Source organism: Leucopleurus acutus (genome assembly GCF_964270905.1).
Source record: "Leucopleurus acutus genome assembly, chromosome: 2".
Lineage (NCBI taxonomy): Eukaryota > Metazoa > Chordata > Mammalia > Artiodactyla > Delphinidae > Leucopleurus > Leucopleurus acutus.
Genome location: NC_139143.1, coordinates 117,308,253 through 117,380,341, shown reverse-complemented (window position 1 = coordinate 117,380,341; position 72,089 = coordinate 117,308,253). Strand labels below are relative to the sequence as shown.

General features: G+C 35.1%; 1 protein-coding gene across 1 annotated transcript; it reads left to right on the top strand.

Annotated features, from left to right (window-relative positions):
• Window positions 1–23,640: 23,640 nt before the first annotated feature.
• Window positions 23,641–49,139, top strand: LOC309958700 (calcium-activated chloride channel regulator 1-like; the record flags this gene model as incomplete). Its single annotated transcript, XM_082834811.1, is given in 17 exon segments — window positions 23,641–23,799; window positions 25,338–25,478; window positions 25,677–25,816; window positions 26,712–26,816; window positions 28,804–28,891; window positions 28,895–28,984; window positions 32,724–32,951; window positions 33,771–33,919; window positions 34,134–34,212; window positions 37,001–37,178; window positions 38,610–38,710; window positions 39,067–39,291; window positions 39,421–39,536; window positions 39,538–39,689; window positions 40,252–40,422; window positions 41,288–41,524; window positions 48,721–49,139. Coding segments are annotated over 17 exon segments (2,712 nt in total). The 3' UTR covers window positions 49,074–49,139.
• Window positions 49,140–72,089: the final 22,950 nt, after the last annotated feature.

Below are 72,089 nucleotides of genomic sequence, written 5' to 3'. Positions count from 1 at the left end.
GGACTCCCTCTTCCCCTCCTTCATTATCTACCTCCCATTGGTAAATTCATTTCTTCAGGTTCAATTCAATATGACAAATATTTATTAAGTGCTATTGTGTGCATATCCTCCGGAATCTAACATTTCAAATATTCCTTGTGTGGAAGCAAAGTTCTTAGCCCTCCATGAGGTAGGGAAACCTATAAAAGATGCTAAAAGAGAGACCATCAGCAGAGGTCCAGCAGTGCCAGTACACTCAACCAAGGAAGGTGTATTAAGCTGACAAGAAAGGCCTGGCAGGGATGGACATGACTGAGTACTGAACAGTATAACACTTCTTTTGAGCTTATTCTACTTCATATCCTCAAAATAATAAGTATTAACATCTCATACATGAAACATCATGAAAGAACCTCTTGAGAACTGTATAAGACATAAACCAAGGAAATGCCTAAGTTCCCAGTGATTTAACACTTGGCCATGTTGTTATCACTCACTTTCCTTATGGAGCACCATTGCTCCCCTTGCCTCATTCCCTACTCTAACATGTAGCCTAAACGAGTGATTTAGGACCTTTCCTCCCTTGCCATGGCACCTAACACTGGACATGCCAGTCACAAAGTCCTAACACCCTGGCCACACAGATTGGTTCAGCGGGTGAGCACATGGCTTAAGCCAATGCAACCAGAGTCCCTCGCCATGTTTGTTTAAGCTGAGGTAGGTGATAATAAGCTCTTTTTTCTCAGGTGGTGAAGCTGGAAAGACATGAGCCTAGAACAGCCAGCAGCCAAGGTTCTTGATTTGTGGAGAAAGTCAGTCTGGAAGATGGATGCTAACATGATGACAGAAACAAAAGCAAGAAACAGAGCGTGATTCCTGCTCATCTTGTGGCTCCCTATATCAAACATTACCCCTATTTCTAATATGGTAATAAACTTGGCATGTCCAAGGAACTGAAACCAAGTGCATGAGGAGACAGTGAAGCAGATTAGTATATCTCAACAGTAATGAAATTTTGTGTATGTTAATATATCTCCATACTGGGTAAATATTAAAATCATCTGGAAGGTTTATAAAAACATCAGTATGGATTTTCACTTATAGTAATGTTGATTTGGCAATTCAAATCAACCTTCCCTCTTCTATTCAATATTCCTCTAGAGATTCTAGTAGTGCAATAACCTGAGAAAAGAAATAAAAGTCATTGAGACTAGAAAAGAAGTAAAAGTCTCCTTGTTTGCAAATGACATGATCATCTATGTGGAAAATCCAACCTCTTCTACAAAACAGCTATAAAACTAATATGTGATTTTAGCAAGGTTGCATTATACAATAACAATTTTCAAAAATATCAATCATACTTCTATACACTAGCAAAAAAATAGAAAAACTTTTAAAATGCCATTTATAACAATATCAAAATATGAAATATAGAAATAATATAACAACTGTAAAAAAAACTTGTACACTGCAAACTACAAAACATGCTACGAGAAGTTAGAGAAGACCTAAATAAATAGAGCACTAAATCATATTTATGCCAGAAGACTCAACATTGCTAAGATGATACTTTTCCTAAAAATTACCAGTAAGTTTGACAAAATCTCACCAGGTTTTTTGGTAGAAAGTGAGAAGACAATCCTAAAACTTATGTGGAAATTGCAAGTAACTAGAGTAACCAATTTCTTTTTTCTGAAAAATAAGAAAGTTGGAGGACTCACATTGTCTGATTTCAAGACCTACTACAATATAAAACAACAGTAGACTGAAAACTATAAGACATCGATGAAATTGAAGAAGACACAAATAAATGGAAAAATATTCCATGCTAATGGACTGGAAGAATTAATATAGTTAAAATGTTCATACTACCCAAAGCAATTCAGTACAATCCCTATCAAAATTCCAGTGGCATTTTTTTTTTACCAGAAATAGGAGGGGAAAGTTCTAAAATTTGTATGAACCACAAAAAGACCCCAAATAACCAAAGCAATCTTGAGAAAGAAGAACAAATCTGGAGACATCACATTTTCTGACTTCAAACTACATTCAAAGCTATAGTAATCAAAACAGTTTGGCATTGGCATAAAAACAGACACATAGATCAAAGCAATGAATAGAAGGACCCCAAATAAACCCATGGATATATGTTCAATTAATTTATGACAATGAGGCCAAGAATATAAAATGGGGAGAGGATAGTCTCTTCAATAAATGGTGTTGGGAAAACTGGACAGCCACATGCAAAAGAATGAAACTGGATGACTATCTTTCACCATACATAAAAATCAACACAAAATAAATTAAAGACTTAAATTAAGACCTGAAACTATAAAACCAGAATAAAATATAGGAAGTTCTTTAATATTGGTATTTGTAGTGATGTTTTGGATTTGACACCAAAAGCAAAGGCAGCAAGAGCAAAAATAAACAAGTGGAACTATGTCAAACCAAAAAGTCTCTGCAGAGCAAAGGAAACCATCAGCAAAATGAAAGGTCAAACTACTGAGTGGAAAAAAACAAACAAAAAAAAACTACTGAGTAGGAGAAAATATTTGTAAATCATATATTTGATAAGGGGTTAACATCCAAAATATATAAATAAGCCATATAGATCAATAGAAAAAATTCAATTTAAAAACGAGTAGAGGAACTGAATAGACATTTTCAAAAAAAGACATACGAATGACCAACAGGTACGTGAAAAAGTGCTCAACATCACTAACTACCAGGGAAATGCAAATCAAAACCACAATAAGATAACATCCCATACCTGTTAGAATGCTATCATCAAAAAGACAAGGGATAAGAAGTGTTGGCAGTGATATGGATAAAAGGGAGCCCTTGTGAACTGTTGAGGGTGGTGCAGACACTATGGAACCAGCATGGAGTTTCCTCAAAAAATTAAATATAGAATTGTCATATGATCCAGCAATTCCACTTCTGGGTATTTATCCAAAGGAAATGAAAACATTAACTCAAAAAGATATATGTACCACCATGTTCATTGCAGCATTATTCATAATAACCAAGATATATAAACAACATGTGTGTCAACAGATGAATGGATAAAGAAGATGTGGAAGGTATGTACAATGGATATTATTCAGTCATGAGAAAGGATGAAATGCTGTCATTTGTGACAACACAGATGGACCCTGAGGGCATTATGCTAAGTGAAATATGCCAGCCAGAGAAAGACAAATACTGCATGGTATTACTTATATATGGAATCTAAATTTTTAAAAGTCAAAGTCATAGAAACAGAGAGTAGAAAAGTGGTTGCCAGGAGCTGGTGGGGGGGTGGGAAGTGTGGTAAATATGGAAAGGCAGGTAGAAGGGTACAAATTTTCAGCTATAAAATGAATAGGGTCTGAGGATCTAATATATAACATTATAAATATAATAAATAACACTGTTGTGTAATTGGAATTTGCTAAGAGTGTACAACATAAATTTCTCACACACAAAAAGATAAGTATATGAGGTAATGGATGTGTTAATTAACTAGATGAGGGGAATTCTTTCACAAAACATACATATTTTAAATCATCATGATATATCACAATTTTACAAAATCAGAAGCAAGCAACATAATCACAGTAGTAAGTCCTTACATATCAATAATCACTCTAAATATAAGTGGATTGAATTCACCAATCAAAAGGCACAGAGTGGCTGGATGCATAAAAAAATAAGACCAACTATATGCTGCCTCCAAGAGACTCATTTCAGCTCTAAAGATACTTATAGGCTTAAAGTGAAGAGATTAAAGAGGATATCTTTTAAAGTGCAAGCAAAATGAAGGTGAGTATAGCCAAAGTTATATCAGACAAAATAGACTTCAAGCCAAAAATGGTAATAAGAAACAAAGAAGGTCATTATACAATAATAAAAGGGTCAAAACATCATGAAATACAAGAATTGTAAATATATATGCACCCAGTATCAGAGCACTAAAAGATATTAAGAAAATACTAACAGATCTAAAGGGAGAAAGAGACAACAATACAATAATAGGACAATACAATAGTAGGACACTTCAAAACTCCACTGTCAGCAATGAATAGACCATCCAAACAGAAAATGAACAAAGAAACATTGAAATTGAACCATACTCCAGAACAAATGGACTTAACAGACATATATAGAACATTCCACCCAACAGCAGTAGAATATATTGATACATTCTCCTTGAGTGCACACAGAACATTGTCAAGATAGAACATGTGATAGAACACAAAACAAATCTTTGCAAATTTAAGAAGACTGAAATCATACCAACTATATTTTCTGACCACAATGGTATGAAACTAGAAGTTATCAACAAGAGGAAAGCTGGAAAACCCACAAATATGTGGAAATTAAACAATACCCTTCTGAACAACCAATGGGTAAAAGAAGAAATCAATAGAGAAATAAAAAATTATCTCAAAACAAATGAAAATGGAAATAAAACATATCAAAATTATGAGATGCAGCAAAAGCAATTCTGAAAGGAAAGTTTATAGCAATAAATACATATAATATTAAGAATTAGAAAGATCTCAAATAAACAACCTAACTTTACACTTCAAGGAACAAGAAAAAGAAGAACAAATTAAGCCCAACATTAGCAGAAAAAAAGGAAGTCATAAAGATCAGAATGGAAATAAATGAAATAGAGACCAGTAAAACAATAGAAAGGATTAATAAAAGCAAGAGCTTGTTCTTCAAAAAGATAAACAAAATTGACAAACCTTTAGCTAGACTGAGAAAAAAAAATATAAAATTAGAAATGAAAAAGAAAACATGAAAACTGATACTACAGAAATTCATAGGCTCAAAGAGCCTATTATGAACAATTATATGCCACCAAATTAGATAAAATTCTAAAAGCACATAACCTGCCAAGACTGAATCAGGAAGAAATAGAAAATTTGAACAGAATGATAACTAGTAAAGAGATTAAATCAGTAATCAACCTCCCAACACAGAAAACTCCAGGACCAGATGGCTTCACTGATTAATTCTTCCAAACATTCAAAGAAGAATTAACACCAATCCTTCTCAAACTCTTCCAAAAAATTGAGGAAGAGGGAATACTTCCAAACTCACTCTATGAGGCCAGCATTATGCTGACACCAAAGACAGATAAGGATACCACAAGAAATGAAAACTACAGACCAATATCCCTGATTAATATAGATTGCAAAAATTCCCCAAATATTAGCAAACCCAATTCAAGAACACATAAAAAGGATTATTAATCACAACAAAGTGAGATCTATTTCTGGTATACAAGGATGGTTTAACACACATTAATCAATAAATGTAATATATCACATTGGTAAAATGAAAGATAAAAATCACATGATTATCTCAATAGATGCAGAAAAAGCATTTGACAAAATACAACATTCTTTCACGATAAAAACCCTCGGCAGACTGAGTATAGAAGGAACATACCTCAATATAATAAGGCCATGTATGAGAAACCTACACCTAATATTTATACTCAATGGAGAAAAATGGGAAGCTTTTCCTCTAAGATCAAGAACAAAACAAGGATGCCCACTCCTATTCAATATTTTACTGGAAGCCTTAGCTAGAGCAATTTGACAAAATAAATAAAATGTATCAAAATCAGGAAGAAAGAAGTAAAACTGTTGTTATTTGCAGATGATATGATTCTGTACATAGAAAATCCCAAAGACTCAAACAAAAACTGTTGGCACTAATCAAAAATTTCAGTCAAGTTGCAGGATACAAAATAAACATACAGAAATCAGTTGCATTTCTATACACTAAGAATGAAACATCTGAAGAAGAAATAAAGAAAATTATCCTTAGAAAAAGAAAGCAAAAAAAAAATCTCATTTAAAATTGCATCAAGAAGAATAGAAACACAACATTGTAAATCAACTATACTTCAATAAAAATTTTTTTAAAAGAATAGAATATTTAGAAGTAAATTTAATCAAGGAGGTGAAAGACTAATACTCTGAAAACTATTAAACACTGATGAAGGAAATTGAAGATGATATCCTGTGTTCATGGACTGGAAGTATTAGCATTGTTAAAATGTCCATACTACTCAAAGCATATACAGGTTTAATGCAATCCCTATCAAAATACCATGATATTTTTCACAGAACTAGAACAAATAATCCTAAAATTTATATGGAACCACAAAAGACCCTGAAATTTCAAAGAAATCTTGAGAAAAGAGAACAAAGCTGGAGGTATCATGCTCCCTTACTTCTGACTATACTACAAAGCTACAGTAATCAAAACAGAATGGTATTGCACAAAAACAGACACATAGATCAATGGAACATAATAGAGAGCCCCAAAATAAATCCACACACTTATGGTCAATTAATCTATAACAAAGGAGACAAGAACATACAGTGGAGAAAAGACAATCTCTTCAATAAGTGGTGCTGGGAAAACTGGACAGCTATCTGTAAAAGAATGAGATTAGAACATCATATCCAAAAATAAACTCAAAATGGATTAAAGATCGGAATGTAATCAAGCCTGAAACCATGAAACTCCTAGAAGAGAATAGGGGCAGAACACTCTTTGACAAAAATTGCAGCAATTATTTTTTTTTAGAGCTGTCTCCTAAAAAAAGCAAAAAAAGCAAAAGTAAACAAATGGGACCTAACTAAGCTTAAAAGCTTTTGCACAGCAAAAGAAACTCCTGACCAAATGAAAAGACAACCTACTGAATGAGAGAAAAATATTTGCAAGTGATATGACCAATGAGGAGTTAATAACCAAAATATATAAACAGCTCTACAACTCAATATCAAAAAAACAATCCAATTTTAAAATGGGCATAAAACCTGAATAGACATGTTTTCCAAAGAATATATTCAAGTGGTCAACAGGTAAATGAAAAGATGACCAACACTGCTAATCACTGGAAAAATGCAAATCAAAACCACTATGAGATATCACCTCACACCTGTCAGAATGACTATCAGCAAAAAGTATACAAATAATAACTGTTGGCAAGGTTGTAGAGAAAAGGGAGTTTCCTCAAAAAAATAAAACTAGAACTATGTTGTCATTTGTAACAACATGGATGGACCATGCGAATATTATGCTAAGTGAGATAAATCAGAGAATGACAAGTACTGTATGATATCACTTATATGTGGAATTTAAACAAGCCAAAACTGTAAAAACAGAGAATAAAATTGTGGTTATTAAGGGATGGGGTTAGGGGGACAGGACAGATGTTGTTTAAGGGTAAAAACTTACAACAAGTAGTAAATAAACCCCAGAAATCTAATATGCAGTATAGTGAATATTGTATTATAATCATCAAACTTGCTAAGAGTCTAGAATTTAATTATTCCAACTACTAAAGACAAAGAATAATTATATAATAGAGGTGCTAATTATTGCTACAATGGCAATCAGGTTACAATATATAAATATATCTAATTAACATATATATATTAAATTACACAATTTAAATTTATATATACAATATATTTAGATTTTAGATTTTTTAAATGAATAAATGAATATCTCTTACAACTCTGTTTGCCAATCATGCCTCAATAAAGCTAGAGGGAATAAAGGAACTGATCCACAGTCAACCAATCAATCAATAAAACTACAGTAATCAAAGGAGTGTGTGGTATTGGTAAAAAGATAGACACATAGATAAGTGTAACAGAATAAAACGTCCAGAAATAGACCTACACAAATATAGTCAACTGATTTTTGACAAAAAAATGAAAAGGCAATTTAAATGAGAAAGTACCAATTCAACAAATAATGCTGAAAAAATTGGACGTCATAGGCAAAAAAAGTAATAATATTTGTAATACATATCTAAGACCTCATAAAAAAATTCTCAAAAATGGATCATAGATCTAAATATAAAACATAAAACTATAAAATTTCTAGTAGAAAAGCAATTAGAAAATCTATATGCTTTTGGTTTGGAGATGAGTTTTTAGATATGAATCAAAAGCATGATCTATTAAAAAAATTTGATAACTTTAAAAAAATGAAAAATTTTGCTCTGAAAAAGATACCCTGGGGAAAAATATTTTAACATATCCAATAAAGAACTTATAACTCAACATTAAAAATATAAACAACTCAGTAAAAAGTGAGCAATAGAATCTGAACAGATCTATTCAGAAATAGATCACCAAAGAAGATATACAGGTGGTAAATAAGCACGTGAAAAGACAGGTTTGCCTGCAATAATATTACCATGATGTTCTAATGGTGATTTCCATTTTTTCATTCTTTCTATATTCATTGCAATGCTTTAAATAAGATTTATCCTTTCTCCTTTCCCCCTATTTTTATTCATATCACATGGACTCAGAAATATTTATTTTATTCTTTAATTTATAATTGAATACTATCATTAATTTTAAAAATTGAGTTAAAATTCACATAATATAAATTTACCAGTTTAAATATTTTAAAGTGTAAAGCCTTAACTATACATTAAGTAGGCAGCCATGTGGTAATATCTGAGATTAGAAAAACTTTGTTGCTAGAATTAACTCCAGGTGCCATGGTCTTAAAAATCCTACCACTGAAGACATATTCTTTTCAATTGATTTTTTATAATGTAGAATGCAACTAATCCAATTCAATGTCTTTTAGTACATTCACAATGTTGTGCAACCATCATCATTATCTAACACTAGAACATTTCATCACCCCAGAAAGAAATCCTACACCCATTAAGTAATCACTTCCTATTTCTTCTCCCCTCCCCTAAGCCCCTGGTAATGACTAGGCTACTTTCTATCACCATGGATTTACTTATGCTAGACATTTCATATAAATGGAATCATAAAATACATGGCCTTTGTGTCTAGATTCTTTAACTTGGCATAGTGGTTTTAAAGTTCATTTATGTTATAGCATATAACAGTACTTCATTACTTTTTAGGGCAGAATAATATTCCACTGTGTGGCTAAATCACATTTTGTTTATCTGTTCATCAGTGGATGGACACTTGGGTTGTTTCCACTTCCTCAGGATACTTTTGCCCTATATAGCAGGGGTCCCCAACCCCTGGGCTGTGACTGGTACTGGTCCTCGTCCTGTTAGGAACTGGGCTGCATAGCAGGAGGCAAGGAAGCAAAGCGTCATCTGCCACATCCCCCTTGCTCACATTACAGCCTGAACCATTGCTCACATTACCACCTGAACCATCCCCTCCCACTGTCTGTGGAAAACTTGTCTTCCACAAAACCAGTCCCTGGTGCCAAAAAGGTTGGGGACTGCTGATGTATAGAATTCTTAATCAGCAGGTTTTCTTCTTTCATCATTTTGATTAAATCATCCCACTGCCTTCTGGTTTTTGTGGTTTCTGATAAGAAATCAGCCCTTAATCTTATTGAAAAATTTCTTGTATGCTTCTCAGCATAAATCTCTGAATTTATTCTATTTAAGGTTTGATCTTCTTGGATATGTAGATTCATATCTTTCATCAAATATGGGCAATAAACTTCAAAAAACCCTTGAGCATTATCTACTCTAGTTGAACATATGTATACCCAATGACCCAGAAATGCCACTCCTAATTATATACCCCAAAATAATATGTGCACATGTGCACTAAAAAACTTGTTAAAAATGTGTTATTAATAAAAGTCAAATACTTTAAACAAGTTTTTTATTGTCCACTCAGAGTTTACACAAATGTTTATTGCAATCTTATTCATAATAACCAAAAAGTAGGAGGAAAAAATAAATGTTCTTCTACTGGTAAATGGATAAGCAAATTGTAGTTTATTCATCCAGTGAAATTCTATTCAACAATAAATAGTAGTGAACAATATGCAACAATATGGATGAATCTCAAAAACATGCTGACTGAAAGGAACCAGACACCAAAAACAAAACAAACAAAACACCAAAAAACATAATGTACAATTCCATTTATGAAATTCTAGTAAGTATAAACTAATACACTGGCAGAAATTAGATTAGTGGTTGCCCAGGGCTGTGGCTGGGAAAGGAGAACTGACTAAAAGGGGATACTAGGGAACTATTTGACATAATGGAAATGTTCTATACCTTGACTGTGATTATAGTTACATGGGTGTATAAGTTTTCAAAATTTACAGAAATGTATGCTGAAAATGGATACATTTTTGTATGTAAATTATACTTTAATAAAGTTGATTTTCTAAATAGATCATTCTAGCTACCACGAGGAAATTGGATTTTGGCCAGACAATGGTGGAAGCAGGTACACTAATTAAGAGGTTATTGCAGAGATAATAGTAGCTTGGATGAGTGTGGTAATCACAATGATAATAGTTAATGTGTATATGACATTTATTATGTGCCAGGCACTGTTCTCTGTACTTTGTGTGCATTGGTTTATTTCATCCTCCCACTAATCATATGAAGTAGGTACTGTTATTAGGTACTGTTATGATGTTAAAGTACAAAAAGCTTAAGTGACTTGTGTAGTAAGTAGAAAAGCTGGTAGTTTGGCTTCAATTCATACACTTAAACATTATGCTCTACTGGATAGATTCAGAACAAATTTTGAAGGTACGGTTGCCAGAAGTTACTGATATGTAAGATGTGCTATGCAAGCTAAAGAGAAGACTCAAAGATGATGATTCCATAATGGGATGAAGAAAACTGGGAAAGTATCATGACTGAAGGGTGTAAAATGAAGAGGCCTCCATTAAACAAGTGAAAGCAAAATTGGACTCTTGTGTTTGTTAAGCAAAAAAGAGCTTTGTTTCCAGGTGAAGCCTCTGAAGAAAACAAACCACTATCATTTGGGGTTTCCAAGAGCAAGTAGTTCAGGAAATGGTGGAATATCACAAGTGGGAGCATTTAGGGATTGACTGACCTATAGCCCAGAGTATGGTCATTGAAGTTAGGCTGTTGCTGCTGGGCTGGCTTTTAAAGGTGTAAGTCCTAGTAGGAAGTTGTCACTGATCCACTGGGATGGGTATAACATCTGATCTGCTGTTACTGTTTACTGTGACCAAAGATCATCCATTTCTTTCTAAGGGAATAAGAATGTGTTATTGTCAAGAAATAAAAAAATACTTAAACTCTGTTTAGGACATGTCACGTTTAAGATACTTAACAGCCATTCCAATAAGGATGTCAAGAAGATAATTAGGTCATATCAATCTGGAATTTCCAGTACATACACATCAAGTCTGAGAGTCATCAGCCAACAAGACTAGATGAGATCACCTTAAGGAGAGAAAGGAGCTAAGTAGAGGCCTAGATGGGGAGAAGTCTCCAAATTTTGTAGATCAGGCATAGTAGGAGGAAAAAACAAACGTGTTTGAGAAGGATTCACCAGGAGGTCTGAAAAACTTTCTGAATATTCAACAAGGTATTTATAGAAAATAGTCAAGTACTTAAAAGGATATAATTGGAATAACTTTACCTGAAAAATTCTGAGCATTCCATTGCAAATAAGTTATAAATAAAGAAAACATGTTTATGAAAATGAAATATAATATCATTGAGTGCCCACTCCATGTCTGGCATTATATAGACACAGAAAGAGTGAGGTGGGTGAGAAGGTTTCTCTCAAAATGAAGGCTTGAATTTATCCTTGCATTCATTCTATCAAAAGAAATATTTATCAAATGCCTTTGAAATACCTGACACATGCTTGATTAACAGAAATATAACTGAACAAGGTAAGCATATTCATGAAATCTAATGGAAAAGACAGCATCAGATACACCATTTTAGTGTATAGAGTGCTTTGGGTACTTAAATCATGGAGAACTAACCTAATCTAAGGGTCGCGGAAAGTCTCTCTAAGAAAGTAAAATTTTAGCTAAAATTTAAGAGGTGAGTAGAGATTCACCAAGAGGGTAGAAAATAATGTCCAAGGCAAAGAGAACAACATGTGCAAAAAGTTGGGGAGGAGATTCTCAGGCAGACTAGTCTGATCAGAGTGGGAGATGTGGCTGAAGAATTAAGTATGTGGATTTTAATGGGGTGGGGACCTTACAAGTCTCACTAAGGATTTTGGACTTTATCATAAAGTAAATGGGAATAACATAATCAGAGCTTGTTTTCAAAATCTCACTGTTGTAGGTGATATAATCTATATAATTAAAAGTGTCTGTGGGATCACAGAAGAGGAAAAGATCAACTGATCAGGTAGGCTCCCAAGGGAAGAAACATTTGAATTGAGTTTTGAAGCATGGGAGAGATTCTACCAGGCAGCAAAAGAGAAAAGGCATTCCAGGAAGGGGAAACAACAAGGGCAAAGACTCCAGTATACAAAAAGAGCTGGGCATGCTGGGGAACAGGAAGCAACCATGAAGGACTACAGCAGAAAGTGGAGAGAACATGGCAGAAAATAAGGCCAAGGGGTTCATCCCTGACATCTATGTACTAATGGTACAGTATGGAACAAATACCATATATTTAAATATTTAAAAGTTATAAATCATGCTAACAAAATATTATATAAAATTTGTTCTCCTCTCTACATACCTTCATATTCAAAAATATGGTGAATAAGAGGTTGTTTAGTATAGGTGAATATGGTAAATTTACATTCATTCAGGCCTTTATTTACACTTAACAGTCCAAGTATTATTATATCTTTACAGGAAGTTTGCCAAGTCACCCAGTTCTAAATCAAAGTTCATTAACCGTATGACTAAGGAAGTTATGTAAATCTTGCCAGATAACACTAATTAACAGGCAAGTGCTGGGTTCTAGGCCTAGTTGCTTTTTTTTTTTTTTTTTTAATGATTCTAGTAGTCACAGCATATCTGACAAGAGTAATCAGATATAGATATAAAACTGAAAAGTTTGTCAAACTCTTTACTAAATGTAAAAATTGTGAACTGCTTTTGAGTGAGGTTAGTCCCAGTGGAATCTTATAGGATCTTACATGGCATAAAAACAAATTCTTTACTATGTAAACACAATTATTTAATGTTTTGTGATTCCAAAGTCTAACAATATCACAGTTTCCTTCATCATTTCTGTTGATTCTTCTTCAAAATTCAATATTGCATGATGTCTGTATAGAAAAACATTACAGCACTAATTTAAAATTTAAGAATTTTAAAAAATCAGAATTGTACTAAAGTTTGCCTTTGCTGCAGTATTAATAAAACTTAGTATGCATTTTAGAAGTATAAGCAAGATTTCAAGGGAAAAGATTAATTTCCTGACAAAGAATTGATTAAAATCATTCTCATGATACCTAGCGTAATGTATTGTACATAGTAGGAATTCACAAACATCTATTAAATGCATGGCTGTTGAGTGAATTCTTATTCATTGATTAGTGAATATGTAACTCCTAAAATAATAACGCTTTCATACTGGGGTCTTTAGAGACCATTGATTCTAACACTTTCACTGTCAAGATGCAGATGCAGAAGCCCAAAGAAGTTTAGTAAGCTGCTCAATTTCATCCTTCTAGGTATTTCAGAATGTTTAAGTCACAAGTTTCAGTTTCTAAAACTACTAGAACAATAAAATAGGTGTGTGTTAGGCCATTGTTAGCCAAGTAGTACAATTTTTTGGACATCATAGGAAAGAGAGCATATGTAGCAGAAGTCTATTTGTTTGTTCACCCATCATTTTATACATGTTGCTCCCTTAGAAGCTACCAGCCATCTCATAACCACTGATTGATCAATCTTGAGTCCTGAAACGTATTACCCCAATCCTTGGCCATAGTTGCTTGGCTTGGTTGTTGGGATCTTGCCAAAGCTAGGTCAAGCAAGTTTTTTCTCTGAGACTGTTTTAACTTCTCTGATGGAATAAGACAAAAGACAAAAGCTGTTGGTTACTACATTAACCATCACATGAAGGAAATCTATTTGAATTAAGAAAAAAAAAGTGGTCTCAGACCAGTAGTGCACCCAGATATCTGAAAGACACAAATATAAATCCTTTTTAGAGGGACTCTTTTTAAATTTAGACTTCAAAGATCTTCTGCAAATAAAGGGAAAATGAGCAAATGAAAAGTCAAACATCTCTAAACATAAAGAAAACAAGCCTGGGGGGATTTGAGAAGATGGCGGAAGAGTAAGACACGGAGATCACCTTCCTCTCCACAAATACAACAGAAATACATCTACATGTGGAACAGCTCCTATAGAACACCTACTGAATGCTGGCAGAAGGCCTCAGACCTCCCAAAAGGCAAGAAAACTCCCATGTACCTGGGTAGGGCAAAAGAAAAAAGAACAAACAGAGACAAAAGAATAGGGACGGGACCTGCACCAGTGGGAGGGAGCTGTGGAGGAAGTTTCCACACACTAGGAAGCCCCGTCGCGGGCGGAGACTGCGGATGGTGGAGGGGAAGCGTCTGGGCCGTGAAGGAGAGCATAGCCACAGGGGTGCTGAGGGCAAAGCGGAGAGATTCCCGCACAGAGGATCGGTGCCTAACAGCACTCACCAGCCCGAGAGGCTTGTCTGCTCACACACCGGGGCGGGTGGGGGCTGGGAGCTGAGGCTCGGGCTTCAGTCTGATTGCAGGGAGAGGACTGGGGTTGGCTCCCTGAACACAGCCTGAAGGGGTCTAGTGCGCCACAGCTAGCTGGGAGGGAGTCCGGGAAAAGGTCTGGCCCTGCCGAAGAGGCAAGAGACTTTTTCTTCCCTCTTTGATTCCTGGTGCGCGAGGAGAGGGGATTAACAGCGCTGCTTAAAGGAGCTCCAGAGACGGCTATCAGCGCTGACCCCAGAGACGGGCATGAGACGCTAAGGCTGCTGCTGCCGCCACCAAGAAGCCGGTCTGCGAGCACAGGTCACTATCCACACCTCCCTTCTGGGGAGCCTGTGCAGCCCGCCACGTCCAGGGTCCCATGATCCAGGGACAACTTCCCCAGGAGAACGCACGGCGCGCATCAGGCTGGTGCAACGTCACGCTGGCCTCTGTCGCCGTAGGCTCTCCCCGCATCAGTACCCCTCCCTCCCCCCGGCCTGAGTAAGCCAGAGCCCCCGAATCAGCTGCTACTTTAACCCCGTCCTGTCTGAGCGAAGAACAGATGCCCTCAGGCGACCTACATGCAGAGGCTAGGCCAAATCCAGAGCTGAACCCCGGGAGCTGTGAGAACAAAGAAGAGAAAGGGAAATCTCTCCCAGCAGCCTCAGGAGCAGTGGATTAAATCTCCACAATCAACTTGATGTACCCTGCATCTGTGGAATACCTGAATAGACAACGAATCCCAAATTGAGGAGGTGGACTTTGGGAGCAAGATATATTATTTTTCCGCTTTTCCCCTTTTTGTGAGTGTGTATGTGATGCTTCTGTGTGAGATTTTGTCTGTATGGCTTTGCTTTCACCATTTGTCCTAGGGTTCTGTCTGTCCGTTTCTTTTTTTTTTTAACTTTTTAAAAATTATTTTCTTAATAATTATTTTTTATTTTAATTATTCTATCATATTTTATTTTTTCTTTCTTTCTTTATTTCGCTTTCTTTCTTTCTTTTCTCCTTTCTTCCTTTCTTTCTCCTATTTTTTCTCCCTTTTATTCTGAGCCGTGTGAATGAAAGGCTCTTGGTGCTCCAGCCAGGAGTCAGTGCTGTGCCTCTGAGGTGGGAGAGCCAACTTCAGGACACTGGACCACAAGAGACCTCCCAGCTCCACATAATATCAAATGGCAAAAATCTCCCAGAGATTTCCATCTCAACAGCAGGACCCAGTTTCACTCAACGTCCAGCAAGCTACAGTGCTGGACACCATATGCCAAACAACTAGCAAGACAGGAACACAACCACACCCATTAGCAGAGAGGCTGCCTAAAGTCATAATAAGACCACAGAAACCCCAAAACACACCACCAGACGTGGACCTGCCCACCAGAAAGACAAGATCCAGCCTCATCCACCAGAACACAGGCACTAGTCCCTTCCACCAGGAAGCCTACACAACCCACTGAACCAACTTTGGCCACTAGGGACAGACACCAAAAACAACAGGAACTACGAACCTGCTGCCTACAAAAAGGAGACCCCAAACACAGTAAGATAAGCAAAATGAGAAGACAGAAAAACACACAGCAGATGAAGGAGCAAGATAAATACTCACCAGACCTAACAAATGAAGAGGAAATAGGCAGTCTACCTGAAGAAGAATTCAGAATAATGATAGTAAAGATGATGCAAAATCTTGGAAATAGAATAGACAAAATGCAAGAAACATTTAACAAGGACCTAGAAGAACTAAAGATGAAACAAGCAATGATGAACAACACAATAAATGAAATGAAAAATGCTCTAGATGGGATCAATAGCAGAATAACTGAGGCAGAAGAACGGATAAGTGACCTGGAAGATAAAATAGTGGAAATAACTACTGCAGAGCAGAATAAAGAAAAAAGAATGAAAAGAACTGAGGACAGTCTCAGAGACCTCTGGGACAATATTAAACACACCAACATTCGAATTATAGGGGTTCCAGAAGAAGAAGAGAAAAAGGAAGGGACTGAGAAAATATTTGAAGAGATTATAGTTGAAAACTTCCCTAATATGGGAAAGGAAATAGTTAATCAAGTCCAGGAAGCACAGAGAGTCCCATACAGGATAAATACAAGGAGAAACACGCCAAGACACATATTAATCAAACTGTCAAAAATTAAATACAAAGAAAACATATTAAAAGCAGCAAGGGAAAAACAACAAATAACACACAAGGGAATCCCCTTAAGGTTAACAGCTGATCTTTCAGCAGAAACTCTGCAAGGCAGAAGGGACTGGCAGGACATATTTAAAGTGATGAAGGAGAGAAGCCTAAAACCAAGATTACTTTACCCAGCAGGGATATCATTCAGATTTGATGGAGAAATTAAAACCTTTACAGACAAGCAAAAGCTGAGAGAGTTCAGCACCATGAAACCAGCTTTACAACAAATGCCAGAGGAAGTTCTCTAGGCAAGAAACACAAGAGAAGGAAAAGACCTACAATAACAAACCCAAAACAATTAAGAAAATGGGAATAGGAACATACATATCGATAATTACCTTAAATATAAATGGACTAAATGCTCCCATCAAAAGACACAGACTGGGTGAATGGATACAAAAACAAGACCCATATATATGCTGTCTACAAGAGACCCACTTCAGACCTAGAGACACATACAGACTGAAAGAAAGGGGATGGAAAAAGATATTCCGTGCAAATGGAAACCAAAAGAGAGCTGGAGTAACAATTCTGATATCAGACAAAATAAACTTTAAAATAAAGACTATTAGAAGAGACAATGAAGGACACTACATAATGATCAAGGGATCAATCCAAGAAGAAGATATAACAATTGTAAATATTTATGCACCCAACATAGGAGCACCTCAATACATAAGGCAAATACTAACAGCCATAAAAGGGGAAATCAACAGTAACACATTCATAGTAGGGGACTTTAACCCCCCACTTTCACCAATGGAGCGATGATCCAAAATGAAAATAAATAAGGAAACACAAGCTTTAAATGATACATTAAACAAGACAGATTTAATTGATATTGATAGGACATTCCATCCAAAAACAACAGAATACACATTTTTCTCAAGTGCTCATGCAACACTCTCCAGGATAAATCATATCTTGCGTCACAAATCAAGCCTTGATAAATTTAAGAAAATTGAAATTGTATCAATTATGTTTTCCGACCACAAAGCTATGAGACTAGATATTAAATCAAAAAAACCTAGAAACAAATGACAATGGAGACATAGCAACCCAAAACCTCTGGGATGCAGCAAAAGCAGTTCTAAGAGGGAAGTTTATAGCAATATAATCCTACCTTAAGAAACAGGAAACATCTCAAATAAACAACCTAACCTTGCACGTAAAGCAATCAGAGAAAGAAGAACAAAAAAACCCCAAAGTTAGCAGAAGGAAAGAAATCATAACGATCAGATCAGAAATAAATGAAAAAGAAATGCAGTAAATGATAGTAAAGATCAATAAAACTAAAAGCTGCTTCTTTGAGAAGATAAACAAAATTGATAAACCATTAGCCAGACTCATCAAGAAAAAAAGGGAGAAGACTCAAATCAATAGAATTAGAAATGAAAAAGGAGAAGTAATAACTAACACTGCAGAAATACAAAAGATCATGAGAGATTACTACAAGCAATTCTATGCCAATAAAATGGACAACCTGGAAGAAATGGACAAATTCTTAGAAAGGCACAACATGCCAAGACGGAATCAGGAAGAAATAGAAAATATGAACAGACCAATCACAGGCACTGAAATTGAAACTGTGATTAAAAATCTTTCAACAAACCAAAGCCCAGGATCAGATGACTTCCCAGGTGAATTCTATCAAACATTTAGAGAAGAGCTAACACCTATCCTTCTCAAACTCTTCCAAAATATAGCAGAGGGAGGAACACTCCCAAACTCATTCTACGAGGCCACCATCACCTTGATACCAAAACCAGACAAGGATGTCACAAAGAAAGAAAACTACAGGCCAATATCACTGATGAACATAGATGCAAAACACCTCAACAAAATACTAGCAAACGTAATCCAACAGCACATTAAAAGGATCATACACCATGATCAAGTGGGGTTTATTACAGGAATGCAAGGATTCTTCAATATACGCAAATCAATCAATGTGATACACCATATTAACAAACTGAAGTAGAAAAACCATATGATCATCTCCATAGATGCAGAGAAAGCTTTTGACAAAATTCAACACCCATTTATGATAAAAACCCTGCAGAAAGTAGGCATAGAGGGAACTTTCCTCAACATGATAAAGGCCATATATGACAAACCCACAGCCAACATCGTCCTCAATGGTGAAAAACTGAAAGCATTTTCACTAAGATCAGGAACAAGACAAGCTTGCCCACTCTCACCACTCTCATTCAACATCGTTTTGGAAGTTTTAGCCACAGCAATCAGAGAAGAAAAGGAAATAAAAGGAATCCAAATCGGAAAAGAAGAAGTAAAGCTGTCACTGTTTGCAGATGACATGATACTATACATAGAGAATCCTAAAGATGCTACCAGAAAACTACTAGAGCTAATCAATGAATTTGGTAAAGTACCAGGATACAAAATTAATGCACAGAAATCTCTGGCATTCCTATACACTAATGATGAAAAATCTGAAAGTGAAATCAAGAAAAACACTCCCATTTACCATTGCAACAAAAAGAATAAAATATCTAGGAATAAACCTACCTAAGGAGACAAAAGACCTGTATGCAGAAAATTATAAGACACTGATGGAAAAAATTAAAGATGATACAAATAGATGGAGAGATATACCATGTTCTTGGATTGGAAGAATCAACACTGTGAAAATGACTAAACTATCCAAAGCAATCTACAGATTCAATGCAATCCCTATCAAACTACCACTGGCATTTTTCACAGAACTAGAACAAAAAATTTCACAATTTGTATGGAAACACAAAAGAGCCCGAATAGCCAAAGCAATCTTGAGAACGAAAAACAGAACTGGAGGGATCAGGCTCCCTGACTTCAGACTATACTACAAAGCTACAGTAATCAAGACAGTATGGTACTGGCACAAAAACAGAAAGATAGATCAATGGAACAGGATAGAAAGCCCAGAGATAAACCCATGCACATATGGTCACCTTATCTTTGATAAAGGAGGCAGGAATGTACAGTGGAGAAAGGACAGCCTCTTCAATAAGTGGTGCTGGGAAAACTGGACAGGTACATGTAAAAGTATGAGATTAGATCACTCCGTAACACCATACACAAAAATAAGCTCAAAATGGATTAAAGACCTAAATGTAAGGCCAGAAACTATCAAACTCTTAGAGGAAAACATAGGCAGGACACTCTATGACATAAATCACAGCAAGATCCTTTTTGACCCACTTCCTAAAGAAATGGAAATAAAAAGAAAAATAAACAAATGGGACCTAATGAAACTTCAAGGCTTTTGCATAGCAAAGGAAACCATAAACAACACTAAAAGACAACCCTCAGAATGGGAGAAAATATTTGCAAATGAAGCAACTGACAAAGGATTAATCTCCAAAATTTATAAGCAACTCATGCAGCTCAATAACAAAAAAACAAACAACCTAATCCAAAAATGGACAGAAGACCTAAATAGACATTTCTCCAAAGAAAATATACAGGCTGCCAACAAACACATGAAAGAATGCTCAACATCATTAATCATTAGAGAAACGCAAATCAAAACTACAATGAGGGTTTCCCTGGTGGCGCAGTGGTTGAGAGTCTGCCTGCCGATGCATTGGACACGGGTTAATGCCCCGGTCCGGGAAGATCCCACATGCCGCGGAGCGGCTGGGCCCGTGAGCCATGGCCGCTGAGCCTGCGCGTCCGGATCCTGTGCTCCGCAATGGGAGAGGCCGCAACAGTGAGAGGCCCACGTACCGCAAACAAACAAACAAAAAGAAACTACAATGAGATATCATCTCACACCAGTCAGAATGGCCATCATCAAAAACTCTAGAAACAATAAATGCTGGAGAGGGTGTGGAGAAAAGGAACACTCTTGCACTGCTGGTAGGAATGTGAATTGGTACAGCCACTATGGAGAACAGTATAGAGGTTCCTTAGAAATCTACAAATAGAACTACCATATGACCCAGCAATCCCACTATTGGGCATATACCCTGAGAAAACCATAATTCAAAAAGAGTCATGTACCAAAATGTTCATTTCAGCTTTATTTACAATAGCCTGGAGATGGAAACAACCTACATGTCCATCATCGGATGAATGGACAAAGAAGATGTGGCACATATATACAATGGAATATTAGTCAGCCATAAAAAGAAAGGAAATTGAGCTATTTGTAATGAGGTGGATAGACCTAGAGTCTGTCATACAGAGTGAAGTAAGTCAGAAAGAGAAAGTCTAGTACTGTATGCTAAAACATATATATGGAATTTAAGGGAAAAAAATGTCATGAAGAACCTAGGGGTAAGACAGGAATAAAGACACAGACCTACTAGAGAATGGACTTGAGGATATGGGGAGGGGGAAGGGTGAGCTGTGACAAAGCGAGAGAGTGGCATGGACATATGTACACTACCAAATGTAAAATAGATAGCTAGTGGGAAGCAGCCGCATAGCACAGGGAGATCAGCTCGGTGCTTTGTGACCGCCTGGAGGGGTGGGATAGGGAGGGTGGGAGGGAGGGAGAAGCAAGAGGGAAGAGATATGGGAACATATGTATATGTATAACTGATTCACTTTTTTATAAAGCGGAAACTAACACACCATTGTAAAGCAATTATGCTCCAATAAAGATGTAAAAAAAAAAAAAGAAGCAAAGAAAAAAGAAGGGCTAATAAAATTCTAAGGGAGTATCTACAAGGAGATTAAGCTACCAATTCACTGTATTCTTCAATTTAAAGTTTGTGTAACAGTTGGTTAAATCCAGCATAATCTCTACAGGAATTAACTATGACATCTAAGAATGGCTGGACTGTAGCATGAGTGGGTGTGTGAGGTTGTGATGTTTCATAAATCTCTGAATCAGTACACCATACCCATAGGTGAAATCTCAACATTTCCTTCTTTATATCTCACGTTACAAAGAATGGCATTTGCTTTTCATTCATTTTATGTAACTCTTTGAAAGGTAGTATATAAAAAATAATTTGCTATTACCTCAACACTTCCGTGAGGCATCCAGAAAAATATCTTTCAGGAAGAAGAGGCAACAGGAAAAGAATAAAGAAATAAGTTTTAATAAAGATCATGAAAAGAAACTTGGTTAGAGATTAAGTTTTTGGAATTTTATGACAATATGATTTTATACCTCTGTTGACCATTTCAGTTTCAGATACAACTTAAGAATTGTTTATTGAAAGGTTTTCTGTCACCAAAATTATCAAAAAATGAATAATTGAATTCTGAAAGACCTGTAATTAAGTTTTCATGGCAAAACAGTCATTTGAAAATTCCATTATTCAACCTAAAATTGAAACAAAATAAAAATTCTATTGATTTATAGCAATTAATTATAGCAATCCACATTCTCTTGGATCTTGTACTGTTAAGTACTAGTCTGTAATAGAAACAAAAAGAAACTGCTTTCAAAATAATTTTCTAGGCTGATACTCACTGATTCGCCCTTTTGAAAAGTAGTATATGTTGCGTATACTTTAAAAACATGGATTCTGGAACTGGATTCATAGGCAGTGCCTATGTTTTACTATTTCTGTACTCTAAAGAGCAGAACACTGAGCAGTATGGAGATTTCTCAAAAAATAAGAAAAACAGAACTACCATATGATCCAGCAATTACACTCCTCGATATTTAACCAAAGAAAAGAAAAACATGAAATAGAAAAGATATATGCATCCTTATGTTCATTGTAGCATTATTTACAAACGCCAAGAAATGAAAGTAACCCAAGTGCCCATCAATAGATGAATGGACAAAGAAGATGTAGTATATATATGTAATGAATTATTACCCATAAAAAAGAATGAAATCTTGCCATTTGTGACAACATGGTTGGATGTAGAGGGTATTATGCTAGGTGAAATAAGTCAGACAGAGAAAGACAAATACTGTATGATTTCATTTATATGCGAAATATAAAGAATACAACAAACCAGTGAACATAACAAAAAGGAAACAGACTCACAGATATAGAGAACTAGTGATTACCAGTGGGAAGAGGGAAGAAGGGTCGGGCAAGATAGGGGTAGGGGACTAAGAGTTACAAACTACTATGCATAAAATAAGCTACAAGGATATACTGTACAACACAGGGAATGCAGCCAATATTTTATAAATGTAAATGTAATATAATCTTTAAAAATTGTGAATCACTATGTTGTACACCTGAAACATAATATTGTACAACTATACCTCAATTTTTAAAAAGAATCACATGACTGTTAAACGACAAAGGCAAGGGTCAGGTTTAGATTCATCTGACTCTAAAGCCAGCTTACAATGCTATGTGTACAACTATTTCAAGCTAAGGAATATTGGCAGATTTGTGTTCAATCCAAAAAAGAAATCTAATTGAAGCATCTTAAGTTTTCAAGTTATACAAGGACTTAAATCATTCAGTGCTATTTGAAAACTGAAATATCCAAGAAGTCATCAGAAAAAGTAACAAAAAAAAAAAACATTTCCCCCTTGACCCATAGCTGTTCCCAACCACTGTGCTTATAATATGACTCTCATCTAAAGAATAGAAATCCTAATTCACTGCCCCTCCCACTCTAGTTTCTTTACTCATTTTTGTTTTGTTTTGTTTTTTAAACAAGCCTTTTTATTTCCTGGTGCTTTTCATTTCAGTTCCTCATCCTTCCACAGAGCGCTTTTCTGTAAATAGATCCCAGAACTGGAAAATATCTAATACTATTTGATGATGATGACAATGAAGACAAAGAATGATCACCATGATGAGGATGATTACTACACAAACAATCTAAAAGAATTGCTCAATTCAATGAGTATTTAACCTTAGCTGTCTTAGAAAGTATGATAAATGTTCAGCATAATCCCCATTGCTACTTAACAATTAAAGAACTCTTTAGAATAAGATAAAGAAGTTCATCAAAATATTTTAGTAATAATATATATATATTTTAGTAATATATTTTTGCAAATATTTGGGTCTAGAGTCAAATTTCTGAGTTAAGCAGATAAATAAATACTCTCCTTACATTTCCAATAGGTTTATTGTAACATGCGAAAAAATGGTGCTCACTCTGAATGTTATTCTGTTCCTAACTTTGCATCTCTTGCCTGGAATGAAAAGCTCAATGGTAAATTTGATTAACAATGGATATGATGGCACTGTCATTGCAATTAACCCCAGTGTGCCAGAAGATGAAAAACTCATTCAAAACATAAAGGTAAGTGAAAAATTGATTATCCATTTATATTTATTTCATTGAGTATTTTCAACTCATGTTACCTAGGCACATACACACATTCACACAGTTATAACTTTCCAAAATTGCTTGGACAGTATTCGTCATTTACATAACATGTATCTAAACTATCAAGATTAATACCTGCTTAGTTTAAATATTATATAGTATATATTAATAGCATTAGTCATTCTCCAAATGAATTATTAAAAGGCCAAACTACTAATATTTGTTCAACTCATTAAGCTAAAAGAAAGACCTTCGAGCTACTGGAGAATTATTTTCAAATTTTATCTTTATGAAGTTACTTTTATAATGTTTCAATAACTAACCTCCATCTAAGCCCTAGAGGTTCATTATCATACATTTTTTTCAGTTGTTCATATTGTTCAACTCTAAAAATTTTGAAATGCTTAGGTATCTGATCTTAAAGAAAATATTACTTATTTTTGAAGTTGACTTACTTCCTAATTTTATCTGGGTTAGTCATTATAATAAAATATTCTATATATAGCACTCTAATATATACTGTTTTCTTTGATCCTCTCAATATCCCTATGAGGTGGTCAAGAATAGAGATTATTAATTACCCTTGTTGTATAAATTGAGAGAAGTGATTTGTACAGTCATACGATAAGTAGCAAAACTGGAATTTGAAGCCAATGACCTACATATTTTTAGAAAATCACTGCTTGGTAAAACTTTGCCTTTTATGAACACATTCTTTATGAGAAGATAACTCAAAATAAATCTAGCAAAATGTTTTTTCAATTAACAACAGTATAAAATCTACCAAACTTTAAACTCCCAACCCCATTTTAAGCACCTCTGTTCAATTCAATAAGCAACTTGCCAACAGACTGCCAGTCTTAATCACCTTTATATCTCACCTAGCACCCTCACTCCCTGCTCCAACCCATAATGCTGAATGCAGGTCTGGATAAGTGAAAAATAAAGAATTGATTTCTAAGTATATAAAAATGAGAGTTTACAGGCATCTGTTGCCTTGAATGAAAAGCTCAGTGGTAAATTTGATTTACCAGACTAGAAAAATATAGTAAAATGTAACCTATTTTTCACTTAGTCTTTGCCAAAATATTTGGGGAGAGGGGCTTAAATTAACTTTTTTTTTTTTAAAGATGATGTTGGGGGTAGGAGTTTATTTATTTATTTATTTATTTATTTTTGCATGTTGCATCTTCATTTCTGTGCGAGGGCTTTCTCTAGTTGTGGCAAGCAGGGGCCACTCTTCATCGCAGTGCACGGGCCTCTCACTGTCACGGCCTCTCTTGTTGCGGAGCACAGGCTCCAGACGCGCAGGCTCAGTAGTTGTGGCTCACGGGCCTAGTTGCTCCGTGGCATGTGGGATCCTCCCAGACCAGGGCTCGAACCCGTGGCCCCTGCATTAGCAGGCAGATTCTCAGCCACTGCACCACCAGGGAAGCCCCTAGCTTCTTCTTGTTTGTACATTTTCATTTCATTGTGAAATTGTTACTACAAGGTATTTTTAATTTTTTCAGGAAATGGTAACTGAAGCTTCTACTTACCTGTTTCATGCCACCAAACGAAGAGTTTATTTCAGGAATGTAAGCATTTTAATTCCAATGACCTGGAAGTCAAAATCTGAGTACTTAATGCCAAAACAAGAAGCACATGACCAGGTAGGGTATTTTATCTAGCTCCTAAACTGTTTCTTTCTCCCTGTGATTTAAAAAAATTAATACTCAATTTTTTTTAGTAATTACTGATGACTACTTTAGTATTTAAATTAGTAATATTATGGGTCTTAATTTAGATGAAAAATTCCTTGTTTCTATTGCTCTTGGGATCTGTTTTGGCTTGTCTGTTCTGCTTTTTAGGCAGATGTCATAGTTGCTAATTCTTACCTAAAATATGGAGATGATCCCCATACACTTCAACATGGAAAATGTGGAGGAAAAGGACAATATATACATTTTACTCCAAACTTCTTGTTGACTAATAATTTGCCTATCTATGGGTCCTGAGATAGGGATATCTATTTTTTTTTTTTTTTAACATCTTTATTGGAGTATAATTGCTTTACAATGGTAGGGATATCTATTTTATACTTCTATTTTTATTTCCACTGGAAACAAATATAACATTGTGATTAATGGTATTTTAAAAAAATTTTTAAAGGAAAAAATAGTTGTTAATACCTTTGGAAATTTACTAGTTATGTTCAACCTAATTATATTTCTTTTTGTGTGTGTTTAATAATAAAATTAACCATTTATTGATACTAACCCATTTTAACTTCTTTGGCCTTATGAAAGTTGTCAATTTCTAGATTTCCTTGACTCAGTTGAGGATATGGGGAAGGGAGACTTAAAATATAAGGAAAATAGTTAAATACAGGTTTCCCCCAAAAGAAGCATTTCCAAAAGAAGCTATCCAAAGAATAGCATCCAAAAGAAGCATTTCTATCCAAAAGAAGCATTTCTATGAAACCTTTCATAAGTCAAGATTGTATACAGCAAAGAAGCAATTACCTTAGGACACATCGTGTTAACAGATGAACAAAATATGTCGAGATAAAGCACAGATGCTCACAGACACAGTTCAAATCTATGGGGTTTGAGGGTGAGATGCTGAGTGCGATTCCCAGGGAAGGAGCTTGGTGGTGCCATTTTTCCTGCCCTGGGTGTGTGCTGTTTGTAAAACAGCTGGCTGCGAAACAAATGCTGATTGCTATTTTTACTTTTCGCTTTTTTTTATAAAAGCAAAAGTCCTCTTCGAACTTCTTTCTGTTAGCAAAAACAGGTACTAAGGTCTTTCGTAAAAGTGAAGTGGTGTAACGTGAACTTTCAAAAAGCCGGGATACATGTATTGTAAACATAAATTTATAAGTGGCAATATTCTCTCATATGCAGAGTATTTGTCCATGAGTGGGCCCATCTCCGATGGGGAATATTTGATGAGTATAATGTGGACCAGACATTCTATATTTCCAGAAGAAACACTATTGAAGCAACAAGGTATCATTCTATTGAACAAATCTGTTTTCAAAACCTTTCACTTATGACTTTTTAATTTTCTGTACTAGGCAAACAAAGGCTACCTCAGTGGTTGAATGCTCAGAGTTAACTGCAATATCCAACCTGCCCCACTATATATCTGTCCAACAATTTCTGGTATTACACCTTGGAATCAAGATCAATCAAAATTTGGGAAAATTTTCAGTATTCATGGGAGTTGTACTAAAAATATGTTATTGTCAGAGGAAAGAGAAAGAAAAACGTTGTACCCTAAAACTTAAGATACCTGAGAGTTAGAGTTCAAGTTCCTACCCAATCTTTTATTCCGTTTGATTCATAACCTTTTAAGGTGAATCTGTTTCATTGAAATCAATTAAACTGTTAGAGCCTCATATTAAATATATTTATTTTTCATTTAATCTTGAGCTTAAGAAGTACTTTTCATAAGGATAAGTGAGAAAATTGATTTTTTAAGAAGTATAATTCTGGGTAGATTTAGACAGGTCCTATTTATGAATAGATGAGATATTTAAATTAAAAATGTCAAGCAGGTGGAGTAGTTAATGAGTATTAAAGAACAACAGAAATCAGTGTAATAGAAAATAAGTCTTTAGGATAAAAAACATATTAGAGAAAAGAGGTGTGGTACAAAAATGCCTTTGTGTTGTTTGCTTTATCTCTCTTAAGCTGCCTAGAATCTTTCCCACAGAGGAGGCTTTCAACCCAGGACACTCATTACTGTCACCTCCTCCCACGCAACTCCTCCCAGCACCGGCTCCCTTATTCACAATGCTTGTTCATCCTTCAAGACTCAGTTTAAATGCTTCTTCCCTAAGTGTCTTTCCTCTCCCTCCATTTGGGGTTAGACATCCTTGACACTGTTCCCAAAGCAATGTGCGTGGGCTTCTCTCACACTGGGCAGTAATTGTCTGTATTTTAAGATCCTTGAGGGCTGATTTTTTTTTTTTTAATCCCTTAGCCTTGGACATGGTACAAAGTAAAAGCTAAACAAAGAATGTATCAAACAACCAATTTTTAATAAATTAATGAAAAATAAATGAGTTTCCTTATCAGTCATAAAAAGAGATATATTAGTAAAAACAAGTATCTAAAATAACATTTATTGAGCTCCTACTGTGTGCCAGGCACTTTGTTGGAGGCAGTGTAAGTTTAGTTTTCAGGCTTTTACTCTAGAGCTAACCCTCTTGGAAAACATGACTAACCATCTCCTTTAATCCTTGCAATACAAATAAATTTATTTAAATAGATTAATGTTTTGAAGTTTAATATTAACACAGAATGGGAGTAAATCCTGCAGATAAACAAGAACTCTTTTTATCTTTTACCCATACCCCACCCCACCTCATTCTCTGCCAGGGCCTTGACAATTATAAAAACCAAAAGGTTTGAATGCACAAGCATTTCCATGCAGGGTTTATTTTCATTTCTTCTTTCAGTCTAGCTCAGTGATTTTCAAATGTAAATTGTAAAATGCTGTAAACACAAAAACCACACACGGTTTTGTATGTATGGTATACATGCATATATGTATACATCTATATAGCAATATGTATACGTGTGTATATATATATGTATATGTGTACCATACATAAGAAATTTAAGAGGGTTTTAAGCATAATGTTGACTCTCCCCTCCCTGCTGGGAAGCAACTCCTCTGTATCTCTTAACTCAATTTTCAAAACATCCTTGTGAATTAGGAATTATCATCTTAAACTCAAGGTCACAAGGATAATAGATATATTAATCATATTAATGAGCAGTAAACATTAAGAAATATGAATTAACATCATTGTTCTTGTTGAAATCATGGTAAATAGGGGGAAGACACTGCCTACTTTTGTCAAAATGGAATGTTGGTACATGGTCTAGAGCAATTATCACTGAGGGAATGATTTTAGTATGTTAGTCTTTATTCATAATTTCTCTGGCCTTCATGTACAAATATAATCTAATTCTTTCATCACAGATGTTCAACTCATATTACTGGTATAAACGTGGTTTTCAAGAAATGCCAGGGAGGCAGCTGCATAACAAGGCCATGCAGACGTGACTCATAGACAAGGCTGTATGAAGCAAAATGTATATTCATCCCAGAAAAATCCCAGACTGCAAGGGAGTCCATTATGTTTATGCAAAGTCTCCATTCTGTAAGTACCTTCTTTTCCTAGTCTCACAAAGGAACCCTTTAGGAAAAATTAATTAGGGAAGCTGGATTTTCTACTATGAAATTATATATACCAATAGAAATAAGGGAAATTACTAAGACAGTTAATTAATAGCCATTTTATCCAGTCCTGTGTGTCCAGTCTTGTCAGGGTGTATCTGGAAATTATTCCACCCTTTCTTACTAGCCTGCTTTCTTTTTTCTTCAGAGGTAGAACTGTACCCTTCTCATTGGCATCACAGAATTTCTTATTACATCCCTTCCCTCATTTGACTTCTGTAGACTTGTGTCTAGAACTACAACCTTACTTTTAATTCTTTCTTCTAAGTGTTATTCATATTACTATTCCAAAGTAATTCATTCTGGGAAAATGAATTTGGGAAATTCAGCTTGGGAAAGTACTGACAGTCTCTACTTTCCATTATCTTCACACTAAAGCACACTAAGTTTTGCAAAGTGATATTGTGAAAACATAAACGGCTCTGTCTCTACAGAACAACAAAAGAGGAGAGGTTCACAATCACCAATCTGACCAATTGAAAAATAACAACACAATAATTCAAGTTCCAAAGCTAATGTTTGACCTGAAATATTTGGTTGAATGTATAAACCTCAGTAGATAAGAACAGGTGACTTGGAGTCAGACAGATCTGATGTCAAAACCCAGTCTGTAATTTTCGAGCTGTGTCACTCTGAGCAAACTGCTAAATCTGAGATTTAATTCTCTAGTCTTTTAAACAGGAATTATAAAACTCACTTTACAGTGTTATTGCTGTTAGTTTTATAAGAGCTAATATAAATAAAGTACTATTACAGTGCTTAGCACAAGGTAAGTATAACATAAACTTAAAATTTTTTTAATTTATAAAATATTTGGATAATAGGGAATTGTCTCTTTCCCTGGATAAATCCAGCCTTAATTAATGCAAACATATTATAGCTACCTAATGAAAGTTTTGAAACATGTAAAAAAGACTTTAAAATATGAAACATATGAAAGTTATCAAAAACAACAAATCAAAATAAAGTATACTATCTCTAGATAGTAAACTAACATTTGAAAGAAGCAAATTTTCATATACCAAATTACTAGCAACATAGACTTCTATGGGTAGAGGTTTGGAAAGGCCTATTATTTCCAATAAGATTTAAAATTGTTTTGGAGTCTAGGGCATTAATGATGAAGGACCTGAGTAAAAATATAGACTCGATATTTTTTTCTAAAACTCCTAAATGAATCCAGTGAGATATTTAAGTAGAAATTGTTTTCCAGCCTAATAAAACTCCCTCCTGGGAATATCTGAAACATGAATCTAGAAGTTTCACTTTAACCTGCTGAATCTGGATCCACAAAGGCAGCCAAAGTTCAGCATCCAAATAGATATCAGATCATGTGACGCAAGAGGATAATTGGAATATATACTGTCTGTACCAAACTATAAATTCCAAAAGCATTTGACTATGAGGAGATAACTCATGCTGCCTACCTGAAAAATAAATGAAAATGAAAGAAGATCATGTAACTGAAATATGGAGGGCAACTAATTATATAAGATATGGCTCAGAGATAAATACTGTACTTTAACCATATATCTTGTGCATAATAACACAACCTTCTAATTATCGTAACATAGACTAAATATATTGCATAGCATCTGTACCCAGGGCATAAGCTCAGACTCAAGAGAAATATGATCTGAAATAATGAATATTCAAGTCCATGATTTTCTTTCTTTAAAATTCATTATTCCCACTTCATGTCCATGTTAGGAACTGAAAAAATATAGAAATAATTAAAAATAACTGTTCTTGAAGAACTCAATTTAGTGAGAGAAGTAGAGATAAAAGAAAAATAAATATGAATACAAAGTAGGAAGAAGTAGAAACTAAGTGCCATGAGAGTACAGCAAATGTCTCCAATTGAAAGTCAGAAAATTGTGTCTAATGAGATGAGTTTTGAGCTGGGATTTGGAAATAAAATTAGTATGAACTTGCTAAAGCAGGAAGGGGAAGGGTATTCTAGGCAAAGAAACAGGTTTACAGAAACAAAGATGGAGAAATACAGGGATGAGAGGGAAGGGATAATGGGATAATATGTATACATATAGCTGATTCACTTTGTTATACAGCAGAAACTAACACAACATTGTAAAGCAATTATACTCCACTAAAAATGTAAAAAGAAAGAAAGAAAGAAAAAAGATTTTAAAAAATAAGAAAAATACAGGATGCCACACATGACTGTACAAGTTGAGCACTGCCCAAATTACTTGCATCATGGTCACTAAAGATTTTCATATTCATTAGAACAATTTTCAGGTAGACAGCAATAAAAGAACTTGAGAAAAGGGCACCTTTTTCTAATTTGCACAAATTTCCTTTTCCATTTGTATTAGCGAGAGCCTTGTGAAAGTTTCTGGCATACTCTAAGGACAGGAGAAAGTTCAATGTTCTATAAGCAAAGCATACATGGTGAGGAAGAAGCAAGAAATGAAATTGAAACACAAAATTGGAACCTACAAAACTAAGGTGTTTGTATTTTATTTTATCAACTTCAGTCTAGTGATGTAACCAGCTTATCCTTTCAGGATGATAATTCTACTGACTGTGAAAAACAAAAGGAAGTGAGATAGTGGAGGCAGGGAGACCAGTTGGAGGGCCATGGCAATAGGCAGATAAGAGACCTGAAGGCCCTGAATAAAGGCAGTGACAGTAGCAAGAGGAGCCACATTTGGTAGGCATTTCATATCATCAAGTTGATTATAAATCACTGCTTTGACTGAAAACTATATTTTTCTCCCATCCAATATAACCCCTTCTGAAAAATGTAGATCAGAAACTTAACAGAAAGAAAACAAACTCTTAAAACTTGAATAAAAGGTATTCAGGTTTAATAATTTAGTTCTAAATCTGAGCTTACAGCAGGAGATTTATATGAGGAGGGCATTTAAAAAAACAAAATGATATTTATAAAGCTGAGGCTTTACTGCAAGACGAATTCTTTCCTGAATGCTACTAGTTTATGCTAGTGTTTTTCCAAGTTACTAGGTTTCAAAACTTGGAGGATTTTCATAGATTCTATAGTAATGAAGTATCATTTGGCAGAATTACTGGATACAACTCACCATTTGCAACTCAAAGAGAAGCAATCACATTTCCTCATTTTCTTCCCACATTTTCATTACTTTTTCGGGAGTATTATTTTATTTGTCTAAGTTCACCAGAGCCAATTACATTTGAGATTGTTAGAATATCTGTTCTCAAGTTTTTCAATAAACTATAAAGAGATAGAAAATGCTTAGGCAATTAAAGAAGGCCATTTTCTTTACTCCACTTTTAGGGGGAAGCTAGAAATTACTGCAAATCCTGTCCCTTTTTCCATTAAATTTATTTCAAGGCTTGAGTCCCCCAAGAGTCTAGAAGGGAAAGTAAGAAGTTAGCTTAAGCAGTTGCATCAGCCGCCATCATCCCCCAGTGCTATGATCTACCTATACCTAAAAGAATTACCAAATAAATTTCCAGTGCATATTGATGGTTTTAATTTGCTTTTTCTCCATTCAAGTATGCAAAATGGATGTGAGAATGTTAGATTATGAAATAATTTTTAACTGTCAGGAGATAAAATCTGTGGAGGATGTACAAGGCAGCCAACTGTATATTTGGAAAGGAAGGTAATGCCTCATCAGTTACCGTACTACTGTCTTTCAACTGATTTTTCCCAGGTGACTGAATTTTGTACAGAAAAAAGACACGATACAGAAGCTCCAAACCTACAAAACAAAATGTGCAATGGCAGAACCACGTGGGATGTAATCATGGACTCTGATGACTTTCAGAATATATCTCCTATGAGAGAAATGAATCCACCGACTCATCCTACATTTTCGTTACTCAAGTCCAAACAGCGGGTAGTCTGTTCGTTACTTGATAAATCTGGAAGCATGAATTCAGTAACACGTTTATTTGTTAGCTCTCCTAAATTAGGTATTTAAGCTAATAGAAATATAATTTAATCTTAGGTTTAGTTCTACTAAGCTAACTAAAAAATATTTTTATTATTCTAATAAATTTTAGTACAGTGATTTTACATGGACAAGCACTAGAAGATAATATACTAAAATAAAAATAATTATTATATTAAGGTTATTGGATTACAGATGATGTTTATTCTTTAACTTTTAGTTCTAACAAACTAGAAATAACATAACTGAACAAAAAGAAAAGACAAAAATCATCCATAATTCTACGGAGCATATGTCATTCCTATCTTTTTTCTGTTCATGTATTTTGTTTTTCCTCCTCAGAAATGTGATTATATCTTATATAATGTTTTATAATATGATTTTTTTTACTTACTATAACTTAAACACTCCCCAAGGAAAAAAAACGATTCCATGACACAAGTTTTAATGGTCATATGGTATGCACATATTATAATTTAGTCAAATAACCCCCATTATTGGACATTTTGGTGACTTTCAACTTGTTATCAAAAATTATGTTGCAACAAACATTTTTGTGTGCATTTTAAAATTATTTTCTTACTGTTAAAGAAGAAGGTATAAAATTTTAAGGCTTTTCCAAGTATAATATGACTGATTTTTAAAGTTTTTCTTTAATATTATTTCTTTTTAATATAATGAAGAAGTTAAACTCTAAAATACAGTAATCAATTATTATTATGATCTCTGGCCCATGAACTTTGTCTTTCACCAATCTGTCAAGATTGGAGGAAACTCAGGAATTGTTCAGACATCTTTTTCTTACAGGAAGACTGTCTCTTTCGAATGGATCAAGCAGCAGAACTACACTTGATTCAAATTATCAAAAAGGGATCCTTGGTTGGGATGCTTACATTTGACAGTGTTGCTGAAATCCGAAATCATCTAACAAAAATAACTGATGATGGGCTTCCCTGGTGGCGCAGTGGTTGAGAGTCCGCCTGCCGATGCAGGCGACACGGGTTCGTGTCCCGGTGTGGGAAGATCCCACATGCCGCGGAGCAGCTGGGCCCGTGAGCCATGGCCCCTGAGCCTGTGCGTCCGGAGCCTGTGCTCCGCAACGGGAGAGGCCACAACAGTGAGTGGCCCGCATAACAAAAAAAAAAACAAAAACAAAAAAAACAAAAAAACTGATGATGATGTTTACCGAAATCTGCCTCAAGCTGATGGTGGAACTTCAGTTTGCAGGGGACTCAAAGCAGGATTCCAGGTAAGATAAGAATGCTTTTCTAAATATCACTTGCCATTTATCATTGCTTTTAATTTTGTCCAGCTCTCTTGGAACAAGGGTCATGAGCTTAGAGGTCCCTCACTTAAATAATTTTTAAAGACCTTCTGTTGTCTATTGTTCATAGCTGGATCCTCTCTGAGAGTGGTTATTTCACCCACATGCTCCTGAGGAACTGAGTTGCGCTGAGGAGTGGTTAAAGGGAAGAAAAATCCTGTGTGCACATAATCATCATTACTTAGTTAGGAGCTCCTCATTTCTTTATCACTCCCATAGTCTGAATTTCTATGAGGAGAAAATAATGCTGTTAAGGGGACTGTGGAAGAGGGAGATTACTAATATTTTTATATTACGGAGAAAGAAAACCCCAGTTCATCAAGTTAAATTGACATTTAAAAATCACAAAGATAGAGGTAGTTCCTCAAGTATAGTACCAAACTCAAGACAGATGCATAGAAGTTTAATGAAATAAAAATTGTGCACTATATTAAAACACCTTCAGTATTCATCTGAATTTCTTCCAACCTAAGACAGCCTCTATTTAAGCCTATTTATATTCTTTTTCAGTGAAAGGAAAACCGTTTCCTTTCACTGACCCTCTCATTGCCTCAGCTACAAAGTGGAGACTGCTAGTCTTATTTTGGCCACTAGTTAATATCGTCTCTTAGCTTTCCTCATGATATCTGTTTCCTGTAAATCATATTGCTTTAAGAAAACACACAAGTTCTAGATTCAGACAAACCTGGAATTCTGGTTCTATTATGCCCTAGCTAAATGACTGTGGGTGAGTTACTCAACTAAGAAAGTCTCAGTTTCCTCAATTAATGAAATGTGGAAAATAACAGAACCTATCTCATTTAATAGGAACTATGTCAGACAAATAAGGGCTCCCCTAATGTTCATAGCAGCATCATTTACAATAGCCATGATACGGAAGCAATCCAAGTGTTCATCAAGAGATGAATGAATAAAGAAGATGTAGGGTGTATGTATATATATATATAATACATATATACAATGCAATATTACTCAGCCATAAGAAAGAATGGAATTCTTCCATTTGCAACAATGTGGATGGACGTAGAGGGTATGATGCTTAGGAAAATAAGTCAGACAGAGAAAGACAAAAACTCTGTTATCAATTATATGTAAAATCTAGAAAATAACACAAACGGATGTATAGAACAAAACAGAAACAGACTCACAGATATAGAGAACAATCTAGTGGTTACCAGTGGGGAGAGGAAAGGGAAAGGTGCAAGATTAGGGTATGGTATTAAGAGATAAAACTACTACATATAAAATAAGTAAGCAACAAGGATATATTGTATAGCACTGGGAAATATAGTCATTATTTTGTAATAACTTTAAATAGAGTATAATTCATAAAAAGAGTGAATTACTATGTTGTACACCTGAAACCTTGTAAACTTTGTAAATTCATAAAAAGAGTAAATTACTATGTTGTACACCTGAAACTTTGTAAACTTTTAACATTGTAAATCAACTATAATTCAATAAAAAAGATAAACAAGTGCTCAAGAAAGGATTGCTATTATAAAAATCATAATTCTCATATATGTCTATTCACTTCTAAAATATGACAGTACTATATCTTGGGAATATGTTATAATGTTTGTGCATGTTGGTTCATACATGTTTTTCTTAATATGTTTTGATATATATCTATGACATTTTGACCACAGAGTCTATTACTGAAGAGATTATATCAAATTACATTGAGACATATAAAAAACCTCTGTTACTCATGTAAAGAAACCATATCAACATATAAGCTTTTACTTACAGAATCATAATAATATCTGAAATTTATTGAGCATATACTGCATCAGTGCCTACGTTAAATGCTTTACATTCATGATCTTACTTTATCATTACCATTAATGTTTTAGTCAGGCACTATTTTTATGCCCATTTTGCACATAAAGAAACTGAGGTTCAGAGTAATTAAATATCTTTCTCAAGATCATAGAGTCAGTAATTGGTAAATCTGTTCTTTCTTACTCCAAAGTTCAAAAAGGTAATCATTACAGTGAGCTATTTATAGAACTCTATTATAAATATATATTCATATATATGAATGATAGAGAAACTAAACACTAGCTATTCTATTTAGCAAATGGTGGAGCTAGAATTTACTCTCAATTTGTTTGAGTAAATTGTCTTAGCCACTACTTTTGGTAAAAATCAGGAAAATACCCCCCAAATTATAATACTTGATAAATTCAGGAACTTCTTTCTTCATGACAGGTCAATGTTTTTTCCAGGAAATCCTGAGATTCTTCAATTAGCAACTAAAATGCGTTAAAAGGCACGTCACATCATTTAACTTTGAACACCTGCCTTCAGTCACGGCTTTACAAATGTTGTCTAGTGTGCAAACTTCCAAACTGCCTGGGTCATTTGCCTCTACCCCAAGTATCTCCTGGGATAATAAAAATAGCTAACATTCATTGAGTACTTACTATGGGTTAGACATTGTTCTCAGTGTTTTATTCTTTCTCTCTTGGGTAGCTTAAGTATATGTGAAAGCACTGTTAACATTCTGCCTTTGGAAACCTACAAGACCATTCTACATTACACTCATTTCCAAACCAACAAAACCTGGAATGACAATACAAAGTTTCCTTTTGCCTATTCTGATGCATAGGCCTAAAAACTTCTCCAAGACTAAAGAACAGATTTATTCTTAGTTTAATTTATTTAGATATTATATTCTATAATTAATAATCTGGTTTTTTACTATCAGGCAGTTATCCACAGTAACCAAAGCACTTCTGGTTCTGAAATCATATTACTAACTGATAGGGAAGATAATGAAATAAACTTATGCTCTGAGGAGGTAAAACAAAGTGGTGCGATCATCCACACCATTGCTCTGGGACCTTCTGCTGCCAAAGAACTGGAGACACTGTCAGATATGACAGGTAAACCTTTGGAATAGAGTTTGAATAGAAAACACTTTTTCAGTTTCTCTCATTCCAGGGGCTCTTTCTCCTTAAACTACAAACTGCTCAAAATTTTCCTATCCTAAAAAATTAATCTTTGTCCTTTCCTTGTCCTTGTCCTTCAAATTAATATATTTCCTCTCCCCACCCCCACTTCTCTCCATTTCTACCTATATTAACTTTTTCTAATATTAGTCAACATTTTGTCTTCATTCATTTCTCACCACTTTCTACCAATACTACCAAAATGAAACTTCTTTCTCCGTGGTTACTAATGACATTCAACTGCAGTTCCAAAATTCTGGCTCAGCATCTGTCCTGCTCAATCTTAAAGTAGAGATTCAGATAGCCCTATTTCACTGAGGAAGAAATGTAAACCTAGAGAATAGAAATGATTTGCCCAAGGCTAGAGTTAGAGACCTGATTACTGAGTCTTGCTCTCTGAAATCCATTCTTTTCCAGCTCCTGACACCTAAGTTATCTCCCTCTTCATTAACTCCTGTATCACTTATTTTCTGCACTTAATCAATTTTTACTTTATTCTAAACTGTCACTCTCTAATTGTTTTGGTATATCTTAGATATAATTAGAAAATAAGCAGCTAGTTTAAAAATTGTCTTTAATTTTCATAATGTTATTTGGTGATTAGACCAGCTTTACTAATGTGGAAAGCACTTAAATCTAATGATTGATATAAAAATAATATTTGGCTAGTTGTTTTCTTTGTTCTAACATATTTTGAGCAAGGTTTAGTTATTGTAGGATTACATCTAGGATACTGATATATTAAAAGTTCCTAAGGTCTGGGAAATTCATCTTCTGTAAGTTTAAAAAAGAAAAATTTTAATGTATTTTATAGTATATTGATAAGAGTATAATAGAAAACATGATTTTCCCATTTAAAATTAGTATTATATGGAATATTACTCAGCCATAAAAAAGAACAAAATAATGCCATTTGCAGCAACAAGCATGGACCTAGAAGTTGTCATACTGAGTGAAGCAAGTCAGACAGAGAAAGACAAATATCATATGATATTGCTTATAAGTGGAATCTAAAAAAAATGGTACAAATAAACTTATTTACAAAACAGAAAGAGTCACAGATGTAGAAAACAAACTTATGGTTACCAGGGGCAAAAGCAGTGGGAGGGATAAATTGGGAGACTGGGATTGACATATATACACTACTATATATAAAATAGATAACTAATAAGGGCCTACTGCATAGCACAGGGGACTCTACTCAACAGGGAAGAGAATCTAAAAAAGATTGGATATATGTATATGTATAACTGATTCACTTTGCTGTATACCTGAAACTAACACAACATTGTGAATCAACTATACTCCAATAAAAATTTAAAAAATAAAATTAGTATTATAAAGGTAAATAAAATTCCATTTTAGGAGGACATCATTTTTATGCCAATAAAGACATAAATGGCCTTACTAATGCTTTCAGTAGAATTTCATCTAGAAGTGGCAGCATCACTCAGCAGGCTATTCAGGTCAGTATCTTTAAAAAAATTCTTTGCCTTTTTACACTTGTAATAACTTTTTGTTATCCTAAATAGTAACTTCTTTCTCTAATAAATAACTATTCTGCCTGAAAACATTTCAGGTGTAACATCCTTATTGAATTTGCTTTTTGTGATACTTATAGTCACTTTTTCTTTTGATTTTTCTATTTTTTATCAGTATAAATGCTTTTTATTTGCAAAATTCTTCAAAATAATTCTTAGTTATTTTAATTGAAATCTTAAAAGTATATTTAGAATTACTCTGAACTGACTAAACTTTGAAATGTTACTAACTGTAATAACAAATCAGTTTCACATGTTTGTTGTTTTTATTTATGTAACAGTTGGAAAGCAAAGCCTTGACAATTACAGGAAGGAAATGGATAAATGGTACATTGCCTATGGACAGTACAATTGGAAATGCCACTTTCTTTGTTGTCACATGGACAACACAAAAGCCAGAAATTCTTCTCCAAGGTCCACAAGGAAAGAAATATAAAACCTCAGATTTCAAAGAAGATAAGCTAAATATTCGATCTGCTTGTCTTCGAATACCAGGTATTGCAGAAGTAAGAATATTTTTTAAATTTTCTCCATGCTTTATCAACCAATTTTGAGGAAAAAATGAAGATAACATCATATACAGGAGCAGGAAGATATTACAAAAGCTATCAAATAGCTATATTTAAAATTTTCAGACAGGTACTTGGACTTACAGCCTTCTAAATAATCATGCCAGCCCTCAAATGCAAACGGTGACAGTGACTACTCGAGCAAGAAGTCCTACTACACTCCCAGTAATTGAAACAGGTCACAAGTCAAACTACAGCCCATTACCCTAACCCACTGATTGTTTATGCACAAGTCAGTCAAGGGTTTTTGCCTGTACTGGGAATCAATGTAACAGCCATTATAGAAACCGAAGATGGACATCAAGTAACATTAGAGCTATGGGACAACGGTGCAGGTAATAAGAATCTGCGTCAACTTCCACTGAACTTAAAATCCTACTATAATCACATGACTTAGAAGTCAATATTTCCTATATATGCTAATGAAACATATTTTAAGTGAATTTAATTTTAATGTTTTTAAAACTTTTTAACTTTTCAATTAGTTATCTTGTCTAGGCATAAACATGAGCACATTTATCTTCTTTAAATTTTATGAACAATTTTGCCTTTCCCATGTAACAAGAGTACAGTTTTTCTCTATTTTCATTAGTGTCGGTGTTTTGCATATGCTTTCTGTGGTTTAGTTATATTTTCCTTATTTTGTTAGGAGTCTCTTATGAAATAATAATAGCTAATATTAATTGAATGCTTACCATGAATTAGACTTTTCCAAAGTCAAAGTTTGGCAAGTGGCCAAGCCAGGCTTTGAACCCAAGTAGTTTGATTCTAGGGCTCATGTGCTTAAAAAATTGTGCTATACTATTGCCCAAAATAGCTTCCATCACTAGTGCTCATGAAGTTGATATTGTCATTTTTACTTTGTTGTTATGTCTAATATTACATTTCAATATCAAGGTACTGATACTGTCAAGAATGATGGCATCTACTCAAGATATTTTACAGATTATCATGGAAGCGGTAGATACAGTTTAAAAGGACATGCCCAGGAAAGAAACAACATGGCTAGGCTAAGTTTAAGACAACAACAGAACAAAGCTCTGTACATACCAGGCTATGTTGAAAATGGTAAGTGGCATTAAAATAGAAATGTGTCATTTATTTAGGTAAATTATATGTGGCAAGCATTTAAATTATAATGTACTATGGAAAACCTAGTTATATAATCACCTTTATGTTTCAAAACCATATTTATGTTAACAGACCTAGCATAGGACTATGCTTCCAATATGTTTTGTTTACATCTCCTTCGGTTCATTTACATTGAAAAAAAAATTACTCAGCACCTCCTAGGTGGCAAGCATTTTGCTAGATGCTGGAGCTACAGAGATAAATAAGTTGCCATCCTTGTCCTTGAAGAATTTACAGTCAAGAAGTAAAGATGGATAGGTTAAAAGATAGTACTAACATTGCACGTCTCCTCATCAATTTTATTTATTTTTTTAAAAATATTTATTTGGCTGCATTGGGTCGTAGTTGCAGGATCTTCATTTGCAGCATGTGGGATCTTTTGTTGTGGCATGTGGGCTCTTCGTTGCGGTGCAGGCTCTTCGTTTTGGGGCACGAGCTCCTCTCTAGTTAGACCCTGTGGGCTCAGTAGCAGCAGTGAGTGAGCTCTCTAGTTGTGGCACACGGGCTCTTGAGTGCGTAGACTTAGTCGCCCCACAGCATGTGGAATATTAGTTCCCAAACCAGGGATCGCACCCATGTCCCCTACTTTGGAGGCGGATTCTTACCCACTGGACCACCAGGGAAGTCCCTCCTCATCAATCTTTAAATGACACCAATAAAACAAGCTTTTTTTTCACTAAAAGCTGTTACTTTTTCAATGGCTGCTATCAATCAATATTAACCCTCTACAGCTGCAAATGAGATTATGAAATAAAGAATAGGTATCACAATATGAAAAGTTACAAAATTGCTGTTTTGGTAGGTAAAATTATACGGAACTGGCCCAGACCTGGAGTCAAAGGTGACGTGGCAAAAGCTGAAATGGACTTTAACAGACTAACCTCTAGAGTGTCGTTTACTGTATCAGGAGCTCCTTCTCCTGGTAATCACCCTCACATGTTCCCACCCGCTAAAATTAGAGACCTTGAGGCTAAGTTTAAAGAAGATCATATTCAACTTTCATGGACAGCCCCTAGCAATGTCCTAGATAAAGAAAACAGTAAGTTTCATATTACATTTAAAAATATCATATACTAAAAGAAATCCCACTGGTTTTCATTTGCTAAAAATTTTCTAATGTCTTATTTATATATAATATGTATAGATTGTCTACTATGGGCCACCTATTTTCATATGTGAAAACTTAAGCTGCAAGAAATAATGAACTGGACCAAAGTACTTCACATTAAATAAATTATAAGTCTAACTCACTCTCGTCAGGTTCTGTTGTGCCAAACTGCCTCTCACAGTATGAACCATCTTAGAAATTACTTGGAGAAGACTGACTTAAGAGCTTTCTGTTGCATCCCTTTCTCCCTAACAGGGAAAACATTTTCTAAGTATTTCTGTACTTGCACAATTTCATTCATTGATTGACCTTTTGTTGAATTTTCAAATACTATTAGGTTCTTTTTTTTTTTTTTTTTTTAAGATTTGTGCACTCAGAGGGAAAACAGCAGAAGCAAGAAAAACCACAATACTGCCACCTGTGGAACAAAAACCACATTCATAGAAAGTCAGACAAGATGAAAAGGCAGAGGGCTATGTACCAGATGAAGGAACAAGATAAAACCCCAGAAAAACAACCAAATGAAGTGGACATAGGCAACCTTCCAGAAAAAGAATTCAGAATAATGATAGTGAAGATGATCCAGGACCTCGGAAAAAGAATGGAGGCAAAGATCGAGAAGATGCAAGAAATGTTTAACAAACACCTAGAAGAATTAAACAAACAAACAGAGATGAACAATACAATAACTGAAATGAAAACTACACTAGAAAGAACCAATAGCAGAATAACTGAGGCAGAAGAACAGATAAGTGACCTGGAAGACAGAATGGTGGAATTCACTGCTGTGGAACACAATAAAGAAAAACAAATGAAAAGAAATGAAGACAGCCTAAGAGACCTCTAGGACAATATGAAACGCAACAACATTCGCATTATAGGGGTCCCAGAAGGAGAAGAGACAGAGAAAGGACCCGGAAAATATTTGAAGAGATTATAGTCGAAAACTTCCCTAACATGGGAAACGAAATAGCCACCCAAGTCCAGGAAGCGCAGAGAGTCCCAGGCAGGATAAACCCAAGGAGAAACACACTGAGACACATAGTACTCAAATTGGCAAAACTTAAAGACAAAGAAAAATTATTGAAAACAGCAAGGGAAAAATGACAAATAACATACAAGGGAACTCCCATAAGGTCAATAGCTGATTTCTCAGCAGAAACTCTACAATCCAGAAGGGAGTGGCATGATATACTTAAAGTGATGAAAGGGAAAAACCTACAACCAAGACTACTCTACCCGGCAAGGATCTCATTCAGATTCCATGGAGAAATAAAAAGCTTTACGAACAAGCAAAAGCTAAGAGAATTCAGCACCACCAAACCAGCTCTAGAACAAATGCAAAAGGAACTTCTCTACGTGGGAAACACAAGAGAAGAAAAGGACCTACAAAAACAAACCCAAAACAATAAAGAAAATGGTAATAGGAACATACATATCGATAATTACCTTAAACCTGAATGGATTAAATGCTCCACTCAAAGGACACAGGCTTGCTGAATGGATACAAAAACAAGACCCATATATATGCTGTCTACAAGAGACCCCACTTTAGACCTAGGGACACATACAGACTGAAAGTGAGGGGATGGAAAAAGATATTCCATGTAAGGGAAATCAAAAGAAAGCTGGACTAGCAATACTCACATCAGATAAAATAGACTTTAAGATAAAGAATGTTACAAGAGACAAGGAAGGACACTACATAAGATCAAGGTATCAATACAAGAAGAAGATATAACAATTATAAATATATATGCACCCAACATAGAAGCACCTCAATACATAAGGCAACTGCTAACAGGTCTAAAAGAGAAAATTGACAGTAACACAAAAATAGTGGGGGACTTTAACACCTCACTTATACCAATGGACAGATCATCCAAAGTGAAAATAAATATAAAAAGTTTTGTATAAAAAATAAATTAAATTAAATTTAAAACTTTTAAAAATTATATAACTTGCACTTAGTTGAGTGCACAAATCTTTTTTTTTTTATATATAGCAGGCTCTTATTAGTCATCAATTTTATACACATCAGGGTATACATGTCAATCCCAATCACCCAATTCATCACACCACCACCACCACCACCCCGCTGCTTTCCCCCCTTGGTGTTCATACGTTTGTGCTCTACATCTGTGTCTGTATTTCTGCCCTGCAAACTGGTTCATCTGTACCATTTTTCTAGATTCCACATATATGCGTTAATATACGATATTTGTTTTTCTCTTTCTGACTTACTTCACTCTGTATGACAGTCTCTAGATCCATCCACATCTCTACAAATGACCCAATTGTGTTCCCTTTTATGGCTGAGTAACATTCCATTGTATATATGTACCACATCCTCTTTATCCATTCGTCTGTCGATGGGCATTTAGGTTGCTTCCATGACCAGGCTATTGTAAATAGTGCTGCAATGAACATTGGGATGCATGTGTCTTTTTGAATTATAGTTTTCTCTGGGTTTACGCCCAGTAGTGAGATTGCTGGGTCATATGGTAATTCTATTTTTAGTTTTTTAAGGAACCTCCATACTGTGCTCCATAGTGGCTGTATCAATTTACATTCCCACCAACAGTGCAAGAGGGGAGGGTTCCCTTTTCTCCACACCCTCTCCAGCATTTGTTGTTTGTAGATTTTCTGATGATGCCCATTCTAACTGGTGTGAGGTGATACCTCATTGTAGTTTTGATTTGCATTTCTCTAATAATTAGTGATGTTGAGCAGCTTTTCATGTGCTTGTTGGCCATCTGTATGTCTTCTTTGGAGAAATGTCTATTTAGGTCTTCTGCCCATTTTTGGATTGGGTTGTTTGTTTTTTTTAATATTGAGCTGCATGAGCTGTTTATATATTTTGGAGATTAATCCTTTGTCCGTGGATTCGTTTGCAAATATTTTCTCCCATTCTGAGGGCTGTCTTTTCGTCTTGATGTAGTTTGCTTTGCAAAAGCGTTTAAGTTTCATTAGGTCCCATTTGTTTCTTTTTGTTTTTATTTCCATTACTCTAGGACGTGGATCAAAAAAGATCTTGCTGTGATTTATGTCAAAGAGTGTTCTTCCTATGTTTTCCTCTAAGGCTATTAGGTTCTTAAGAAATAATGCTTACCCTCAACAGTTAGTTGAGTACAGAAGATACTTCCTGCAAATAAACAGATAATTTTACAGAATATGATGAGATATGCCATTGGATGGCCACTTCTGCTTGAGGGTTAAGATCACAAGGTATATCTTAAAAGGCTTTTCAGGGAAGACTATCCCTGACCTAAGGCTTGAAGAATGAGAGAAGTTAGCCAAGTTAAATGAAGATTTCCCAGAGAGAGAGAGGATCTCATGCAGAGATTTGGCTATGGAGTTTGAATTAGAGTTCAAGGCCAAAATATCTCATTCATTCCAAGTTCCTTAGAATAAATTGCCATCATTCCAGTAAGCTTAAATCACTTTCAGCTTTGCTTTAAATTTAACTAAATTAAATTAGTATTTATTGAATGCGTACCATATTCCAGTATTGTGCTAGACTAGTAGACTCTTTTGGTTTTTTTTTTTAATTCATTTTTGGCTACATTGGGTCTTCGTTGCTGCATGCGAGTTTCTCTAGTTGCGGCGAGTGGGGGCTACTCGTCATTGTGGTGAGCGGGCTTCTCACTGCAGTGGCTTCTCTTGTTGTGGAGCACAGGCTCTAGGCACGCGGGCTTCAGTTGTTGCAGCACGTGGGTTCAGTAGTTGTGGCTCGGGGCTCTAGAGAGCAGGCTTAGTAGTTGTGGCTCACAGGCTTAGTTGCTCCACGGCATGTGGGATTTTCCTGGACCCGGGCTTGAACCCATGTCCCCTGCATTGGCAGGTGGATTCTTAACTACTGTACCACCAGGGACGCCCTAAACTAGTAGATTCTTATGGGGTAAAGCCAATCTTGCTATTTTCCCTTTAAGGTGGTAAAATGAAAGCAATATGCATATCAATAGACACATATCTCAGAGGTTGTCAGTGCTGAAAAGTCACTTTCAATGCTATTTCTCCTGGGTTATAATAAACCCCTTACTATATGCTCTGAAAAGAAATGATGCTTTTAATCTTTCATTTCCCATGTAGCTATATTTCTTTTTATCATTATTACACAATGAAAAAAATCATTCTAAAGCCGAAGGAAACATAAAATACCCATGAAGTGCTCTTTGTACTTCAATATTGAGATTCTTATCATGACAGCTCTGAAATACATTATGACCCTTAAAAATACGGTGAAATTAAAAAGAAACTTCCACTGAAAAAGCCATAAATGAAATTATCTGACCAAATGTTTAATTCTGAATTGAATTCAGTTAAGACCAAGCCTTCAGTTCATGATTGGCTTCATAATAAATGTCCCTTATGCTGATTATAGGAACTAAAAGAAGGAAGAAAGTATTTCATACGTACATTGGGAGAGAAAAAAAAAACAAAAAAACTTCACTGTGTTTAACCTCAAATGCCTCAAATAGGTGGGATCTGATCGTCCTCTTTCCTTGTGACAAATAGGAAGATACTGTAGTTGCTATCAAATTTTACCCTTAGGCATTGCAAAAGGAGGTAGTAGAAGTATCTCAAAAAATAAATATCTATATATTTTTGAATAAAAACCTTAAATTTTCTGGGACCCAATTTCCATACCTGTCAAATATGCAAATCAGACTAGATGACCTAGAATTACTAAAACAAGTAGATGTAATTCTAATATTTTATGATCCTCTAATTTTGTCATTTTGGGCATCAACTGAATATCTCTATTGTTGTTCAACAAGTAATATTTTTATTAAGGTATAATTGACCTACAACACTATGTTAGTTCCAGGTGCATAACATAGTGATTTGATATATCTATACAATACAAAATGATCACCACTTTAAGTCTAGTTACCATCTGTCACCATACTAAATTACTATAGTATTACTGACTATATTCCCCATGCTGTACATTTCATCCCCATGACTAATCTATTTTTTTAAAGTTTGTACCTCTTAATCTCCCTCACCTATTTAACTCATTCCCCCCACTCCCCTCCCCTTTGGCAAATACTTATTTGTTCTCCATATCTATGAGTCTATTTCTGTTTTGTTATGTTTGTTTTTTAGATTCCACATATAAGTGAAATCATGTGGTATTTGTCCTTTTCTGTCTGACATAATTCACTTAGCATAATACCCTCTAGGTCCATCCATGTTGTCACAAAAGGCAAGACTTCATTATTTTTTATGGCAGAGTAATATTCCATTGTGTATATATACCACATCTTCTTTAACCATTCATCTATCAATGGACACTTAGGTTGTTCCATATCTTGGCTATTGAAAATAATGCTTCAATGAACACAGAAGTGCATATATCATTTTGAATTAGAGTTTTTCTTTTCTTCAGAAAAATACCCAGAAGTAGAATTGCTGGATTGTATGGTAGTTCTATTTTTAATTCTTTTAGTAACCTCCATACCATTTTCCATAGTGGCTGCACCAACCAACATTCCCACCAACAGTGCAAGAGGATTCCCTTTTCTCCACATTCTCACCAACACTTGTTATTTGTTGTCTTTTTGATAAAATACATTCTGACAGGTGCAAGGTAGTTTTGATTTGCATTTCCCTGATGATTGGTGATGTTGAGCATCTTTTCATGTGTCTGTTGGGGCCTAGAAGTAATTAAGGAGGTCAAATACATGCCCAACACAGTATCAGATACTCTAGTTCATACAAAAAGAGTACTCTAGTTCATAAAAAAACATACTTTTGCTCTCAAAAATAATATGTTCAAATTGAAAAGATAAACTGAACCTCTATAAAACTGGAAAACTCCTTTCCATGCAATAAGAGTTCATGGAAGAGAGTCATAAGGGGATGAAACACATGACCAGGACTTCATGAAGAAACTGGACCTCCTGTTGGACCTTGAAGAATGAGTACAATTTGCATAGATAGGGAGAGGGAGGCACATTCCAGGGAGTCATGACAGGGAAAAAAGGAACTAAATAATATGATCAAAGTCAAGAAAGCAAAATTTCACAATGAAATATTTGAATTAAAGTAAGTGATGGATGGATAGATAGATAGATCGACGTAAATGGAATGCAGAGAGGATGTAAAGAGTAGGGGAATAGATCAGATCAATAAGGCCTATTTATTGAAAGACTAGAATTTTAAGGCACAGGGCCTGAATTTAAAAAAAAAAAAACACTAAATTGAAGTTATTCACCACATGCTTAAAACATCTTCAACACTTCATGAAAAAAATAAAGTCTTCACTTCAAAAAAGACATCTGATGTTTTATTGTTCATGGCATTTCATAATGTGAGAATATATTTCTATATCGATGGCCCTTGTAGATTTCTAAAACCATTTTGAAATGAAACATTTGTCAGCATCTTTCTTTCCTTTCTTGATAAAGTAACAGTAAAAACAGCTAATATTTCAAACATTTATTAACTCCCATTGTGCTAAATACTTTTCATGCATTATCACATATAATGCTCATCACTAGCATTCCGTAAATATTTGTTGAATGAACTGAATGACCGATTCTCTATTTTACAGATAAGAAAACTAAAGGTAAGAAGGGGTAAATAAATTTTTCTTTGTTACAGCCAGAAAATAGTAGAACTAAGGTGCTAATCAAAGTCTGCCTAGCTCCTAAACATGTTTATTTGGTACACATTCCAGCCTCTTTGCCTCCCTTTGCTCTTTATCCTTATCCCTGGCTCCCACTCTACTTATCTGCTCTCTTCCTCACCCGTCCCATTACTCTCTCTCAGCTTAATGAGAAATAATACAGGCATAGAGTACTGAGTATCTTTACTATACTCAAACATTACTGTGTTCCTTGTTCTAAATTAAAAGTGGACTCAGTTCTTCATATTTCTATTTCTAAAAAGAAATCTAGATTCCATTTTTAGTACTATACAATTTTGAATTAATTCTTTGTGATTAGATAACTAGATAAAAAACTGTTCCCATGTTTTTTCTTAAAATAAAGAATATGGAATAACCAGACAAAAAAACCCGTGTGCATTTCTGATAGGCCCCTAAATGCAAGGCAATGTGGTAGCAATAAGGCATCCTAGTGATTCTAACGTACATGAAATATCTGTTTGTTTTCCAGCCAATAGGTACATTATAAGAATAAGTAAGAGTTTCCTGGATCTCCGAGAAGATTTTGACAATGCTGCTTTAGTGAATACTTCAAGTCTAATACCTAAGGAGGCCAGCTCAATAGAAAATTTTGAATTTAAGTCAGAACCTTTTAAAATAGAAAATGTTACCTATATTGCAGTCCAAGTCATCAATGAAGCCAATAACACCTCAGAGGTTTCTAATGTTGCACAAATAGCCAAGCTTATTCCTCTGTCAGAAGACAGTGTCCCTGCTCTGGGTACCAAAATTTCTGCAATCAGCTTGGCAATTTTTGTATTAGTTTGTACATTATTTTGTATTATGATTTTATCTGTATTTTAAACTAGGAATTGTATCAGAACTGAAATTCAATGTTATACATATTTGGTAAACGTTTATTTAGAATTTAATTTGCTATACTCATTGTCTTTTATAAAGCTGTTTGAAATATACAAGTGAATGTACAAAAGTAGTAAATTTCCTAAGTACTTGAGTTTAATAGTTCTAATTAGTCTCAATGTAAGCAAAATGAATATACCATTTCCTATCTTTTAAAAATTCCATTTATTAACTCAATATAAAATAAAATACAGATTTTATTTGCTGGCTTTTTTTTTTTTTTTTTTTGGCTGCACCTTGCGGCTTGTGGGATCTTATTTCCCCAAACAGGGATTGAACCCTGGCCACGCCAGAGAGCTAAATCCTAACCACTAAGCCACTAGGGAACTCCCTACCTGCCGGCTTTTTAAGAAACATTTTCAAAGTGTGCTAAAAATTCATTTGGTATTGTATATTAACAAAATCAAAATTCATCCAAGCCATTTGAAAAATATTTATGAATCCACAATAGAAAAAATTTTATGGTAGAATTATTTAGGTTTCATTTTTATTATGAATGAATAATTCATGTTAATATAAACTATAATCAAAAAGAGTATAATTTTTCAATGAAATATGGTCCAAAGCAGTAAGGAGGTCAAATTTGTTTTTTATCATTGATTAAAAGTGGTCTATCACATGGGGAGGAGGAAGGGTAAGCTGGGACGAAGTGAGAGGGTAACATTGACATGACAAGTGTAAAATAGATAGCTAATGGGAAGCAGCTGCATAGCACAGGGAGATCAGCTCGTTGCTTTGCGACCTAGAGGGGTGGGATAAAGAGGGTGGGAGGGAGACGCAAGAGGGAGGGGATATGGGGATATACGTATGCATATAGGTGATTCACTTTGTTATACAGCAGAAACTAACACAACATTGTAAAGCTATTATACTCCAATAAAGATGTTAAAAAAAAAACAAAGTGGTCTATCAAAGCTTTGACCCTAGGCATGAAATGACCATTAGACAACAAGAATAATTTTTTTTGTATGAATTGTGGAACATCACTAAAGTCCCATTTATATTCTGAGACCATTATTATTAGGTCCTAAGAATATCACCAAGATGCTCCATCAAGGCAGGGATCTTTTTTTGACTGCTGTATCCTCAGCATCTAGAATAGTACTTGACACATACTAGATATTCAATAAATATTCATGAAAACAAACTAATGAAAATTTTCATACCATCAAAGAAATTCAAATTTGACCAATTACATCAAAAAATATCCACAAGATATCATGTGCACATGGTATTGTAAGGATCTGATATAATGAAAACTAACCACTTAATAATAGTGATCTGAAACAACACATAGCATTTCAGGAAATTAACTGTATCATGTCAATAGAACTTATAAACTACCTAAGAAAATGTAAATTAAGCTATGAATATAGCAATAGTGTGATTTTTTCTGAGGGAGAAAGAGACAGAGAGAGTAACAGTTATATTAGAGGAAAATCCTTTGTTTACAGGCAGGAATATTTCAAAAACTCTTTGAACGTCTGAAAGGAGGTTATATGATACATCTGGAAAAGTTGGAAAAAATTATAAGACATTAGCAAACCAAATCCAGAAGAATATATAAAAAATAATAACCAAGTTGAATTTATGACCAAGTTGAATTTATCCTAGGAATCCAAAGATGGTTTAATATTAGAAAATCAATGTAATTTACCACATTAATGGATTAAAAAGGGAAACTATATTGTCATTTCAATACACATATAAAATTATATTATAATTCAACCACCATTATTCATTAAAAATGAAACCTTTGAAAACTTTATTAACCTGATACTATGAACTTTAATGTCCAATCTTAATCTTTAAAAAAATTTTAAAAGAGGGCATTAAATCTTCAAGTAGGATGAGAAATTAGACACAAAAGAGGAAGAATTCTAAATTCTGAGGAAAACAAATCACTTAAGAGTCTATAAATCATAAAAAATTACTGTTGATTATGAAAGTCTCAAAGGGTCAAGGAATAATTTATTCTATCTACTTGGCCACTGTACTGAGAAATGATTTACAAAGCTTTAACAGTCACTGAGGAAAGTAGGATTCTTATGCAGTTAAAAGAAAAAATAGAAGATACAATAGTTGGGAAGACAGATACAAAACTGTAATTACTTTCAGGTGACATATAAAATCCAACAGAATTAACAAATAATTAAAACTAGTAAGAGAGCTCTGTAAAATTACCAGACACAAGATCAATTTATAAAAATCAATAGCACCAGTCTGACACATAAAGAGCTAGATGTCATCACTACCATCCTCCCAAGAAAAAAAGCTGAATAACTGAAAATCAACAATTCTTCTTAGATCCATCAAAGAATTAAGGCCACATCACTATCTGCTGCCCCATTAATATAGAGAATCACAGCTTACCAAGAACAGAAGCCCAGGAGCTAAACATTGCCACTGAAGCCAGTACCAACAGAACACAAACTATAAATGATGAACTGCAAGAGGCTCAGTGCAGCTAAACTTAAGAGTTAAAAACTCCAGGGGGCCTTAGAGGAACCTCCACACTTTCCTGAGCTTTTGCTCCAGGAGCCCCACCAGGTTCTCAGAAGTGAGAACAGGTGAAAAATTCTTTCAGATTTTTAGCAGGGGGAGAAGGAAAAGTAATCATTTTGAAATATGCCCAGAGCATTCTGTTCTCCTTAACAAAAGGTTGTCCTCAAGGGAAACAATATTACCTAACCATACAGCTTGGGTTTTACAAGAGCCCAGTCAACTTTGAGGAAGAGAAATACTCAACTCCAATCTCCCCTAGACTTCCATGTGGGGAGAGGAAAATACCCAAATCCAACCCTCACTAGCCTTCCACATGGAGGAAGAGAAATACCCAACTCCAGAGCCATTTAGTTTTTCCTGTCTTATCAAAGGAAAAAAAATCTATAAAATGTGTGAAGGTCACAGCTCAGGGGACAAGCACACTAAAAAAATGAGACCTAATTATAGGACTATAAGATGCTTCCCCTTCCCTCACACCTCATCATCACATGAATAAGGCTGCAGTATAATAACAGGGGATAACAGATAGAAGAACTGGAAGCCTCAGAACCAATTTAAGAAGGAGTCTCTAGGGAAGCCCAAAACATCCAAGGAGACAAAAATAGACACTAGAGGAAATTTTTGTCTCCGACACCTAAAGCTACAGCAGTAAGCATACCCTAACTAATAGCCAGATAGTGTAAAACCTCAGACGAAAGGCCTATTTACCTCAGTTCCTTTCACCCAATACACAATGTGTGGCTTTCAACCAAAAATTACAAGGCATGATAAAGGCAAAAAAATAGTCTGAAAAGACCAAAAGCATCAGTACCAGACTCAGATAGAGCAGAAGTTTTGGAATCATCAGATCAAGAATTTAAAATAACTGGAAAAGGGGAGAAGGATAAATTAGGAGATTGGGATTGACATATACAAACTACTATATATATATAATGGATAACTAATAAGGATCTACTGTGTAGCACAGGGAACTCTACTCAGTACTCTGTAATGACCTATATAGGAAAAGAATCGAAAAAAGAGTGAAGATATGTGTGTATATATATATATATATATATATATATATAACTGATTTACTTCACTGTACACCTGAAACTAACACAACATTGTAAATCAACTATAATCCAATAAAAATTTAAAAAAAGAATTAAAAATAACTATGATAAATATCCTAGGGCTCTAATATAAAAAATCGACAACATGTAAAAACAGGTAAGTAATATAAGCAGAGACATGTAAGCCTTAATAAAGAATCAAAATTAAATGCTAAAAATCAGAAACACTGTAAAAGAAATGAAGAATGCCTTTGATGGACTCATCAGTAGACTGGACATGGCCAATAAAAGAATTAGTAAGCTTGAAGATATGTCAATATCTGAAAAGCAAAGAGAAAAAAGAAGAGAAAAAATGGAATAGAATATCCAAGAACTATGTGACAATTACAAAAATTCAATGGGAGTAGCAGGAGAAGGAGAAAGAGAAAGGAAAAGAAATTATAAATAATGGCTGAGAATTTTCCAAAATTAATGACAAATATCAACCACATATTAACGAAACTCAGAGAACAAGTATAATAAAATTCAAAAAAATCTATATCTAGGCATATCATATTCAAATTGCAGAAAATAAAGACAAAAAATCTTGAAAGAAGCTGGAAATAAAAAATGCCTTACCTACAAAGGAACAGGATAAGAATTCTCTTCAGAAACCCTGCAAGCAAGAAGAGGGTAGAGTGATACATTTAAAGTGCTGAAAGATAAACCACCAACCTAGAATTCTCTATCCAGCCAAATTATTCCTCAAAAGCAAAGGAGATTGTTTTTGTATATGGTATTAGAGAATGTTCTAATTTTATTCTTTTACAAGTAGCTGTCCAAAAATAAACTCAAAATGGATTAAAGACCTAAATGTAAGACTGGATACTATAAAACTTCTAGAGGAAAACATATGCAGAACACTCTTAGACACAAACTGAAGCAGTGTTTTTTTGGATCCGTCTCCTAAAGCAAAGGAAACAAAAGCAAAAATAGTCAAATGGGACCTAATTAAATTCAAAAGCTTTTGCACAGCAAAGGAAACCATCGACAAACAAAAAAACAACCTACTGAATGGGAGAAGATATTTGCAAATGATATGACTGATAATGGGTTAACATGCAACATATATAAACAGCTCATACAACTCAACATCAAAAAAACAAACTCAATTAAAAAATGGCCAGAAGAACTGAAGAGACATTTTTCCAAAGAAAAAATGCAGATGGCCAACAGGCACATGGAAAGATGCTCAACATCGCTAATCATCAGGGAAATACAAATCAAAATGACAATGAAATATCACCCTACACACATCAGAATGGCTATGATCAAAAAGAACACAAATAACAAATGTTGACAAGGATGTGGAGAAAAGGGAACCCTCATACACTGTTGTGGGAATGTAAATTGGTGCAGGCACTGTGGAAAACAGTAAGGAGGTTTCTCAAAAAACTAAAAATAGAACTACCATATAACACAGCAATTCCACTCCTGGATATATATCCAAAAAAACCAACAACACTAATTCAAAAAGATACATGCACCTCAATGTTCATAGCATTGTTATTTACAATTGCCAATGTATAGAAGCAACCTAAGTGTCCATCAACAGATGATGGATAAAGAAGATGTGGTAGATACACCTACAAAGGAATACTACTCAGCCATAAAAAAGAATGAAATTTTGCCATTTGCAGCAACATGGATGGACTTGTAGGACATTATGCTATGTGCAATAAGTCAGACAGAGAAAGACAAATACTGTATGATATCACTTATATATGGAATCTTAAAAATACAACAAACTAGTGAATAAAACACAAAAGAAGCAAACTCACAGATATAGAGAACAAACTAGTGGTTACTAGAGGGGAGAGGGAAAGGGTATGAGGCAATATAGTGGTAGAGGGTTAAAGAAAGTTTATTATGGGATTATATGAAATCGTGTATGTGACACTTTTGAAAATTGTAACGCACCACAGAATTTAAAGAATCTTTCATTCAAAAAAAAAAGTGAAGGAGAAATACTTTCTTAAACAAAGATTGAAGGAATTTGTCTCCAATAGACCTGTCTTATAAGAAATGTTAAATGAAATTTTGTGGTAGCCATCCTTTAAGACTGGCCCCCAGTGATTCTTGCCTCCTGATATACATGGCATTGTTTGGTTCCCTCTCTTAACTCCACAAGTTTTCAGATCAAAAGAAACTGTACTCAAAGAACTGTACTTAAGGAAATATACCCAAGAAGCCTCATCACCTCTGGACCTTATTTAGATGAGATTCTGGACTTCAAGCTGATTCTGTAGTGGGGTGAGATTTAGGGGAGTCTTGTGAGAAGGATGAGTCTATTTTGCATGTGAGAGCGACATTAATTATTGGCAGCCAGAGGGTGAACTGAGGTACTCAGCCTCCAAGATGGCCCCCAGTGATTCTTGCTTCCTGGTGTAGTCACCTCTCATACTGAGGAGAGCTGTCTTGTGCAATCAATAGGATATTGCAGGAATGTTGGAGTGTGACTTTTGAGACTAGGTCATAAATAACGTTGCAGCTTCTACCTTGCTATCTCCTGGATCACTTGCTCTAGCATACATCGGCCTCCATGTTGTAAGGATATTCAAGAAGCTCTGTCACAAGATTCATGTGACAAGGAACTGATCTGCCAACTGTCAACATCAACTTGTCAGCCATGTGAGTGAACCTACCTGGAGAGGAATCCCCCAGACCAAGTCAAGCCTTTAGATGACTGTGGCCCCAGTTGACATCTTGGTTACAATCTCATGAGAGACCTCAAGACAGAAACCATTCAATTAAGATATTTTTGAATTCCTGATCCACAGAGCTGAGTGATAATATTTATTTTTTAGCCACTAAGTTATGGAGTAATTAGTTATACAGCAATAGATAACTAATTCAGATTTCAATAAAAATTCTAGATTTAACAATCACATCATTGAAATTACATGAAATAAAGGTTCATGAAAAACTAATCTAATTTTGAAAAAGATAAGTAAAATGGAAGAACTTCTTTCCCAGATATTAATACAATCTACAAAGCTATAGTAATAAATGTACTATGCAATTACACAGAAACAAATACACAATGTAACAGAATAGAAAGTTCAGAAACAGAAATTGATGTCTGATAAAGGCAGCACCATAAATCAATAGAAAAAAATAGATTACTTTCCAGATAGTGTTAGGAAAACTAGCTCAATATATCTAGAAGAATAAAGTAGTATTCCTTGATTTATGCCATACACACAGGGGAATGCCATCTGGAATAAAGTCTCAAGTGTAAAAGGCAAATTTTAAAAGCTAACAGAAGAAAATAAAAGGAAATATCTGAGTGATTTTAGGGTTGAAAGGACTTCTCAAGCAAGACCTAAAAACACAAAACATTTTTAAAAAATGGATTTATATACATCAAAATTGAGAACTTCTGCTCACAAGGACGTCATAGGCAAAACTGACAGTTGACAGACCAAAGAAAATATTTTTAGTGTTTAAAACCTGCTAAGGAATTAATATACGGCATGTATAAGAAACAGTTGCAAACAAATAAGAAAAAGACAGGAAACCTCAATAGAAAAACAGGCAAAGGACGTAAGTAGGTGAATCATTTAAAAGGAAGCCCAGGGACTTCCATGGCAATCCAGTGGTTAAGACTTCGCTTTCCAAAGCAGGGAGTGCAGGTTCAACCTCTGGTTGGGGAGCTAAGATCCCACATGCCTCATGGCCAAAAAACCAAAACATAAAATAGAAGCAATATAGTAACAAATTCAATAAAGACTTTAAAAAATGGTCTACATCCAAAATAAATAAATAAAACTTAAAAAAAATAAAAGGAAGCTCAGTGGCAAGTAAGTATAGAAATCAGAGAAACACACTAGAATCAGAGAAATGCCAATTTCAACATTGATATATACTTTAACATTAATCAAATTAATAAAAATTAAAAATCAGGGACTTCCTGGTGGTGCAGTGGTTAAGAACCCACCTGCCAATGCAAGGGACATGTGTTTGATCCCTGGTCCGGGAAGATACCACATGCCGCGGAGCAACTAAGCCCGTGCGCCACAACTACTGAGCCTACGCTCTAGAGCCTGCAAGCCACAACTACTGAGCCCACGTGCCACAACTACTGAAGCCCGTGTGCCTAGAACCTGTGCTCTGCAACAAGAGAAGCCACCACAATGAGAAGCACGCACACCACAACGAAGAGTAGACCCCGCTCACTGCAACTAGAGAAAGCCTGAGCACAGCAACGAAGACCCAACACAGACAAAAAAAAAAAAAAAAAAAATCAGATAACAGAAATTGTAGGTAAGAAAGTAGAGAAATAAGATTTCTCCTACTCTACTGGCAGGAGTGTAACTGAGACAGTATTATGGAAAATAATCTGGTGGAATTTAATAAAATCAATGTACAAATTATCTCATGTTCCAACAATCACATACCTGGGTATAAGCATCAAAGAAACCAGGGCACAAATCAAAAAGCAACTTACGTGAAGATATTTATCACAGTGTTATTTTGTAGTTGCAGAAAGTTGAAAGTTACTTTAGGTGCCCATCTCTGGGGGAACAGATAAGTAAATGCAAAGTGTACATAATCTGAAATATTACACTATATATTACTAATATACTATACTATACTTAAAAACAATACAGCAGATGCATAGATAGCAACAAAATAGAGTTAAACATACAGTGTTGAGTGAAAAAAAGTTGAAACAAAGCAATAGCTATAAACCAATAACATTTGTATAAATTAATGCATAGACACACACACAAAAATAACACTTTATTGTATCAGGATATATAACAAACATATTAAAGTAAAAGTGTGGGTAGAAGAAATGGAACAGAGTTGTGGATAATGAAAATAAAAATAAGTAAAATGATACAGCAGAGGAGATATGGTCAAATGATGACAGACTATCATCAACTGAGGAAAATTATTAATTAAATTATATATCTGAGTTCCAAATGAAATGAACTAATAATAATAAAAAACTGGAATAATAAAAAAGCAAAACTGATAATAATGACAAAAAATAAAAACAGTGCAATTTACCATATTAACAGACTAAAGGAGAAAAACATAAGTATCTCAATGCAGAAAAGGCACGTGATACGTTCAACTACTTATTCATGATTTTTAAGAAACAAAAATCTGGAAAACTGGGATTTAAAAGAAACTTTAGCAAGTATCTAGACAATTCTATATCAAGCATCATAATTTATAGGAAACATCAGAAGCATGCAGATTAAAGTCAGGAATGCACCAAGATACCTGCTAGCATTGCTCCTAGTCAGTATTATACTGGAGGCCCTAACTAACGCAAAAAGGCACGATAATGAATAAGTATGAGTATTTTAAAGTGACAAAATTGTCATTATTTGAAAATCATAATCATTTTCATAGAAAATCCTGAGAGATGCAACCAAAACTCTAGGAATATAAGAATTCAATGTATGAAATTTAATTATATTACTATTTATAAGCAAATAAATTCATAATAGTGATTAAAGAGCTGAAAAAAATGAAGAAATACATATTCATGTATTAAAATACTCAATTCTTTGAATTTTAATTACATATAAATTTAAGATAGTAAAAAAAAACAATTTAAAGACACTAAAGGTTTATGACAAATAAGAAGCAGATATTTTTAGATTCAGTAAAAAAAAGAGGGGGGAAAAATGTCAACAATTCAACAACAACAACAAAATGGGCAAAGGACACGAATTGTCAATGCACAGGGAAGGAAAATTAAAAGGCCAATCACTTTAGGAAAAGAGTCTCAATCTTGAAGTCAGCCAAAGAAATGCACATTTGAAAAAAAAAAAGCCCAGAAGATACTATTTCCACCCAATAATATCTATCAAGCTTTCGTTAAAATGGGAGGAAACAGGGACTTTCTGCTGAAGGCAACTGGTGGTAGTTAGTAAAATAAAAAATATGCAGACACTTATATGTAGACCTCTTAAAGAAACTCTTAATATTTGTGTTCTAGGATACATGAAGATGTTCACTACAGCATGATTTTTAACAGTGAAAACTGGAAACACTCTATCCCCCAGTAGCGGACTGGACAAACAAAATGTGGTGTATTCGTAAGATGGGTCTATACAACAGCCAAAAGAAATAGATCATGTCTACCTACCTCTAATCAATATTAAACAGATTTCATATATATAATATTGAGTAAGGAAAACTACAGAATTATAGGCACAGTATGATACCATGTACATAAATTAAAACCACACAAAATATACTATATTTGTTTATAAACATAGATAAGTAAAGTACTTTTATAATTGTTAGTTTTTGTGCTCACATATCCTGATCTGGCTCTGGATGTACACAGGGGCATATCGTAAAGTAAAAATGGGGAAACAGTCTACAATATGACTCCAACCAAGATTAGTGTATACTTATATTGGTAGGCAATGGAGACTGAAGATGCTTGAGCAAGCTGTCACATAGTTTGAGCTGTAATTTGGGGAGTATCCATCTTTCCAACTTGTGTAAAGGAAACTGAAATGGAGAGATGATTTGGGAGGCTATTAAAGGAATCTAAGCAAGAAGTAATGTACTGTATTAGTAAATGGTAAGTAGTGATAAACATGGAAAGAAGATAGTGAATCTCATTTCTACCTCCTTCATCATCATACCCAAACACCAAAGGTACTTGAAAAATGTCAACTGAGTACAAAATATATGATCTTAATCCTTAGCTCCTCAATAAAAATATTATCAATAATTTTGCAAGTTAAATAATTTTTGTATGTAACTGTGCAGAGATGAATTTTAAGTCATTTGGGTATGAACTTGGCATTGGTATTTTGCATATTCATCTACCATCACAAAAATATGAGGGTTTGTTTACCCATAGTATCCACAAAATTAATATCTATTTTTCTCAGATTGAGACATTTATTAAAAAAATAATAAAAACTATGACTTATTACATGCCAGTCACTGTGGTAGGCACTTTCCATATACTTTCCTATCTAACCTTTACTTCAGCACTGTAAAGCAGGCATTACATTATAACCCCTCTTAACTGACAAGGCAACTGAGGCTCAAAGATAGGAAATAACCTGCCCAACATCAGAGTAAAGCTAGTAAATGGTGATACTGAGATGCAAACCAAAGTCTGTGTAATTCCAAATCTGTGCTCTTTCCACTACCATCCTAATGTCTTCCACTAAACAACATCATTTATTTAGCTGTAATATAAACAAAATCCTCAGTTCCAAGTGGCAATGAATGTTGACAAGTCACCCATTATTAAAACATATTTGGGACTTCCCTGGTGGTCCAGTGGGTAAGACTCCAGGGGGCCCCAATGCAGGGGGTCCAGGTTCGATCCCTGGCCGGGGAACTAGAGCCCACATGCATGTCGCAACTAAGAAGTCCACATGCTGCAACTAAAAGATCCCACGTGCCGCAACTAAGACCCAGTGCAGCCAAAATAAATAATAAAATAAATAAAATTAAGTAACAACCTCTTGACCAAAGAGGTATTTTTAAATTTTTTATTTTTTATAAATAAGAGTTTATTTTTAATAAATAAGTAATTATGATACATTATGCTATCTCTTTTGGAGTTTTTAAGAACAGCTACTTAACCTCTTTAAACTCCAGTTTTTGAATGGTGTTAGTAATACTATTTATCTCACAGGATTTTTTAATCATTTGAGATAGTTTTAGTTACTGTCTTAATTTAGAAATCAATTGAGATTAAATGAGATAAAACATTTAAGAATTTAGCAAAGTGTCTGGCATGTAGTTGAAGCCAAATAAATATTAGCAGCTTTTATTACCTTATTATTATATTTCACAAATATTTTACTATTAATAGAGTTTTACAACACAAGAGAATTATATTCTCAGTGCTCAATATACAATCATGGAGCATCCACCATCACAAATTCAAAGGTATTTATGAAAACATTATATCTTCATTTAATTAAAAATATAGGAATCATCTAACAGCTCAACGAAACACTGGAATCATGCACAATACTTGAAGTTCATAGCAATTAATTTTTTCAGTTAGGCTGACATCTAGTGGACATCTGTAGCCATCCGAAAGATTTAAAATACATACTTAAAAAAAAAACACCTAGCAACATTCCATTAAATAAAAGACCAATATCTAATGTAAATGTTTAAAATGAAAAAGGAAAATCAAGTTGAGTATTGTTTGCCAGGCACTGAACTAAATGCTTCCCCAAACATCTCACTCACTCATTTGTTCAAAGTTTTTGGTATCTGCTGTATGCTAGACAATTATACAGAATTTTTAAAAAGTAGATATGATCCCTTTCCTTTTAGAGTTCACAGACTAATAGGGATGAGTTATCAAACAATTATATAAATTAATAAAATTATAAATTGTGTTTAGAGCTATGAAGGACATTAGAAGAGAATCCTTAACCCTCTGAGGAAGTGATTTGTGAACCAACTTCTTATTCTTTAAAAATATGGGAATCGGGCTTCCCTGGTGGCGCAGTGGTAAAGAGTCCGCCTGCCCGTGCAGGGGACACGGGTTCGTGCCCTGGTCCGGGAAGATCCCACATGCCGCGGAGCGGCTGGGCCCGTGAGCCATGGCCGCTGAGCCTGCATGTCTGGAGCCTGTGCTCCGCAACGAGAGAAGCCACAACAGTGAGAGGCCCGCGTACCGCAAAAAAAAAAAAAAATATATATATATATGAATCATCTAACAGCTCAACTGAACACTGGAGTTATGCACAATACTTGAGGTTCATAACAATTAATTTTTTAGGTTAGGCTGACATCTTCTTATTCTTTAGAAGTTGGTTCACATATCCCCATCACAAATTTAAGACAGAGGGACAGCATGAGTGCAGGTCCTGAGGTGGGAAAAGGTTTGGTGCCAAAAGAATTGAAAGAAGGTCAGTGTAGCTATAGTTGTAAGGGAGACAACAGTACCAGATTAGATTAGACAGGTGTATATGGGGGCCAGATCAAGCAGGGCCTTGTGAAAGAATAGGCCATGTAACGAATTCAGGATTTATCATTTTATCATAGGTATCATAGAAGCAATTTGAAGTATTTAAACAGGGAAAGATATGTGATAAGATATATGGTTTTAAAAGAACATTCTGACTCTCTGGGGAAGTGAAATGGAAGGAGATGAATGTGAATGTAGGGAAAGCAATTAGGGCCAATTAGGAGAGTATTTAAATAGCCCAAACAATACATGGTTTGGGCTCAGACTATAGTGTTTGCTGTCAAGATGTATTGTGAAAGCAGATTCAGATCTTGGTGATGAATTGGATATTGGGAAGGAACCAGGCATGAGGGACAAGAAAGCACTGAAAATATTCCCAGATTTCCATCTTGAAAAACTGAGCTGGTTGAGGTATTAATGTGAGAAAGAGTAGAGAAAGAACAAATTTGCAAGGACAACTAAGTTTTTATTATCAAAGAACAACTCAGAGACATTTAGTTATTTACCTACAAACAAAATTTTTAACATACAGGGAGACAGTCATTAGACTGCTATCCAGGAACAAGGGCAAAAACTGTACTTATGAGGAAAAAACTGCAGTCTCAGAAGACTGAGTTGTGTTTGCACATCTTTAGTGGTAAACTAATTAGCTGACAGCAAAGAGGTCCATCTAGGCAGTCTGTCCTTGTGAAGGTTGTCCAGGGATAACAAAAAAACACAATTTAAATTGTATTGGATTTTCCCCAAACCCTGAGAGTTTGCTGTGTAGCATATGTGGCAGGCTGTCCAAGGGTAATGTCTATCAAGACCCTTCCATTAGCATCTCTACCTTAGCTGAGCCAGGCCTGCATCATTTCTCTAATGAGTATTTCTCAACTCCCTGCTTTTGGTCAAAACAAACTCCAAAAGACAAAAATTTCACCATGAGTGTTTCAGTTCCTTTTTCTGACTTATTATTATCAATTAGATGTCAACTCAAGATAATAGATGTGAAATAACATTTTAGGTCTCTAGATTCACAAGGAAAAATCATGCAAGATCTGTAGGACAGGTTATAGATTTTGTTCTTTATTCTAAGAATATTGAGAAACCACTAAAGGTTTGCAATCAAGTGAGTAACTTGATTAGAATCTGAATTTTATGATATTTATGAGACAATTGGAAAGTTGCCACTGACCCAGTATTTGCCAATATTAAGGAATTATTATTACTTTTGTTTTGGGTATGATAATGGTATTGTGGTTACGTTTAACCAAAAAAAAAAAAAAAAAGAGTTCTTATCTTTTAAAGAATTACATGCTGAAATACTAGTGGATGAAATGAAAATAAAATTGAAAGTCATCTGTGTATATATAGACATATATGAGTGGAAGCAATATCTGTGGTATAAAGTGAGAAGAATAGAGGAATAAGGATGATGCCTTGAGGAACTTCATCTATTAAAGATGAAGAGATGAGGATGAGCAAAGAAACCAGAGAGTATCTACTTGAGAAGTAGAAGGAAAATCAGAGGGGTGTTATGTCATAGAAGCCAAAGGAAGAGAGGTTTCAAGAAGGAAATAATACACATAAAGTGCTTAAAACAGTGTCTGGCATATGGTAAATGCTCAGTAAATACTGCATTATGATGACAGATAAGAAGGAAATAGTGCGGAATAAGTAATGGTAAGAGGTCAAGACAGAGAAATCACTGGTGACCTTAAGGAGAATAATTTTTGTGGAATGGGGGTCGGGGGAGGAGTTACATTAGAGTGGTTTCAGAGGTAAATGGGAGGTACAGACATTGAGACACTAATTGGAGATAATTCTTTTAAGATGTTTGACATGGGAAGGAGATAAAAAAGGCAGTGGTTGGAATAGGACTGTGAGAGTGGAAAGAGGCAGTATTTGGTTTCGCAGCAATCGGGGAAGAGGAGTTTAAAAAAAGCAGAGACCTAAGCATGTTTAAATATTGGAAAGGAACTTGTAGAAAGGGAGAAAATGAAAATATAGGAAAGAAAGGGGTAAATATATGGACCCTAAAAAGGTGGGAGAGGTAGGATCCAGAACACACAGGGAAAGGACTGATATTTGATGGGCAGAGGGACATCTCTTTTACTATAACAGGAGGGGAGAAATGATAGGAACACATGTAGGCAGACTGGAATGGATGTTTTCATTCTCCCTTCTCTAGGAAAACAATTCTCTGGAGCGTATTCAGTGGGCTTTAAGTATCCAAATCTGTGGAATTTCCTGTTCTCATTTTCTCATGCAATATTTGATATTGTAGATCATTCCTTTTCTTAAAACTCCCTACTCCCTTTTTAAATATATTTCAAGTAGACCAAAAAATGCCTTAAAAAATAGAATGAATGCCTGTATAACTAGCTTAAAAAGTACAAATGAAGCTCTAATTCCATTCTCTTCTCTCCTCTCACAGATAAACACTATTTTGAATTAGGTGTTTTTTCATTCCCATGCTTGTTTTTATTTTTTTTATTATTTTTTCCCTTATTTTATTTTTCATTTATTTTTTATATCATCTTTTTTTTTTTTTTTTTTTTGCGGTACGCGGGCCTCTCACTGTTGTGGCTTCTCTCGTTGCGGAGCACAGGCTCCGGACATGCAGGCTCAGCGGCCATGGCTCACGGGCCCAGCCGCTCCGCGGCATGTGGGATCTTCCCAGACCGGGGCACGAACCCGTGTCCCCTGCATCGGCAGGCGGACTCTCAACCACTGCGCCACCAGGGAAGCCCTATATCATCTTTATTGGAGTATAATTGCTTTACAATGTTGTGTTAGTTTCTGCTGTATAACAAAGTGAATCAGCTATACGTATATATATATCCCCATATATGCTTGTTTTTATAATTTTACCATTTACATGTACTGTATATGATACATATGTAAGACATATGAATATATCTTTAAACAATGTACAGAATTAATGTGGATATTTTAGTCTTTCAATGACAATCTGTGAGAGGTAAATTTTCTCAATCTTTGTCTGAAAAGTGTCATTATTTGGAACTATTAAGTGATACTTTAGTTGTGTATTAAATTCTAAGTTTATTGGTTTTTCCTCAGCTCCCTGAAGATACTGTTTAATTAACTTCTGGCTTCCACTGTTCTTGAGAAATCTGTTGCTACTCTATTGCTAATCCAATAGTTATTTCTTTGCAAGTAACCTATCTTTTATATTTGATTCCTTTCTAGATTTTATCTTTTTTTTTGCAGTATTCCAATTTGCTACAATGTGCCTAGAGTATACTTCTTTTTATTTTGCTTGAGACTTCTGATTAATGACCTTGAGACATTATTTCATCAATTCTTTCAAAGTTTTGAAATTATCAACCATGATCTCATCAAACTTGTCTGTCTCCTTCTTTCTTATCTTGCTTTCTGGAAATCTTATTGGATAATATATTGAACTTTCTCACCCTATCATTTTTCTTAATTCATACTTTTCATTCCTTATTTCTTCATGCTGCCTTTCTGTATAATTTCCTCAGAACTATCTTCATTTACTAATATCTCTTCATCTGCATCTAATAAGCTATTAATCAGTCCATAAGATTTTTATTTTAATGACTGTATTTTAAATTTCCAAATGTTCTACTATTTTTTAAAATCTGTCTTTTCTTATTTTCACAGTGTCTTACTCTTTTCTTCAAGCTTTAACCTTCCTTTCCTTCTCACTGTATATCTCCTGATGGAAATCTTATCTATCACATCTACGCAAATACTCAAACAATTGTACCTTTAACCTGGTGTTCTTTCCCAAGCTTTAGTTACATATTTCCAACTGCCTTCTAAACATTATTAGATGTCTCCTGTCTCATGCTCTAGGGTTTACCTGACTACTCTACGTGTAGTAGAGTAATAATGTGTCCTTTCTGTGACTTTCTATAACACTTATCTGTTCTGTTCAATTAATACTTGGCATCACACAACCTCACAGTGTAGGTTTTCTTTGCACATGAACAAAACTAGATTATATGCCCTCGGAGCACAAGGATCACATTTTGTGCTTCTGAGTAAGACTTGTGGATATCCTTAACTCCAGCACAATCACTAGAATGCATTCAAAACTAGACTTTCTTAGATTTGACTTTCCATAAAATCTTATGTGGGTCTGTCCTTTGATAGAAGGGGCAATCTTATATTGGTTGGTGTACTGTATTGAATTTACCAAAGGGATTGCTCATAATAGGTGTCTGTTAGTTGATCTGACTGGTAAGCAACAGGTAAGTGGGTCTTTTTGAAATTTTCCTTGGGAACTTAAGAGTTTAAACTTACACCACTGCATTTGATGATATTGTCTCCTTATTCCCATACTTCAAAGCATCAGTGAATAACTGATATGTACCTTTCAGTATAGGAAGTTTATTGCTAGTAAGAGTCATATTAACCTAAATTACAACAATGTGGGTCAACCTGTTATTTTACTCTTTCTTTTAGATTTCATCTCAAGTCACAAAGTAGTATCATTAACTAAAGTATAAAACAAAAGTATAATCAAGCAGAATGAGTGGAATGAGTATTCAGTTCTTCCAGTGAAAACTTGGGCATAAAGACCAAGATATTTCTAGAAATACTTTGAAAGAGAATAACATTGCTGTTAACATAGCACTTTTACTCAGGAACAAAGAAGGTGGCAAATTAAATTATTCCAAGATCCTAAGCATAACAGGAGAGAAATTATGTCATTTTGAGGTGAGGGAAAGTTTTGACTTTTTGGCCAATATCTATGGCAAGTCATGTGGATTGTGTCAGAAGCTGCTTTGTTTTTTTTACTTGAAATATAATGCAGATTTAATGATCATATTAATCCTTAAATATGAATTACTAGACAAAATTAATTAGGTATCTTACTCTCACATATTAATATTAAATTTTTGAGAAGAAACTAGTTATTTTTTCTTTTTTCTCCTATCTTTTTTTTTTTTTTTGCGGTACGCGGGCCTCTCACTGTTGTGGCCTCTCCCATTGTGGAGCACAGGCTCCGGACGCACAGGCTCAGCAGCCATGGCTCATGGGCCTAGCCGCTCCGCAGCATGTGGGATATTCCTGGACTGGGGCACGAACCCATGTCCCCTGCATCGGCAGGCGGACTCTCAACCTCTGTGCCACCAGGGAAGCCCCCTCTCTATCTTTTATACAACATATACATTCCTATTGTAAAACACTAAAGCAGTTTTTAAGTATATACAGTTAAATGTTAACGTTACTCTTTATCCACCCAGTCTCTTCCTCTTTGTCTCTTTCTCTATGTGTACCATTCTGTACCAATGTGAGTATGTAAATTTTATGCTTATGTATAAATATATATATTCTTTTATAATAAATAAATGGAATCACACTGTAGGTATAATATATGACTTGCTTTTTTTCTCTTAACAACATAATTGAGACTTTTTTTCCATTTTAGTACATATTTATCTCCATCATTCTTTTAACAAGTGTATACTATTCCAAATTATGAATGCACTATAAGTCATAAAACTATTTCCTTACTGATTAATATTTAAGTTGTTTCCAATTTTTTAGTATTAAAACAGTGTTACAAAAATATCTTTGTATACTTATCTCTGTACAAACATGTCTTTGGATAGATTCCTACAGGTAGAATTGCTGAGTCAAAGACCTTATACATTTCATATGCTGATAAATAATTATCATCCCAAATGTCTTTATCAATGTATAACTTCCTTCAACAGTATATGAGAGTACTTGTTTTCCTACATCCTCTAGTGACACTGAACATTAATCCTGACTCTCTGTTTAATTCTCTACTGAAAATTAGAAATAATAAAAGCAATATAAGTTTGTAGGGAGACAAAGGAAAGGTAAAAAAATATGAGTTCTCATTATCTCATCTTTCATATAATAAGTTAATAGACAATGTCTAAGATTGAAACCAGTAGTCAAAGGGGGGGGGAAAAAAACTCATACAAAAAGATTCCAATGACTCCAAGAGGGGTCCTTTAGGATCTAATACCTCCTGCAGAAAAGAAATAATGAAGTTTAGCTATTCATTTTTCATTCTAGTTTTTTGTTTCTGTTAAATTCAAGTAAACTTAATTTAATGCCTTTTATAACTGTCCCTTTCTCTTTTTTATCTTTCCTTCTGTGTCTCTCTCACTCATTCTTCATCTGTATTTACATAGAAAGAGATTTTCACCAAATGTTTACACTGGCTATTTCTGGGTGGTGGTTCTGGGTTGCTGGTTGCTTTCTTCCTTGTCCATTGCTTTGCCATTTCAATATTTTTAATGAGCATGCATCATATTTATTAAATCAATAAAATTGTTAGAGTACTCTAAAACTAAAAAATTAAAATATGAAAGAAATGTTATATATAAGTGTGTATACACACACACACACACACACACACACAAGCAAACAGACACACACAGGCTGAAAATCCAAGTGGTAAAGAAAGATACAAAATGAAAAGTGAAAGACTTCAACCCTTCCCACTCCTTGCCCCACTGTACTTTTTCCCCAAAGATAACCATTGAAAAAAGTTTCTTAAAATTATTGCATATACAAAGTACTTATATATACTTAACAAACACATTCATTTTTTATTTACACAGATTCACACATTGTTCCGCATGTTGTTTTTTTTATTATTATATCTTAGAAATCTTTCCATATCAGCACTTTCAGATACACATATTCACTGCCAGTCCTTGCTGCCACATTCACATAGTGTTAACAACACTTCATGAATAAAGAATTCTAGCAGACCAATGAGAGAATAAGGTAAGTTTATATGGAAGCTTCCAACCAATGACACTGAAAATGATGAGAGAAGGAAAGGGCAATCTATAGTTCATCTTCCTTTCAGTCCTTCCTTATTCATCATTAAGGCAAAGGTACAGAATATTGGTAGAATGTGCATATATCAAGAAATGAAATTTTAAAAACTGAATTAGATTTGTACAGCATTTCTACTACTTTGGTAAGAATGAAATAGAAATGTATGGACACACTAAGAATTACAAATTGTGTAATTTCAATGGTCTTATATTTGCGTTTTAAAACTGGCATTTACAATATGAAGATGCAAGGTAAAATTCATGCTAATAATCTAAATTTTTATTTATTTATTTATTGCTTAGAATGACATTAAGTAGCAAATTAAAAACACTATGAAAGTTGAGAGACCACAGAAGAAAGGAAAAAGTTTTCTACTTTTGTACCTTTGACACTTTTCTCCTATTTCTTGAACAAGGAGTTCCATACTTCCATTTTGTACTCTGCCCTGCGAGTTATGTTGCCTACCCTGTTCAGTCTAAAAACTGAAAGGAAGTTGCAGTGCAGCAGAAAGAACACAGGAGACTTTCAGTTCTTGCCGCACAGAAGCATGGCAGATATTGATAGTTGCTTGTCCTATAACTCTTCTCCACTTCTTGTTTGCTAACAGTACCCCCGTCTTGTTCAGCATGACAGTGTGCCTTGTTAAAAAAAAAAATGGGTATTTTTCAACAGCGCACACTGCATTTATCAAACTCTATTGCTTTTAGAAGGAATCAAATGACCCACGTCTGGTCAAAGAGATGCAAATAAAAGTTTACTAGGTGGGGCTTATGAAAATGCTATTTTCTTGATTTAAAAAAAAAAAAAAGAGAAAGCAGACTCAGTTGCAAGTACCTTTTGATTTCACCTTTCATCTTTTTTCTGCCTTTAAGACATATGTAATGCCTAGAAGTATAGGAACCATCCTGAGATATGGGGATGAAAGCTACATGCTACAAATAGCAAAATAGAAACATAGAAAGCTGCAACCTCTGAACTTCTTAGCAGGTGAAAAAATGAATCCCTATTTTAGTAAGTCACTGTACCCAGGTTTCTGTAACTTAAGCTGAACACAATCAATTCCTAACTAATACAGTCAGACCAGATAACATGAAAGCTCTTCCATTACAAACACCTAGTAATGCTATGTAGAGTGAAAAAAAAATTTTTAACACATATTTGAGTTTGCAAAAAAAGAGAGAAATACTTAGGTGTCAGAAATAGAGAAAGAACTGAACACTGGAACTCTGAGCACACAGTATGATCCTATCCTGAGTGGGAAGGGGGTTGGATGAGGAAGGTAGCTTTAAACTCATATGGTAGCTGGAGATAAGAATTTGGGCCCTTGGTGCACGCAGAAATTAGAAACTATGAGCCCCTCCTCATGCCCTCCCCCCATAAAAAGATCTGGGAAGTTCTGTACCCTCAGTGAAAAAGTCAATCCCTGGCACAGCAAGATGACAAGGAAGATTTTCTGTCATGGAATAAGCTCTGAAAAGGGTGGAGAGAAGGGTCTCCCAAGAGAATTTATAATCATGATTTGTGTTCCTACTGATAGGGTTTCAAATTTACCATATCTGAATGATCTTAGAACTTCTAAGTCCAGAAAGAAATTCATATAAAAATTGGTCACTGCAACATTTTTTGTAAGTTTGAAACTGTTTCAATATTTTTAAAAAACGTTTTCAAAAAGAGGATGGGTTACGGTTCAACACAGCAATATAAGAAGATCATGAACTCACCTCCTCCCATGGACATACAGTCTACAGCTACATATGGAACAATTTCCTCTTTAAAAAAAAAAAAGCCCTAAAGGCTGGCTGAACAATGACTACACATCAGGAAAATGAGAAGAAAAACACATTGAAATGGGTAGGAGAGGCTGGGACAAAATCTCACCATAAACTCCACTCCCAGCATGCAATCCAGAATCAGGAGGGAATTCAAACCCAGAGCTGAGGAGCGCAGGGTTGGAACCCCACATCCAGCACCCCAGCTTTTAAGACCTGCACTTGAGAGATGAGCCCCCAAAATATCTAGTTTTGAAAACCAATGAGGCTTGCATTCACCGAACCCACAAGACTCAGAATTGGCTTTTAAAAGGCTTGAGTGCTAGGACTCATCCTCCCCAGGGCCCAGCACAGAGACAGACAATAACAAAGTGAAAGAGGCTCACTCTACTTATGTTAAAGCATTAGCCTGACAGGCAGACATCTAATTTAACTCACACATGTAGGAGACTGCTGAAACCTTTCCTGGGGACAGAGACTGGTGATGCCATCTTTATACTCTCCCTCTGCCTTGCTCTAGCCCCCTAGGGGACACCACAATCTCTTTTTTTTTCTTTTTCCAGTGGGTACCATCTTTATTCTCCCCCCTCTACCTCACTACAGTCAGTGGGCACCATCTTCACGCTGTCCCTCTACAGTGCTCCAGAGTACCAGTATCTCCCAGAAGGGAGTTTTTACACATGTCTGAAAGCCTGATTTGTACAGCTACTGCCCAGGGGATGCCCCTTGATTGCTGACTCTGGAGGCCAGGGGAGTTTGTGTTCCTGGGCCTGAAGGGACTGTAACAATCAGAGAGACAGTTCTAGGAAGGCTACCACCCTGGTGCATTGTCCAGACAGCAGACTGAAACACAACCCCAAGTGTGTGAAAGGAGTCTATTTGCTAGTCCAGGAGCTTTAGCCTGAGGTGCACGCCTCTGCCTTGACACATATCTAGTGGCCTAAGGAAGTGTTCGCAGGGAATACAGGCCAGTGGATGGAATCTTTGCACAGTCCCTCTGCCTTACTCCAATCACCAGTATCTTCCAGAAAGGAACATATACCTTTGTCATATACCCCAATTTTTGCAGCTTCTACACAGGACACCTCTACATGGCCTGGCTCTGGTGGCCAGTGGAGCTTCTGCTTGCAAGTCACACAAGACTGTAATCAACAGAAAAAGAGTTCTTAAACAGATACCACCCCCAGAGCACAGAAAGAGGCAACAAAGTTCAGTCTCTGTGAAAGAGGCCTATTAGCTAATCATCATACATGCAGCCTAGAAGCAGGCTTCTAGTTAAACACACATGTAAGGGCTGACTGTAATCCCTGCCACAGACCTCACAGGGCAACTGCTATCTTTGCACTCTCTCTCTGCTATGCACCAGAGTGCTAGTATCTCCTAGAGGGAAACTCTTACACATATCTGGTCCCTTGGTTTTTATGTCTAGTACCCAGTTTTTGAGGATACTGTCCAGGTGACACCCCTTGACTGCTTGCTTCTTGTGGCAGGGGACTTGTATGTACCAATCAGAGACACAACTCTTGACAGGCTACTATCCCCAAGGTACTACACAGACAACAGACTGAAAGATATTCCCAGGCTTTTTGTGAAAGAGGCCTATTTTCTTGTCCTGGAGCTTTGGCCAGATGGGCAAGCTTCAGGTCTGGCACACACCTAAGGGCCTATGCAGCTACTCTCAGAGAACACGGCCCAAAGGATGCCATCTTTGTGGTCTCCCTCTGCCTCGCTATGTCTCACCAGTATCACAGAAAAGAGTTTATACACTTGTCTAGAGCCCTGATTTTTATGACTGCCACCAGGGGAGACCTCCAGATTACCGGGTTCTGGTGACCAGTGGGGCATACACTTG